This window comes from Helianthus annuus, chromosome 17, assembly GCF_002127325.2.
Source record: "Helianthus annuus cultivar XRQ/B chromosome 17, HanXRQr2.0-SUNRISE, whole genome shotgun sequence".
In the NCBI taxonomy this organism is placed as follows: domain Eukaryota; kingdom Viridiplantae; phylum Streptophyta; class Magnoliopsida; order Asterales; family Asteraceae; genus Helianthus; species Helianthus annuus.
Window position 1 is genome coordinate 9656907 of NC_035449.2, and position 66727 is coordinate 9723633.

The 66727-nt window shown below is 35.4% G+C and overlaps 2 protein-coding genes and 1 long non-coding RNA gene across 3 annotated transcripts; 1 reads left to right on the plus strand and 2 right to left on the minus strand.

The window, feature by feature from the left end:
* Positions 1–43101: 43101 nt before the first annotated feature.
* Positions 43102–45171, minus strand: LOC110921159. Its single transcript, XR_002582228.2, has 3 exons — positions 45027–45171; positions 44448–44514; positions 43102–43334 (listed from the first exon to the last, which is right to left on the minus strand). It is a non-coding gene; the product is annotated as an uncharacterized LOC110921159 (long non-coding RNA).
* A 1708-nt stretch (positions 45172–46879) lies between these two features.
* On the minus strand, positions 46880–48933 carry LOC110921158. The gene is made up of 5 exons (XM_022165434.2): positions 48444–48933; positions 48254–48331; positions 47559–47640; positions 47327–47460; positions 46880–47259 (listed from the first exon to the last, which is right to left on the minus strand). Exons 1-5 carry the CDS (start codon positions 48705–48707, stop codon positions 47059–47061), a joined length of 759 nt encoding a protein of 252 aa, XP_022021126.1. The 5' UTR covers positions 48708–48933; the 3' UTR covers positions 46880–47058.
* A 3175-nt stretch (positions 48934–52108) lies between these two features.
* Positions 52109–53228, plus strand: LOC110921157 (E3 ubiquitin-protein ligase RZF1). The gene has a single exon (XM_022165433.2). The coding sequence runs from the start codon at positions 52121–52123 to the stop codon at positions 53156–53158; it is 1038 nt and encodes a 345-aa protein (XP_022021125.1). The 5' UTR covers positions 52109–52120; the 3' UTR covers positions 53159–53228.
* The last annotated feature ends 13499 nt before the right edge of the window (positions 53229–66727 follow it).

Consider the following 66727-nt stretch of genomic DNA (forward strand, 5'->3'; position numbering starts at 1 on the left):
CAATTTTAAAGTGAGCTTCAGTGGGAGAATGCATAAATTGACTGAGATAATGGACAGGATATGCAATATCCGGTCTAGTGTGAGAAAGATAAATTAGTTTTCCAACCAGTTTTTGATAAACAGTTATATTTGCTAACGGCTAAACCCTAAAGCTCAACCCTAATGCTAAGAGAAAATGAGTTGGACCAAATTTTTTTTTCATAAACGTAGATGCGTGTATTATAAACATATTTGTAAAAAAAATTCAAAAAAAAATGTCGTGAGTGTAGTTTTGAGCACCACAAGTTTGTTTTTACGGGTACCGTAAAATTTATTTAAAATTTACGGTACCCGTAAACACAAAATTGTGGTGCGACACGACATTTTTTTTTGAATTTTTTTACAAATGTGTTTATAATACACGCATCTACGTTTATGAAAAAAAAAATTTGTCCAACTCGCCCCGTACGGTGTAGTTCTCATGGTTCTTACAACTGGAGGTGATTTTCATTTTAGCGGTCCCCTATATATATATATATATATATATATATATATATATATATATATATATATATATATATATATATATAGAGAGAGAGAGAGAGAGAGAGAGAGAGAAAGTGTAAAATACAATAGCCTTTTACGTGCGACCAGTATGCGACAAAAAAATAACATGCGTAATTTGTTGATACAATATGCGGGATTAGTGTTCTTTTCAATTAGCCTGGGATTGATCAATTTAATCCAATTCGTTTCAATTTTCTTTTCGTTTCAGTTCAAATTGGCCATTGTGCGGTCAGTTTCATCGAATTATGTTCAAATTCATCTTTGATTTTGAAAATTTTCATCAAAAATGACAACTCTAATAATGACCGTAGAACAAAGGATGCAGGACCACGACGAAGCTTTGATTCAGACCGCAGAACAGAAGATGCAGGAACATGACTAAGCTTTGATTCGATTGGAGTCAGAGGGCAGTAACAATGGTTTCAGAACGTAGAATAGGGGATGCGATTTTTGAACTGGGAGTTAGGGCATGCGTGATTATAGGTATATAACGTGCGTTATTTATGTTTCCAACATACGTGATTAGGGTTTTTGAGTTTTATAACGTGCGTGATTTTCAAATGAAGTGTGTAATTATATGTTGTACCGGTCGTACGTTAAGAGCTATTGTATGTTAACCTTCCTCTATATATATATGTATATATATATATATATATATATATATAGGGTTAGGGTAAAATGAAAACTTATACGGGTTGTGAGAACTTATAGAACTCGGCCTTACGAAAGGTTTTTTCAAAAAAATTTTTTTTACCAAAAATCCTTAAAAAAATCAACTTCACCCCACCGAAAAACAGTTTTTTTTCCATTTACGGCAACCGTAAATGCTGTAAAAAGTGATGTCATGCTTATGTAATCAGTTTTTTACAGCTGCTTTAAGCGGCCAAAAAACACCACTTTGATTTTTTTTTTTAATCTTTTTACGGCAGTCTTTTCTAACATTTTAATCTAGGGGTGTGAAAAAACGAGGGCAAAACTCGTACGAGAAGGCCGGGTCCTCTAAGTTTTTACATCTCGAAAGAGTTTTTCCTTGATCTTGATCCTATATATATATATATATAGATCAACATGATTCTCTTTGAAATGAGGGACTCTATATATAGGTTACTTTGCACTTAGGGACGATCCTTTTCATGGGCCAACAGGTCTCACCCCCTAGACTCCCTTTGTTTGTTCGTTACGTAGTATAAATTTTTTTAAAAAACTTTTTTATGTAGTGTAAAATATTGGATTTTAAGAGTCCGCCCCCTGATTTACCGAAAACTAGGTTAAGATCCGTTGATGTTTGCACCTATCTGAAATGTTATACCCCTTGCAAAAAAGTCACTCTTCAATTTAATTTGCTCTTTTAACTGCGATGTAAACCATCGCATCGATTCATTCGGCATGTTGATTTAATAATCAAGCATCACAAAAAATAAGAGATATGTCCGTTTACATGAAAAATCATATTGGTTCATAAATAAAAAGACATGGACGCTTGATTGTTATTTAAAAAAATGTAAAATAATAAAATAATTTAAACTTAAACGTTTACTTTTTGCATGATTTACTAAAAACCATATATAAAATAATAAAATTGTTGTAAAACAATGGTCTATTAGCAATCCATATACAACTATGCTAAACATGAGAGAACAAGTCTATAAAGAATAAGTGAATAGGAATTATTTTTCACTGAGATATCAACATGCAATACAAAGAACTCTATATATAGTGTTCTTACATTAATACAAAGGACATAAAGAGATGGTGGTTACATATGTGGAGAGTCACCACATTATAGTGCATTCATAACACTCCCCCTTGACTATCCACATGATGAAATATAATAGTCTACTATTCTTTTAATATGCTAGATGATGCTGCCTCGTTAAAAACCTTGCTAGGAAAACCCAGTGGGATAAAACCATAGCTAAGGAAAAAAGAGTGCAACGCATATTTTCTCCCCCTGATACTTTTGGATCAGATATGTTGCCTCATTAAAAACCTTACCAAGAAAACCCAATGGGAAAAACTTAGTGAAGGGAAAAAGAGTGCAACATTTGAGATTAGAACTGTAATCTTACCAATACATCTAGCAAGAACGTAATATCAGATGTCGTCTTGTTTGCAAGATACGTCAATGCTCTGATCGTAATTAAGTATGGTACTTCTTGACTAAGTAGTTCAACATCCCTTTCTTGGGGTTGATAAGAATATTTTTCTATGTCAAGCGACCAGACAATCGTTCATGTACTCAATGAATAAGCTTTTTCTATATAACATCTTCTAGATGTAGTCAGATTGATGAGCAAAAATAGTACATATATACTCGAACTACAGGTCGAGAATAACTACACTTTGTAAAGGTCATTCAAAATTTTCCTCTTTAGTTTGAGAGTCCCCTCTCGATGATGTTTACATTATCACTGTAAGAGTGAAATCTTGTTAAATAGATGTAGCTCATTTTATCAAAATTATACCTCTCTTTTCAGAGTATAGTCGACTGTACCACATACGAGTAGTTTCCTTTAAGATTCATATATATAACACCTATGGGGTTATTGTTTCATAATGCTTTGAGCATTTTTAATCGTTCAGGGGGTTTTCATACAGATGCCATTTGCAATTGTCTCGTACATGTATACGGTGATGACATCCATAAGTTGTTTTATCTGAAGTCATTCTGAGATTGCGAGGCCGCTTAAACATTTAAAGATTATCGCATCCATTACAGGGGTATACGTTTCCTCGTAATCAACTGCTGGGATTTGGGAAAAATCTTTATGTTAAAATGCGAGCCTTACATCGCAAAAACTTATTATTTACGTTTCCTTTTATTTAAATACACCCATTTATAACCTACTGGTTTGACGTCTATGGGTGTTCGAACTGCTGGTTCGAAAACGTTTAGTTTGTCGAGCAAATTTAGTTCAACCTTTAGTCATGTAGCCATTTTGGCTATTTGTGTGCGCACACTCTTGCACACTTTCTATACACGTAATCTTTTTTTCATCGATTACATCTATTGCTATAGCATAATCAAATATATCAATTTATACGTGTTTCATTACGGTTCCATATTGTACTTATTTTGTACATAATTCATCGCGATCTCATATTTGTTTGGTACTAGAGTTTCTTTTAGAACTCCATTAGCCTCTTTTGGGGTTTTGACAACAACCTTCTTTAAGGTTTAGTATGCAACCACTTCTGGGGTTTTGTATGTAACCACTTATGGTGTTTTATGTGCCACCTCTTTTGGGGTTACACCAACTGCGTTACTCTGCTCTTTTTGTGTTTTGTGGGTTTTATCTTTTTGGAACCGATTTATCTCTCACAATTTATTAATATGATAATCATTTTGTGAGTACTTCCATTCGAGCAGATAAGTTTAAGCTGGTATATGTGACTTTGTCACCTTATTTGTGTTAGTGAATGCATCTTGTATTTCATTTGTTATTATTTGCAAATACACGCTCTTTCTTTTGGACTTCAGATTTGTATTGACCACTTCAGAGGTCGATATATAATATGATGCATTTTTTTATGTTACCAGTCTTTCATTTTCTTGTCTCCCTCTAAGACTGGGAATACGATGTACATGTCCCATTTTATATATTATGGTGGTGCTATTGGTACATAGGCTGCACAACAAAATATATATAAAAAAATGAAAACTTGGTTCTCTTCAGGAGACCAGTTGTAATGGGGAGTATTTATGATAAGCAGTTGGTCCCTACAATGGTCCCTACAATTGGGTTGTCAAAGAACCGTGTTAAACCATGTAAAAAAAACAATGTTCCATAGTGTTGGGCATATGCTACATACGGGTAGCTAAAGACTCACATGTAACCATGTATGAATGCCACAATCCACATAACTGTACATTTCAATGGTCCCATATAAGAGGGATTGTTTGTAGGAGTTCATTGTTTGGAAGGGCATAAAAAAATTGTTTGCCACAAAAAAAAAAAAAAAAAAAAACTAACTAGACATATGATAAGGCATTTTGGGAGCAATGTTTTTAGATTACTTAGAGGTGCTAAGGTACCGGTTAGCATGTTTGATTGTTTAGCATATCATGATGCTATCTTGATAACCTATTTGGTCATGCCATGTGGTGAACGTATAAATATTCTAGTAACTTCTGGTTACTCACCATATTTGATTTAATGGAATATTATTGAAAATTAGTATCATTTCTAGTAACTTCTAATATAGTCTTCTTGGCCATATTTACTATATGATATATTTTAGATATTTAGTACATTTTCTTTTACACCATTCCAAGGTGATGACTTTTCATTCAAACATAGTGGAAACTTAATAAATTTCTTCGGTATACATTAGAATATGATGCATTATGAGTTACAAAATTCGATATCAGCGGGTAAACTATCGATGCTCTTCTGGAGCCTTTAATATGCTATTAACACTTAGTATCAATAGCGTCTCTACCACGTGAAATATTATAGTTTTAGCCTTTGTTTAGAGGGAAAACATGTACTATTCATAAGGTTTTCCATCACTAGGCTATATGTTATCCAAAAACGCTAAGTGCGATGAAATAAAGTTTGGGTTGAACTTGAAAAATTATTATTAAAACAAACGGGACTTTGTATACATTTGGGAGAACTTCGGGTTCTCAACATTGACTTAGGATTCATGTGAAATTTTCAGTATAAATGAGCATCAACACTAAGTCAAATGAATTATTATCTATAAATTTAAGTAACTAACATCAGAGTACTTTACTTGAACAAACATAAGAAAAAGATTTCCCTCATCATTTACCATGATGATGACCTTTATAACGATCATTATATCATCACGTTCACTTTTAGGGAATGGATTATAACCACACAACTTTCATAGTGCTATCATTACAATTACTTTTGTTATGTACATGAGCTCGACCTTTCACTAATCTATCATTGCATTTACCTTAAGGAATGGCTTAGAGCCACACAACCTTCATTTTGGTTGTTTCAAATTTTTTTATATATATATATATATATATATATATATATAGGGGAGGGTTTAAATGAGAACGCTAAATATTGTGAGAATCGTGAGAACAAATAAAAAAACCATGAAAACTTGGTCAAAAACAATTCAAATTCAAATTTTTTTCTACACTTATCATATTATTCGAATACAATGTTAGAAATTCAATTTACACGTTTAAATTTACGTGAATTCATAAATAAAGAAAATTTACACATGTGTAAGTTTGCCATTTACACATGTGTAAATCTGTTATATTTACACATGTGTAAAAAATCTAAAAAGAGTGATTTTGAAAGGAGAAATGAATTGTTTGATGTTATAAATTCTTGTTTTGATGATGTATCTTAATTACAATAAGGTTTGTATTAAAAAAATTGGTTTTGATTGCTTTTTTCATTCGTTCTCACGGTTCTCGCAATATTTAGCGTTCTCAAGATAACCCTCCCCTATATAAATATATATATATATATATATATAAATATATATATATATATATATATATATATATATAGTGGAGGGTTCAAATGAGAAGAAATTTTTTGTAAAAATAAAAAAGAACAAACTTCAACCAATAAGAATGCTTTATTTTACTTCATTTAATTTTTGTATTTAATATGGGTGTAAGGGTATATTGGTAAAATTAGATAGATCATTAATTGTTAGTCTTCCTTTTTAATAGCTAGTTAAATTAAATTTGTAACTTATTTTCAAAAAAAATATATATCTTTTCAAAGAAGAAAAAAATTAATTTAAGGTGTAGGATAAATTATGAGGTGTGTAGGATGAATTACGAGTTGTGTAGGATAAATTTCAATATGTGTAGGATAAATTTAAAAAACGTGCAGGATAAATTTTGATGTGTCTAGGCAAAACTTTTAGTGTGGAGGATGATAATCTTTATGACTAATTAATTAGTCAAAAAGAATAATAAATGAGATGAGAGAAAACTATTTAATATTTTACAATTGTACCCTTTGTTCTTTTTCTTCTCAATTTAATTTTCTTCTCAATTTAATTTTCTTCTCAAATGAACACCCCCCTATATATATATATATATATATATATATATATATATATATATATATATATATATATATATATATATATATATATATATATATATTACTACTTTATAAGCATATTTGAGGTTTGATAAATGGAAATGTTTTATTCAACCAATATAAATAATCTTTTCATCACATAACCTCAACTAGCCCCATCAAAAGAGGCACATAGCCTACTAAGTATGTAAGAGTCATGGGTGGTGAAAAATCTAATATAATTAGAGACTTAATTTTGCCATAAAATCTCTAATAAATTGTCAAAAAGACATCAATACACCACATGAAAAGTACTTAATTTTGCCATAAAATCTCTAATTAATTGTCATAAAAGACATCAATACACCTCATGAAAAGTACTTAATTTTGCCATAAAATCTCTAATCAGTTGTCATAAAAGACATCAATACACCTCATGAAAAGTACTTAATTTTGCCATAAAATCTCTAATCAATTGTCATAAAAGACATTAATACATCTCATGAAAAGTACTTAATTTTGCCATAAAATCTCTAATCAATTGTCATAAAAGACATCAATACACCACATGAAAAGTTTATTATATTAATAGAAAATTAAACAAGTGACATAAATAACTCTACTTAAGAATTTGTCACTATATGTAGAATTTAATATTATTATAGGCTATTACTTTATGAACTAGAAAGGCAACAAAGTGTCACACTTTTACTTTTTGAATATCAGAATGAATAATCATAATAATAATAAAGATGATTGATGCTTAATGTAATTAATCATACATGCAAGAGTTATTTTACCTTTAAAACATGTGCTATGATGAAAAACGTAAATGAAAATAATACATAAAAGTGTTGAAAGAATATAATGAAGTGGCAAAGATGTAAAAATTATCTAAATTGCTAACAAACTTTTTATTAATTATATAAACTAATAGGGAATGTTAACTGCCACTTTAAATGATTTCTTTATAGCTCTTTATGGCTAATTTTAAATGATTTCTTTATAGCTCTTTATGGCTAATTTAAATGATTTCTTTATAGCTCTTTGTGGCTAATTTAAATGATTTCTTTATAGCTCTTTATAGCTAATTTAAAAAAAATAGAATTATAGTAATTAGTTACTATCCCGTTTCTTCTTAACCCCCCTTCAATTTCTTTGGTGGTTTTAGAAAGCAATCGGCCAAACACAAAAGCATAATTCTAGATCATGTATATCAAATTATCAATTCCAACGAGATTTCAACCAGTGAAGTATATGGCCGATTAAATACATAGAAAATCAGGTTTCTTCAGCAAATATTAATTAGATATATGCAAATTAACTTGTTTTCAAGCAAAGTTTATTAGGCTCATCATCTTAAATACAATTAGTTGAAATCAAAATGTCAAAATAATTCTTAATACAAACAAATAATTTATGTGATGTTGATGATCATATTGACTCGTTACTAGCAAATGTAAATACTATATATAACATTTAAACTTTCATACATTTATAATGGATGAATAATAGATTATGACTAGTTAATCTAGGCAAGATTTTCATCGAGCCCATATAAGAACAACCAAAAGAAAAAATATACATAAAAAAATAATGAGGTCAAGAGTCATGATGACTTAATGATGATATTGGGGGAAATCTAAAATACTACAAATCTAAAATGTAGTAAATGGCATGAAAGAGTCTGATTTTATAAAGTAGACGTCGCACATTTTTTATTTGATGCTAATGAAGAACGTAAGCAATTGCATGAAAAAAATAATCTTCAAAGGCTGTAAACGTTGTTATTTATTTATTTTTTGAAAACAAATCAAACATAATTTATTTTTTAGTCATTTTATCCTCAGTTACTTTCATGCCATCAAATATTTACAAAAGTAAATCCAAATTTTCTAGTTATGATTATATACAAAAACAATAAAATGAGGACAAAACATGGAGCCATGAAGTCCAAGGTGAAAGGCTGCAGGTCAATTGTTTCTACTCTTAATTTCACTTTTCATAGATACGATAACATTATTCAAGATGTCTAAAATAATAAAACAATTACTAAGTAGAAATATGAGCTTTGTGTATTGTTACCTGAATGGATGAAAGAAAAACCAAATCATGGATATGAAGATCTTGCAGCAATTCGTGCTGATACCGTGTTGTAAAACAATGGTCTATTAGCAATCCATATACAACTATACTAAACATGAGAGAACAAGACTATAGAGAATAAGTGAATAGAAATTCTTTTTCATTTAGATATCAACATGCAATACAAAGAACTTTATATATAGCATTCTTACATTAATACAAAGGACATAAAGAGATGGTGGTTACATATGTAGAGAGTCACCACATTATGATGCATTCATAACAAAATTAAATTTAAACTTAAACGTTTATTTTTTGCATGATTTACTAAAAAACACATAAATCCAAAAGGTTGGTTTCTTCCAACTTTTCGTTATTTCACACTCACACCGCCCCATCTGTCATTTAAAAAAGAATTATTTAAGCAAAACAATTCTGTTTGGAAGCGATATTAACACAGCATATGTTTTCAAAGATTTTAATCAAAATTTTTATCTTCTTAATTTCCAAGAATTCTGAATAAAAGAATTTCAAAGTAACTAACGTTTACGTGATCAGAACAGAGATCATGGATTACGCATTGATGCTTATGTGATTTTCATATTGCTAATGGTAATTATTGTGTTAATTTTATGATAGGTATTCTTAGATAATTAAACACAAGCATAAAGGAATTGATCCACATTTTAGTTCATGGATTACAAAAGTTGGATAAAGGTAAAATTAAATAGTAATGATGAATTAGAAATTATAAAATGATCGTTTGAGATAAGATACGTTTAAAAAATAGAATACAAATGAATGAAATAAGAGATGTGAAAAAAGAATCTTGAGCTTGTAAAATTGCACACATGCTCCAACAAGTATTTATTTGTTAAGTTTAGATATGTAGTAATCCGGCAGCTTTATTTCATTATATAAAATGCATACATTCAAACTACATGTTTTAGGGTTTTCTTTCATGCAATGTTTTACTATCAAAATGATAACTGTAGTACCAAAATATATTCCTATTATTATTTCATTTTCAAGCTAAATCACAAACTGATGCATTACATGATTCAAACCCATACTGATTTCAACCAAAATTACAGAAGAAAGAATCTTGCAAAGTGTCTTTTTGACTCTTCTTCATCACAAGCAACCCTTAAACATAATGTGTAACAAGACAAGAAAAAAATTACACGGAAGCAACCCTTAAACATAATGTGTAACAAGACAAGAAAAAAAATTACACGGGAATTAAGAACTTCGTCAATAGAATCACACAACCAAGTCGTGTAAATACTACCCAGGACACATTGAGCTAGCTAGCTAGCTAACATGATCCCGGAGGGTTTTGGTGGCCAACACCTGGGCTTGGTCCTGGACATGTTGGTCTGAAAGCTCTCGTCTCATACTTTTTGTAACGATTGACCATAAGCTGCGATACAGCTGGAATCATAGGCGCTGGTGGGGACTGGAGTGGCATTGGGGGAGGAAGGATCTTTCGCGCTTTTGATGCTTCTATTGAATGTATATTGTATGGTATAAGTAACATAAGCACACAAAGACGTAACATGCTCATGATGGTAGTGAGGGTATAACACTTATAAGCTGAGTGCTAGGGATTATATGTGCCAAAGCTCTTAAAACAAAATGTACAACATGAACTTCCTTATAGGGCTATCAGTCACATTTATATGCAATGTAAAGTGTTCCACAACCATGGTTCTTTTATTTTATTGATTTTTCCCAATCATGATTTTGAAGTATTTATTCTTTTCTAATTCAAACTAATTTAAAATTAATCGCTCAGGCTGTTATTTATTAATATGCATATTGTAAAGTTTGTTTATTGTTTTTTTTCTTATATTGAAGTTTGTTAAGATTTATTAATTTATGTTATATGTTCCAATCATGACTATCTTATTCGGTGTTAAGTGCATCTTTATTCTTTCATAGGCTCGTTAAGGAAAACTTGTGTTAAGAATCGTAAGAGATTGACACAAGCATAAAATAACATTAGTGTCATGTCGATTCCCCATGAATCTAATTCATAGTTAACAGGTGTATACATATGGATATATTTTTAGTACCACTGCCACTACAAATTAAAATAGTAGAAGCTACTATTTTTGCGACTGGAAAAAAAATGTCGCAAAGTTGTGGCGGATCCAACCATTGCTAGTTTGCGACGCTTATTGCAATGATACGGAATAACCATTGGCGGAGCTACACTATAGGTGTCAAGGTCAACTAACACCAATCTTTTCGTGTCTCATGTAGAGCGTATAACAACAAAAGTTTGAACGGCACCTATCTTTTTCGTGTCTGTAGAGTTTGGTAATGCATCACCCAATATAACATAATAAGTCCCATAACAGTTAATTAGGTGATGTATGACTCATTTACTACACATGATAGGTATGAAAACCTAAGGTGGTGTATATGTGTTTTTTAATTTCATTTTGTTCAAAGAAGAATTTTGAAGACAAGTTGTGAAAAGACTAGGAAATCACATAAAAGACATGATATCGTCATATAAAACAAACAATGTATTATGAACGTAAATGAACTCCTCATTGAATAGTTTACGAATGGTTCGTTAACTATATGATTCGTTTATAAAGCTTGAAAATGGTAAATAACGGATCGTAATTGCAATTATCTAGTAATCATGTGAGCCTTTCAGCCAGTGACTATTTTTTTTCCAGTTTAGGGTCCAAATTTTAACTAATGTTCATTGTAAATATTAGAAACATGTAAATGGAAAAGCAAAAGGTGTATTATATTTTAAATCACAACTAGTTCCTTGATAATATTAGAAGCATGTAAATGGAAAAGCAAAAGGTGTATTACCGTATTATAAATTAGGAAGATGTTTATGCTTTATGGCTTGTATTTCAAGATGGAGAGTCTTTTAAAAAAAATTTTGATTTTTCATTTCTAAACCAAAGGTTTTATTTTTTGCATTTTAACCTTTTTATTTTTTTACTTTTAACCAAAACTTTTCATCTTTTGCAATTTAACCCAAAACATTTTTATTTTCAACTTTGATCCATGTAGTTTTCATCTTTTTCAAATTTTTCGTTTTACGTTTTGTTCTACTTTTGCAAGTAAATACGCCGTAACGTACGTGTGGGTTTCAAAGTTTTTTCGACTATTTTTTCCCGTTTGACAAGACCGTCACAACGCGTCTATTTTTCCCTGTTTGACAGGTCCGTCGCAACACGCCTGGTATTAGATCAACTTAGTTATTCTTTTCTATTTTTACATTTCAGTCTTATTTCTTCGCATTAACATGTCGCAACTGGCATACGTGGTTCAACGATTTTACGTATGCTTTTCGTTCGGTGTTATTTTTTCCTTTTTTATTTATTTCATTTTTACGAGCTTTTCCGGTGATGTTAATCGCTGATATTTGTTTAGCATTAGTGCTACTTGGCACAGTTTATCGGTTTATCCCCGCGGATGAACTTGGAATACTTGCTCTAAAGTCAATCATTGTGGAGTGTTGATTATTTAGTGAAAATTGATTTTATATTAAGCTAGTTATATTTTAAATCTCAACATACATTTATGTTTTGGGAAAAGTTCCTACGACACATGAGAATATTTTCTATATTTGGGAAAGACTACATTTCTAGACACGCTCTAAATAAGCGGCTCAACCTCACTTAAATTTTTAGATACTATGGACTGGAAAGTTGGTAGGTTTTGATTAGACATTCGCTTGCTTTCGTTTTATTATTATAATATCATATCTATAATTTATAATTTCAGTGACGAACTCAGAAATTAATTGTTTAGGATACGGATAAGATGTTCAACCATATTTTCAAGGGTTCTGCGGTCGTGTTTTTTGCCTAAAATATACACTAAATTTTTTTTCAAATGGTGCGTCCGCCCACCCTGGCCAAAGGGTAGGTCCGCCCCTGTATAATCTATAAATTATAATAAATTAAAGCCATCTTAGGCTACATGACTCTTAAACATTTAGGTGTTGTTTGTTTTTTCTGTGAGAAAAAGGTCTGCAGTTTGCGGACCACATCTGCAGGCATCTGCAGGAGAAAAGGTGGACCAAATGTCTGCAGTCTGCAAGGAGAAGAGGGTTTGTTTATATAAAACCTCTTCTCAGCCTCAACACACACAACACACATCTCTCTGATCTCTCTGTTTGCCTCCCTCTACCACCACAACCACCGTCCACCTCCACCACCACAACCAACCACCACCACCCCGTCACAGCCACCACCACCCCGTCGCAACCACCACCACCACCTAACGCTCACCACCACCATCTCCTCCTTCCTCCCTCACCAACCCCGTCGCAACCACCAAGCACCACCGCCACCACGAAGCCAAGCACCACCACTTCAGCCGCCGTCAACCACCTCCACCGAAACCCTAATTTCACCATCTTCAAGGGTTTCGATTTGGGGGTTTCTGAAGAGAGAGAGAGAGATCGAGGGAGGAGAGAACAGTGGTGGTTGTCACCGGAGATGCTTCACCATCTTCACCGGCACCGGAGCTGAACCGTGGTGGTTGTCACCGGGTTTTTTGAAGAGAGAGAGAGAGATCGAGGGTTTCGATTTGGGGGTTTTGTCGGAGGTGGAGGTGGTGGCAGAGGAGGTGGTGTCGGAGGTGGAGGTGGTGGCAGAGGAGGTGGTGGAGGTGGTGGCAGAGGTTGGCTGGAGGGAGAAGAGGAGAAGATGTTTGAAGAGGTTTGCAGACTTGGGGACATGTCTGCTTGGGGAAGAGGTGGGGAAGAGGTAAAATGTGAGAAGCTCTTCCGGAAAACAAACGAGCTGCAGACCTCAAACGTCTGCGCGCATCTGCGCGACGCAGACATAAGTGGCCAGAAGTGCTTCTGGCCAAAAAACAAACACCACCTTAATGCCACGTGACAATGTATTGTAAGACATTGATTGAATTTGAGCAGGTAAAGAAAACAAGGGTGTTCAAAAACTTTTTCTCTGCTCTGTTATTCAATCTCGTATCATCTATTCTCTTAATCAAATTTAAATTTCCTAAATTACTAATTTATTTTCTTTCAACCTTTTTTCTTTTAAATATAAAATCCAATTACATGTTTCACTTTTGCATGCCTAGATCTATCTAATCTCTCAATCAAACTTGAGTTTCCTAACTTACTAATCCGTTTTCTTTCAATCCTTTTTCTATTAAACCTGAAATCCAATTATATGTATACTTAACAAGTTAATATATTCTGTTTGTTATATATAAAAATTATAAAAACATAAATAAACTATTCCAAGTCTTGACTTCTTAAGGTAGGGTAAATCTTCCACAAGATCATACCGAAGCCGAAAATGTATGTCTTTATCACGCAGCTTCGTGAGGATGTTTTCGTCAAAAACTAACTTGACGGACACATCTCTTATGTGAACATGTGATATTGCATGGCCTATGGGCGTCGTCCTTCAAGATCATGGAATGTAATTCCAATTATAAGAAATATTTTCTTTATACAATCCGTGTAACATGTGACAACTCGAGTTTTCAAGGTCTTTCCTCACAGCTGTGTCTTCATAATTCGTTGCATTGTAATATGTGCACTTTGTTATTTGATTTATAAATTGTTGTATTGTGTTACTTGGTTAAATAATGAACTGTTGAACTTATGAACTATTTAAAGTTTACAAACCTAACCCTCACATTCTCACATTTGTCGAAACCCGAACCCGACGAAACATTAGTGTTTCGTCATCATTCATACTCGACGAAACTTAGAGAGTTTCGTCGCCCAATGTAGTTTCGCCGAGATGGGCTTTCGGCCCAGGTATGGCCCATCAGCGACTAAGCCAGTTCGTTTTATATTCACACCCTTGTACGTAAAACGGCAGTTATCAAACCCTAGTGTTTTATCCTCTCTCTATTTGATGGCAACCTATCTATCCTGTTCGGAGTTTCAATCTCTCGAAGCTTGTCCCTCGTGTCTAACGGCAACCACATCTCGGTTAGTTCACACTATTACTTAATCGTTACATGATTCCTTGTTAGATCAATACATGTTCGTATATATGAATCTGATTGATGAAGTTCTGTGAATTGTGGAATACATGTTTGTAGATAGTGAATGGGATCTTGTATTGTTGTTAAGACCATATGAATGATTTCGTTATTTGATTTGAATGGATGGTCGATTGCAATATGTTTACCGATGTATTTTAGCAAGATGATGATGATCTGATAATCTGTTATGAGATGATTAAATGATGAATTTGTTAATAGTTAGGGTTGATATCCTGTTGTTAATCTATTGGACTAGATCTGATGTTTGTGGTTATATTCGCTTATGTCCACTGCTCATGTTTTGTTTGATGTTGTATATCATGTTATCACTTGTTTATGAATGTTAAATGAATAGGTGTTACAGTTATGTATATGTCAATGATCTGGTAACATATAATTCGTGGCCAGGTTTGATGATTGATGATCAACTGTTAGATTGTAATTAGGGTTTCTGGTGTATGCGGTTATCTGTTAATGAGACGAAACATGAGGAGTTTCGTCACTTCAATGCCGACGAAACACAGGGAGTTTCGTCACTAGCATGTCGACGAAACATGTGGGGTTTCGTCACCTTGGGGATTCACCGTTAGGACTTAAGCTTGTAAACAGATCATAGTTTAGAACATGTATGCTACTGAATAACTATGTGTTGATTTTGTTGTAAATGATGTTAATCAAGATTGAGGAAACATGAAATTTCATACAGAACATACAAGTGAACTGTGGATTTATGTGAGCTTGATTAACTGTTAAGTGCTATGTGGTAATTGTTGCTTGAATACACATTATGATCATGATTTATACGCGAACTATCTGGATGTACACTGATTTCGTTTACATGAATCACCATAGGCTTTGACTGATTAATTGTGAACAAGTAACATAACAAACCGAGCAAACCAAGGTTTCACACTTTCTATAAGGCATGGGATTCCCGGTGGTTTGGGAATGGGTTAAGAAACTAAAACGGAACCTGCATATTCTCCTTGGGTAGAATATGTACCTCCATCCTCCATGGGAAGGATGACAACATTAAACCTGCTAGACAAAACTCTATCATGAAGTCCCTCCTTTTTATATCGACTTAATCGTCGGGCCAATGGCGAGCGGGTCATTAGTTAAATAGTGCCATTAGGTTTGACAAGCCTCACACCGTGCCGCAGAGGACGGGAGTGGACTAATGGATCTGGGCACTTAGTCAATGATGATAGACATTGACGTAGGGCACATAAACATGACTCCAGTCAGTTGTTGATATGGTATTGGGTCTAGTGGTTAACATGGGGTAGCCCCTACTGATTATGGTTTGGGAAACAAGGAATTGGTTAATACATGGTTTTCGAAAGAACTTATGGTTTTTGGAACAACTTTAAAATGGACAACCAACTGTGAACTCGCTCAACTTTGTTGTTGACTCGTTGTTACATGCCTTGCAGGTCGTTAGATGCTTAGCTGGAGCTTGCATGGGAGCAGGAGTCGTTTTGGGACATGGACTGTTGAGTTCCATGTTAAACATTTGAACTTTTAAACTTATACTTTGGTTTTAAACTTTATGCTTCCGCTGATAACTTGAATTTGGTTAACTTGTTTTGAACACCAATTATATTGTGTGGTTGGACTTTTATTTATTTAATTACTTTGTTCAATATGATTGGTGGCTGGATCCTGGTCAGTCACGCCTCCTGCGGTGATACTCCGCTTGTGCATTTTGGGGGTGTGACAGATTGGTATCAGAGCCATTGGTTATAGTGAACTTGGTTTTAAAAATGGAAAAGCTTTTTGACAAAACCAGACTATAACCTGTTCAGTGCTCAACGATCCACAAAGACGCTTCGCTCCACGTGCAAGACTCAACACTGTAGGTGATACGGTTTATATTTATATTGCCTGTCTATTAGTTTGCATAATGCATTGTTCATGGTATGCTTTGTTAACGTAACGACTATTGTTTAAAACCCTGTGTGCTTACTCTCTTCTGTCATCCCATACTTATGCACTTTCGCGACACTTCTCTCACTTGTGTTTCCTTTGATATGAAGATCATGAGTGGACGTCTGAACTTGACTCAAGCCCAGCTGATGGCTCTAATCAATGAACGAGTTGCTGAGGCACACGCAACAGCTCAAGCAGGAGGTAAAACCCGCCATTTCGACCTATCCTAGGATGTTTAGATCCTACTCTCGTGAACCAACTCTCGTGCTTAATCTTGTCTTCTCTTTCTCGCGCAATAGGTCAACATGCTCAGCCTCCCGTATGTACGTTCAAGACCTTTATGGTCTGTCGACCTAGTACCTTCAGTAGTACAGAAGGAGTTGTAGGTCTTCTACACTGGTTCGAGAAGATCGAATCCGTTTTTGAGATGTGCGAATGCCCTGAAGCTCGTAAGGTGAAATTTGCTACTGGAATACTAGAAGGCGGTGCGTTAACTTGGTGGAACGCACAGGTTCAAATGCTAGGGTTGGCAGCTGCTAATGCCACCCCATGGAACGACTTCAAAGATCTGATCAAAGAGGAGTACTGTCATCGCGGCGACATTCACAAGCTAGAGGTGGAGTTTTACAATTTGAAGATGACGGGGTCTGAAATTGAGGCGTATACGAAGAGATCGAACGAATTGGCTGTATTGTGCCCTACTATGGTGGATCCTCCTATCAAACGTATCGAGCTGTACCTCAAGGGTTTAGTGCCAGAGATTCAGAGCCATGTGACTGCAGCTAACCTCCTACGATCCAGCAAGTCATACGACTATCTCATCGTCTCACTGATCAGGCAGTTGAGCAGAACAAGCTGCCTAAGCGTATTAGCGCCACTACTTCTGATGCTCCTAGCGACAACAAGCGCAAGTGGGATGGAAATTCGAGCAAAGGTTCTACTTCTGTTCAGTCTCAATCTCAGCAGCGAAGGACTGACGACTACAAGAGCCCCGTTCAGCAGTCTTCTGGGAATCAGGGATAGGGTGGGTACAAGGGAAACCACCCTAAGTGCAATCGATGTAACTTGCACCACAACGGGCTGTGCAACAATGGTCGTTATCATAGATGTAACAAGCTTGGTCACGCAGCAAAGGATTGCAGGAGCCCATATCCTGCGAATCAGAATCGTCAACAGCAGCCACAAGCTCCACAGAACCAGCAGCAGCAACAGCAGGGTAATAAAGGGTGTTTTCAGTGTGGTGCTGAAGGTCACTTCAAGAGAAACTGTCCACAGCTGAACCAGAATCAGAACAACAACAACAACAACAATTAGGGAAATGGAAACAATGGGGGAAACAATGATGGCAATGGTGCCAGGGGACGTGCTATCGTGATTGGTCAGGGTGATGCGAGGAATGATCCCAACGTTGTGATGGGTAAGTTCCTACTGGATGACTTCTTTGTTTCAGTTTTATTTGATTCGGGTGCCGATACTAGTTACGTGTCCTTAAAAGTTAGTCAGATGCTTAAGCGTACTCCAACTCTCTTGAACACCAAGCACACTGTAGAACTAGCAAACGGTAAAAATCTTGAGGCCACACACGTAGTTAAGGGTTGGAATCTCGTTCTAGCTGGTTAGACCTTCTCTATCGACCTTATCCCAATTGTTCTTGGTAGCTTCGACGTCGTCATTAGGATGGATTGGCTATCTCAACATCGAGCAGAGATCCTTTGCAAGGAGAAAATCGTCCGCATCCCTCGTTCTGGTGAAGAACCCCTTGTGATTCATGGTGACAAGAGTGGTGCTGTAGTGGGCATCATCTCTTCCTTAAGGCTCAGAAGTGCTTACGAAAGGGGCACGCAGCTATTCTAGCCCTTGTTACTGACACCTCAACGAAAGAGAAGAAGATAGAAGACATTCCTATTGTATGCGACTTCCCTGAGGTATTTCCTGAGGAATTACCTGGCCTTTCGCCTCATCATCAGGTCGAATTTCAAATTGAGCTAACTCCTGGAGCAGCGCCCATAGCTCATGCACCTTATCGTTTAGCTCCATCAGAACTAGAAGAACTGTTCGCACAACTATAAGAGCTCTTGGACAAGGGTTTCATTCGTCCTAGCTCTTCCCCCTGGGGAGCTCCAGTCTTGTTTGTGAACAAGAAAGATGGTACTTTCCGAATATGTATTGATTATCGCGAACTCAACAAGGTGACCATGAAGAATCATTATCCTCTTCCGCGTATCGATGACCTATTCGACCAGTTACAAGGGTCAAGCTTTTACTCCAAAATTGATCTGAGGTCGGGTTATCATCAACTGAGAGTCAGAGACGAGGACATCTCCAAGACAGCATTCAGAACTCGTTACGGGCACTACGAGTTTTTAGTCATGCCTTTCAGGTTGGCGAACGCACCTACGGTCTTCATGGATCTCATGAACCGAGTGTGCAAACCTTACCTGGATAAGTTCGTTATTGTTTTCATCGACGACATCCTGATCTATTCTAAGAGTCAGGAGGAACACGAGCATCATCTGCGACTTATTTTGGAACTTCTTCGAGCAGAGCAGCTTTATGCTAAGTTTTCGAAATGCGACTTTTAGCTTCGTGAAGTCCATTTCCTAGGCTACGTGGTAAACGAGGATGGGATTCATGTGGATCCATCCAAGGTTGACTCGATCAAGAACTGGCCTGCACCGAGTACACCAACTGAAATCCGCCAATTCTTGGGTTTGGCGGGTTACTACAGAAGGTTTATCAAGGATTTCTCAAAGATTGCGCAACCTCTCACTTCACTAACTCAGAAGGGTGTCACCTATCATTGGGGTGATGCACAGGAATCCGCGTTTCAGCACTTAAAGAAGAGACTTTATAGCGCACCTATTCTCTCGTTACATGAAGGCACAGACGATTTCGTGGTTTATTGTGACGCGTCAATCCAAGGACTTGGTTGTGTGTTGATGCAACGTGAGAAGGTCATTGCTTATGCATCACGCCAACTTAAGGTTCACAAAAGGAACTACACTACCCATGACCTGGAGCTGGGAGCTGTTGTTTTCGCACTCAAGATATGGAGGCATTACCTGTACGGTACCAAGTGCACCATCTACACCGATCACAGGAGTCTCCAACATATCTTCAATCAGAAGGAGTTGAACATGCGACAGCGTCGATGGGTCGAACTTCTGAATGATTACGAATGCGCGATCAAGTACCATCCGGGCAAATCCACTGTTGTGGCCGACACCCTCAGTCGAAAGGAGACTAAACCTAAGCGTGTACGTGCGTTACAGCTTACCATCCACACTAGTTTTCCCGCTCAAATTCATGATGCTCAGGTCGAAGCATTGAAAGCAGAGAACATCAGGGCTGAGTCCCTGTGAGAATTAAAGAAACGATTAGAAAAAAGGAAGACGACGCTTACTACGTAACAGGGCGCATCTGGGTTCCATTTTATGGTAATTTACGTGAGCTTGTAATGGATGAAGCGCACAAGTCTCGTTAATTAGTACATCCTGGTTTGGATAAGATGTACCACGATCTCAAGACTACATACTGGTGGCCCCACATGAAAGCTAACATAGCGACCTATGTTAGTAAATGTTTGACCTGTGCTAGGGTCAAAGTTGAATACCATAAGCCATCAGGTCTACTTCAACAACCAGAGATCCCGACATGGAAATGGGAGCAAATTTCCATGGACTTCGTTACTAGCCTACCTAGATCTCAGCGAGGAAATGACACCATTTGGGTGATCATGGATCGAATGACCAAGTCTACACACTTTTTGGCTATCAAGGAAACGGATAAGTTTTCTACTTTAGCAGACGTTTACCTGAAGGAAGTAGTTTCAAGGCACGGGGTGCCAACCTCCATCATATCTGATCGTGATGTGCGTTTTACCTCTGAGTTGTGGCAAGCGATGCACAAATCCTTTGGTTCTCGTCTAGACATGAGTACAGCATATCATCCGCAAACGAATGGGCAGTCTGAACGCACCATCCAAACCCTTGAAGACATGCTTCGAGCATGTGTAATCGACTTTGGTAACGGCTGGGAAAGACACCTTCCGTTAGTGGAGTTTTCGTATAACAATAGTTACCACACCAGCATCCAGGCTGCTCCGTTCGAGGCATTGTACGGACGGAAGTGTCGATCACCTCTTTGTTGGGCAGAGGTTGGCGACAGCCAAATCACTGACCCAGAACTCGTAGTAGACACAACAGAGAAGATAGCTCAGATACGACAACGAATGGCGGCAACTCGTGACCGTCAGAAAAGCTACGCTGATAAGCGAAGGAAACCACTCGAGTTCCAGGTTGGGGATCGAGTACTACTTAAAGTCTCACCTTGGAAAGGTGTAGTTCGTTTCGGTAAACGAGGCAAACTCAACCCGCGATATGTCGGACCTTTCGAAATCACTGAGAAAATTGGAAAAGTGGCCTATAGACTGAACCTACCTGAAGAACTCAGTGGAGTTCACAACGTATTCCATGTGTCAAATCTGAAGAAGTGTCTGTCAGATGAAACCCTCATAGTTCCTCTTATGGAGCTCACCATCGATGATCAGTTACGGTTCGTCGAGAAACCAGTAGAGATTACTGACCAAGACGTTAAGGTTCTCAAGCGTACCAGAATACCCATTGTTCGAGTTCGTTGGAACTCCCGTCGTGGCCCAAAGTTTACTTGGGAATGAGAAGACCAAATGAAACACAAGTATCCCCAGTTGTTCGAGAAAAGTGAAACACTACTAAGGCTGAAGCTACTGCGGAATTTCGGGACGAAATTCCAAACCAACGGGGGAATGATGTGACACCCCAGGAAAACCAGGAAACCGCGCAACCTAACTAGTTCCTCAGTAACTACGTGCTAAATTTCGGGACGAAATTTCTTTCAAGTTGGGGATGATGTGACAACTCGAGTTTTCAAGGTCTTTCCCCACAGCTGTGTCTTCATAATTTGTTGCGTTGTAATATGTGCACTTTGTTATTTGATTTATAAATTGTTGTATTGTGTTACTTGGTTAAATAATGAACTATTGAACTTATGAACTATTTAAAGTTTACAAACCTAACCCTCACATTCTCACCTTTGTCGAAACCCGAACCTGACGAAACATTAGTGTTTCGTCATCATTCATACTCGACGAAACTTAGAGAGTTTCATCACCCAATGTAGTTTCGCCGAGATGGGCTTTCGGCCCAGGTAAGGCCCATCAGCGACTAAGCCAGTTCGTTTTATACTCACACCCTTTTACGTAAAATGGCGGTTATCAAACCCTAGTGTTCTATCCTCTCTCTAATTGACGGCAACCTATCTATTATGTTCGGAGTTTCAATCTCTCGAAGCCTGTCCCTCGTGTCTAACGGCAACCACATCTCGGTTAGTTCACACCATTGTTTAATCGTTACATGATTCCTTGGTAGATTGCAATATGTTTACCGATGTATTTTAGCATGATGATGATGATCTGATAATCTGTTATGAGATGATTTAATGATGAATTTGTTAATAGTTGGGGTTGATATTCTGTTGTTAATATATTGGACTAGATCTGATGTTTGTGGTTGTATTCGCTTATGTCCACTGCTCATGTTCTGTTTGATGTTGTATATCATGTTATCACTTGTTTATGAATGTTAAATGAATAGGTGTTACAGTTATGTATATGTCAATGATCTGGTAACATATAATTCGTGGCTAGGTTTGATGATTGATGATCAATTGTTAGATTGTAATTAGGGTTTCTGGTGTATGCGGTTATATGTTAATGCGACGAAACATGTGAAGTTTCGTCACCTTGCATGGCGACGAAACATGAGGAGTTTCGTCACTTCAATGCCGACGAAACACAGGGAGTTTCGTCACTAGCATGTCGACGAAAAATGTGGGGTTTCGTCACCTTGGGGATTCGCCACCTTGGGGATTCGCCGTTAGGACTTAAGCTTGTAAACAGATCATAGTTTAGAACATGTATGCTACTGAATAACTATGTGTTGATTTTGTTGTAAATGATGTTAATCAAGATTGAGGAAACATGAAATTTCATACAGAACATACAAGTGAGCTGTGGATTTATGTGAGCTTGATTTACTATTAAGTGCTATGTGGTAATTGTTGCTTGAATACACATTATGATCATGATTTATACGCGAACTATCTGGATGTACACTGATTTCGTTTACATGAATCACCATAGGCTTTGACTGATTAATTGTGAACAACTAACATAACAAACCGAGCAAACCAAGGTTTCACACTTTCTATAAGGCATGGGATTCCCGGTGGTTTGGGATTGGGTTAAGAAACTAAAACGGAACCTGCATATTCTCCTTGGGTAGAATATGTACCTCCATCCTCCATGGGAAGGATGACAACATTAAACCTGCTAGACAAAACTCTATCATGAAATCCCTCATTTTTATATCGACTTAATCGTCGGGCCAATGGCGAGCGGGTCATTAGTTAAATAGCGCTATTAGGTTTGACAAGCCTCACACCGTGCCGCATAGGACGGGAGTGGACTAATGGATCTGGGCACTTAGTCAATGATGATAGACATTGATGTAGGGCACATAAACATGACTCCAGTCAGTTGTCGATATGGTATTGGGTCTAATGGTTAACATTGGGTAGCCCCTACTGATTATGGTTTGGGAAACAAGGAATTGGTTAATACATGGTTTTCGAAAGAACTTATGGTTTTTGGAACAACTTTAAAATGGACAACCAACTGTGAACTCGCTCAACCAGTGGCGGAACCAGAAACTTTTAATTGGAGGGTCAGAATACATATATATATATATATATATATATATATATATATATATATATTGTACGTATTTATATATAAACACATAATACATACATGAAATATGTAAACACATCTGCTACTAATGTAATACATAATTATTTTAGTGAAGTAAATATAATAAAAGAATGAAAATAAAACCTTGACTCGTTTCAAATTAAAACAACCAACGAACAAGCTAAAATTAATAAAAAAAATAAAAGTTAATTATTATTTACACCTAAATGGTAAATTAGTATTTATTATTAAACTTTATATAAAAAAAGAAAGTTTAAAGCATTTGAAAAGACAAGTATACAGTGGTACTGACTACTCTTACCCCTTTGTACTTTTTATTAGATTATTTAATTATAATTGTACCATTCATCTTCTTCATAACATTGATCGGAAAAAAAACAGTGAGCCCTTTTTACACTTTTTCTTCCTTTTTTATGTAACTGCTCTTCAATAACAATTCACAAGCATGTTACCATCACAGAAGGGGTCAAAATACAAAAACCCACTGGTTGAAAGATCAAACATTGCCTGTCCGGCCGGCAGCCGGAGGGTCAATGGACCCTCCTGACCCCTCCTTAGTTCCGCCCCTGCGCTCAACTTTGTTGTTGGCTCGTTGTTACATGCCTTGCAGGTCGTTAGATGCTTAGCTAGAGCTTGCATGGGAGCAGGAGTCGTTGTGGGACATGGACTGTTGAGTTCCATGTTAAACATTTGAACTTCTAAACTTATACTTTGGTTTTAAACTTTATGCTTCCGCTGATAACTTGAATTTGATTAACTTGTTTTGAACACCAATTATATTGTGTGGTTGGACTTACATTGTTCAATATGATTGGTGGCTGGATCCTGGTCAGTCACGCCTCCTGCGGTGATACTCCGCTTGTGGATTTTGGGGGTGTGACATAACACACGGGAAATTAAACTAGTAGTTCAGCGATCGGAAAGTGTAGTTAATCCTTGCTTTAAAAAAGGTCTACCAATGACAATAGTCCGTTATAGACATTAGTGGTTATAATGTTCAATTAAAGTTTTATAATTTATAACTACAACATGAAGTAATCTCTTGATATATCATTTTTAAAGTAACAACATCTCCTTATTAGTGATTATAATGTTAAGTTAAAGTTTAAGAATTTATAACTACAACATGAACTAATCTCTTGATATATCATTTTTAAAGTACCAACATCTCCTTATTAGTGGTTATAATGTTAAATTAAAGTTTAAGGATTCTTAACTACAATATAAAGTAGTCTCTTGATATATCATTTTTAAAGTACCCACATCTCCTTATTTTATATTATGAAATACGAGAATACATTAATATATCGATAGGGTAGGGATATGGTAAAAAGTGTTTAAAATGTAAGAAGGGTAAGAAGTGTTTTAAACCATTGGATATTTGATCTAATGGTTGAGATCAATAGGGTATAAAAATGTAAATTGTGTTTTAATTAGAAGGGCCTTATGTAAAATTAAAGGGCAATAGTGTCTTTTCAAATGTTTCAAATATGGTAACCGTATTCTACACAACTAAAACCCCCATTATTCTCCTAAAAATCAGCAACTTTCTCTAAAAAAAAATGATAACCGTATCCTCACTATTAGAAGATATAACACTATAAACCCTTGATAAAACACTATATGAAGATATAACACCATGAACCAAAAAAATCAAGATGTCTGTACAGAATATAACACTATTGATTGGGGATAAAACACTATGAACTAGAAAATCAAGATGTCTATACAGAATATAACACTATTGATTGGAGTTAAAACACTATAAACCAGAAAATTAAGATGTCTGTACAGAATATAACACTATTGGTTGGGAATAAAACACTATGAACCAGAAAATTAAGATGTCTGTACAGAATATAACACTATTGATTGGGAATAAAACACTATGAACCAGAAAATTAAGATGTCTGTGCAGAATATAACACTATTGGTTGGGAATATGACTATGATTCAAGTCATGGTGTTTTATCTAACCGTCGTACACCATCACTCACATTAACCACCATCACCGTCGCCATCGCCGTCGTGAGTCACCATCTCCGACAACACGTGACCTTCAGTTCAGAATCTCCGACGAACCACATATTCCGGTTTCCTCCACCACTCATCGTACAACCTTCATATTCTCCGTTCATCATCTTGAATCTTTATCGTCATCGGTGTATTGTCTCGGGAAAGACAGTGTTTGGTGGCTGAAAGTTATTTAAGGTTTTGGTTCGGTGTGTGTGTGTGTAACAGAGAAGAAGAGGGTTGTCGGCTGAAACGTATATTAGGGTTGTGGTTTGATTTTTGTTTCGAACGAGGAAGAAGAGACAGTTATCTTTTTGTTTTTGTTAATTGATAATATATTAAGGGTAGGGAATGTACAATTACTAATATACCCTTTTGAATTAATTAAGATGAGGGACACTTGTCATTCCCAAATTATTTCTTACACTTCTTACAAAAGATGGACTTTGTACAGGATCCTCTACCTATATCGATATTGATAAACTATAAATAAGCAATGTGTATATGCATATGTGGTGAAACAGTGATTAACCAAGGGAGGTTAATTCACTGGTCTCGTCAGGTAGGGTTAATCCCTTCTTTCCGAGGATCGGTGGCTGGATCGTCCACTGATCTGTCTCCTGCACAAGGAAAACACACCATGACTCGTAACAAGGAGGATGGGGTGGGTGGTGCTCCTTGTTACCACTCTCCGGCGTGAGAATCAGTAATTTGCTTGAGAGCAAAGTGTGTGATTATAACAACTCTCCCAAAATCCTTAAACATGGCCTATACGTCTTAAAATACATCTCGTATAAGAAAAACGGACCTAATATACCTTTATATTAATAAAAATCAATTAAAAACAAAAATATGGGTTCCTCGCGGGGCGCGACCCATAACTCTGTGTTTGTCGCGGGCCGCGACAAGGTGGCACCAGGAATCGCCCTCGTGACGCCACGTGTCTGATACCTGTTGGGTCTAGGGGGTTGAGTCGACGAAGCTAGGGCCTACCCTAGTTCTCTCGCGGGCCGCGAGAGATATAGAAGCGGCCGTCGCAGGCCGCGAGCCGACCAAAATCAGGCCTATATAAGGAGGCCGAGACCATTAGCTCAGTCGTTTAATTCTTTTCTTCTCTAAATCCCCTATAATAGCAACAGTGTCGCTCGATATAATAACCCCCGGTTACATATTAGTTACTCTGCCCGATTGATCTAGAGCTCCGTAACGCATGTCAAGGCTCTGCCTGACTCAGTCGTTGGAGTTCTGTCTCGGGGTTATGGCTAATGTAAATTGGGTTATCTTACTAACACTTGTGCATTGTTTAATTTTAATAGATTATAACCAGGAAGTCAGCAGAAAGCAGTAGGATTATCTAAAACAGCAATGTGAGTACATCTTATTTTTGTAAACTGTTTTTACAAAACCTCAATTGTTTTAAATTATAATTAACAGTGATCTAAGTATTCTACCATTACTGTCGGTATGTTGGGGTTTTGTATATATTACTTGTTACTACACTATGAGTAGTACCATGACCACAAGTCAGGATTGACAGTACCGTGGGTGGTAATTGGATAGATAAAACATTGTAATCGCTCTCAATACTGTCAGAATATAAAATCATGTTTTGATTAAACTGGGATGCACACGCCAGTATTTCTTGCTGATAAAACTTTTTAAAACGCGTTTCAGGTAACAAAATGTGAAAGCCAAATAGAAGCCAGCTGGAGAGCACTGAAGGCTTGGAAAAGTGGCTATAAAAGTAACCTAAATAAAAAGGAGTTTTGTTTTCAATAATTAGGGTTTATCCCTATAAACATATTGTAATGGAAACTTGGGTTTTTCCTAACTACGGTCCTGATGTATTCCGCTGCCAAATTAATAAACACCGATACCACTGATACTGCCCTCGCGACCGCCCGCTCCCAGGGTAGGGGACGGGGGCTGCGACAGTGATAGCAGTAAGAGTGAGAGAGTTGATAAGCGATATCTCAAACCTGGTCTTGGATGGGTACATATAGCCGAAGAGTGAAGGAGGGTAATTGAGTGCTAGACTGACAACGCGCAGCCCCTTGCAGGTATGTCAGGCGCATAGGTCATGGAGGTGACGCCACGTCCCGCTGTGGCTGTCAGTCTGTGTGCCAGCGTTGCTTTCGTGGGGGCTGACAGATGACCGCTATCAGTGCCACTTGCTGTTTTGGCCACTTAAGTCAAGGTGTCAGTCCCACTTGCGTCGTCAATAGGATGCGGTGCTGGGTCGCACCGCTATCTGTGGTAACTGCGGTTGTTTCAGCGTCCCTTGCTTTGATGAAGATGTGTATGGGATGCGGTGCTGAGCCACATCGCTATGTGTGGTAACTATTGTTGTTACCGCATCCCTTGTCATGACGAAAACATCCGTTTTCGTACACAAGGTAACTCTTCTCATCACTTGACCGATTGGAATCGCCCACTGTGTTCACGCGTGCCCGCACGGACGCAGATAATTCCTTACTAGTGGGAGTGTTTGATAAGGGTGATGGTTACTCGCGACTGCTTCGGTGCGAGATTTGGGACCATAGTCCTTCAATATGGTAGTTGTACCATTGGTTTTGGGAGTCTTTCAAAAAAAAGGGGAAATTGGCCTGTAATAATCCCATCTAGACCTTATTGGCCATTAATAATCCCACCTCAGAATATTCCCCCCACCAGTCCCACCTTTCACCTATTTTTCCTACAATGGTCCCCTGTTAAAAAAACTTAACGGAGTTAAGCTTTTTTCCAAGTTACAAACAGATTTTTTAGGGTTTTTGATTAGAATGAAAATACGAGTCCATTGACGTAAAACTTGCCTCGAAACGGTGCTCCAAACGATGAATATGGCGCTTCAATTCGGGTGTTTAAATTTCCAATTAACCAAAATCAAGTCACTTGGAGCACCATTTCGAAGTAAGTTTTACATCAATGGACTCGTATCATTGTTCTGATCAAAAGCCCTAAAAATCTGTTTGCAATTTGGAAAAAAGCTTAACTCCGTTAAGTTTTTTTAACGGGAGACCATTGTAGAAAAAATAGGTGAAAGGTGGGACTAGTGGGGGAATATTCTGAGGTGGGATTATTAATGGCCAATAAAGTCTAGGTGTGATTATTACAGGCCAATTCCAAAAAAAAAAAAGATTTCTCCTTTCTAAACCTAAAGTTTCAATCTTTGCCAATTTAAGTGAAAGTTTCTTTCTTTGGGAATTTAAACCCTTTGATTAGTTTGATTTTTCACTTATAATTCAAAAGTTTCTATCTTATCTAATTTAACCCCTTTGATTTTTTTTTACTTTTAACCCAAAGCTTTTCATCATTTGCAATTTAGCCCAAACAGTTTTTAACTTTCAACTTTGGTCCCTTAGACTTTTCATCTTTCGCAAGTTTTCCGTTTAATGTCTGGTTCTAAATTTTCCGAGTTAACATGACGTAATGTGCGTGTGGGGTTCATCGTTTTTTCATCTATTTTTTCCTGTTTGACAGGCTTGTCACAGTGCGTCTATTCTCCGCCGTTTGATAAGTCTGTTGCAACGCGCGGGTTAGAGATCAACTTAGTTATTCTTTTCTATGTTTTACACACAGGTTCGTGGTCATGTAAGAAACATTTGACTTTCATCTAATACGATATACAACTAACGAATCCCCACCGCATTACGGCGGATGGTAATTCTAGTTTATTTTATAAACTGGAGATATAAATCAGAAATGTTTTAATCAAACAATACAAATGAAATTAAAATGTGAATAACATTATACATGTATCACTAGAAATTAAGTCAATCTAGTTTAAGACAACATTATACATGTATCACTATAAATTAAGTCAATTTAGTTTAAGATAAGTAGATAACATATATATAAGTTGGTGGGATTTGTAGATTTCGAAGTGTTTAATCACTCATTAGTTATTTAATGAACTTAGTAAAATATTGAAGTAAGAGATAACTTAAGTTCAACACGATCCAACACATCAATCTAGTTATCTAGCATTCGTTGGACGGTTGCTAACTTAAAACCGTGTTTTACAGACTTTAAAAGTTTGACAACTGACACAATAACTCTATGTCCTGAGAACTTTGTCTAGTGGTAAGTTGGTATGTCCTCCCTAATGGAGATGCAGGTTTGATTCTCGCTTGGGCCATTTTCAAGGGACATATAGGTGAAGGGACAAATCGGGGCTTTAATCTCGGGTTCGAACCTAACGGGGGCGAGGGTTACCGGATTCCATCCGGTTCCCGTGCATCAGGGGGCACGGTCTTATGATGATCGAGGAATCGACCTTGGATATAGCCCCGCGCAAGATGGCTTTACACGTGAGATTCTTTGCCGTTAAAAAAACACAGTAAACTCTATAGGCTTCAGAAATCTAACGGGGATTGTTAACTAATAATAAGGGGTTTCTAACACAATCTCCATTCGGATCATAGACAGTTACTTCTTTCCTTAAACACATTGAACTTTGGACATAAGCCTTTTAGGCTCTTCAATTCGTGGCTGTCTAAAGATGGTTTCGATGAGGTTGTGAGGATGGCTGCGGCCTCTTTCAGCTTTAATGGGGAGCCAGATTTGTTTCTTTCTAAGAAATTAGCGTTTATTCGGTCGAAAATTAAGGTTTGGAGGGATGAAATGATGAAGAAAGAAGGAGAGGAGGAAAGAAAAGTTAGGGATGAGCTGGAAAAACTAGAAGAAGTTATGGAAAGTAGGAGTTTGTCGGAAGAAGAGGAAAGGATTTACGAGGAAAGTAACAAAGACCTTAAGGAGTTGAGCTTTAGTAAAGGGGAAGATTTAAGACAAAGTTCAAGAATAAAATGGGCTATCGATGGGGATGAAGACTCTAAGTTTTTCCACGGAGTTATAAACAAAAGAAAAGCCTCGAATTCTATTCCTGGGTTAAGCATTAATGGCAACTGGGTGACGAAGCCGACTAAGATCAAAAAGGAGATTATGTCTTTTTTTAAGAAAAAAAATTGTTGAATCTCATAAGAGCAGGCCTTCTATTGAGTGCATATGTATGAACTCCTTGTCTATTTCGGATCAGGAATTTCTTATGGAGAGATTCACTGACAAGGAAATTAAGGAGGCAGTCTTTGATTATGGAGACGATCGGGCTCCGGGGCCTGATGGTTTTACCATGAAATTTATTAAGAAGTTTCGGGATATCTTTGAGTTGGACTTCAAGAATCTGATGGATTTTTTTCACAAAGACGGCAGAATTAATGTGGGTAGTGGATCCTCTTTCATTACGCTTATACCGAAAATTAAAGACCCGGTGGAGCTCAATAACTATAGGCCAATTAATCTGGTTGGAATCATTAGTAAAGTCATTTCCAATATTCTAGCTAATCGATTAAAGAGGGTGATTTCGAATGTCATTTCGGATTCTCAATCGGCGTTTCTGAAGGATAAATTTATTCTCGATGGGTCGCTTATCGTGAATGAATTAATCACATGGTGCAAGAGGAGTAAGAGGAAGGTGTTACTTCTTATGATTGACTTTGAAAAAGCATATGACAATGTCAATTGGTTATTCGTTATGGATATAATGTCACAGATGGGATTCCCGGAGCTTTGGAGTAGTTGGATATGGGGGATTCTTAATTCTGCGAGATCCTCGGTTCTGGTTAACGGATCCCCTACTTTCGAGTTCAAGTGTGAGAAAGGGATGCGACAAGGTGACGCGATTTCCCCGTTCATCTTCCTGATTGTGATGGAAGCGCTTCCGTTTTTGCTTGACAAGGACAAGGAAGAAGGTATTTTAAAAGGTATTGCTACTCCGAACGATGGTCCGTCTATCTCTCATCTTTTGTTTGCGGACAGTGCCATTATTCTGGGGGATTGGTCTTCGGAAAATGTCTTGAATGTCATTAGAATTCTACGGGTTTTTCACATGTGTTCGAGGTTGAAAATAAATATGTCTAAGTCTAATCTCTATGGCTTGGTGGTGGAAGAGGGGGAGGTAGAGGAGAAGGCTTTGAGGGTTGGGTGCAAAGCGGATACTCTTCCATTTCGGTACTTGGGAAAAATGGTCGGATCTAATATGAGTAATGTTAATAACTGGAAACCGGTGTATGACGTTTTTGAAGCTAGATTATCGAGGTGGAAGGCAGACTCTCTTTCAATCGGGGGAAGGTTAGTTCTTATTAAGTCTGTCCTTGAAAGTCTACCCTCTTATTATTTCTCGCTATATAAAGCGCCTTGCAAGGTGATCAATGATCTTGAATGTATGATAAGAAGATTTCTTTGGGGGAGTTCAAGTGAAGGGCATAAAGTTCATTGGGTGGCATGGGATTGTGTCGCTACTCCAAAAGATTGTGGTGGTCTTGGATTATGCAAACTTAAAGACATAAACTTGGCTCTTCTCTCTAAATGGTGTTGGCGGTATAAGATTGATGAAAAAAGTATGTGGAGAAAAGTTGTTGCAGCGATTCATAGTGGGGCTTGGAGTTGGGATTTTCTTCCACCTAAAAAGAATTGGGGAGGTGCATGGACTAAAATTGTTAAATGGATCGCTAGAACGAAGGTGGGAGACTCCCCACTGAGAAGTTTCTTTAAGGGGGTCCCGGGTAAGGGAGATTCTATAGCTTTTTGGCTCGACCCGTGGGCAGCGAACGAGCCGTTGAAAGACCTTTTTCCGAGCTTATTTCAGATTGATACTAACAGGAAATGCAGTATTAGCGATCGCATTGCTAACGGTTCAGTGCAGGATCGATTTCTTTGGAACTGGAAGAGGCCTCTCGGCCAAGGGACTGAGATGGACGATCTTAATCAGTTGTGTAGCTTGCTGGACCCGTTTGTAGTGTCGGATAGACCGGATAAGTGGGTTTGGCAAGGGGAAGGAGCGGAGGAGTTTAGTGTTGGTGCAGTTAAACGAACTATTCTGAATGGTCGGGTATCGACAGGCAATTCGAGTTTCAAGTGGTGTAAGTGGGTTCCTACCAAGTGCAATATTTTTGCTTGGCGGGCGAACCTCGACAGGATCCCCACGGTTGAAGCCTTGCGTAGAAGAAACATTAACATTCAAGACTCGAGCTGTGGTTTTTGCAACGAAGGTGAAGACGTGGTGAACCATCTTTTTACGGGATGTTTTGCGGCTAATGTTGTGTGGAACTACATTAGCAACTGGTGTCGGGTTCCGCAAATATATGCTTTCTCCTTTCAAGACTTGCTGCATACACATGTGTCGTGTGGGCTCAAGGATCCGGAGAAACTTATTTTTCAAGGGGTGATCATTATTGCTTGTTGGAGTCTTTAAAAGGTGAGGAATGAAGCGAGGTTCAGGAATAGTAGATGTAGAATTGAGAAGGTTATTAGTGAGGTGAAATCGTTGGGGTATCTTTGGACTAAAAATAGGTCGAAATATAAGAATTTATCGTGGGATAATTGGTTTAAATTTGTAATTATGTAAGTGTTGCGTTTTAGTTGCCTCCCGGTTTTCGGGGTGATGATGGTTAATAAAGTTTACCTTTAAAAGAAGGCCCCCCTTATTCCCACACCCCCTAAATCTTATTTTCACATCCCTAGTGTATACGGGCCGTATACAAAATATACGGCCCGTATAGAATGTTTTTGAAAAGGAAAATGCGCAGAGAATGTTTTTTTTGTTTTATTATATACGGCCCGTATATAGTTATACGAGCCGTATACCAGTGTATACGATTTATAAAAAGTATACGGCTCAATGGATTTATTTGTGAGGTTTTTATGTTTACCAAATGTATACGGGCCGTATAACTGTATACGGGCCGTATAGATTGATGTTATCAATTATCATGTTTTTTCCCGTAAAAGCACCATCATTCTAGGGTTTCTAAACTCTTCATCACCTTTAAACAACGTTGATCGGAACATGCCGCTTAAATCGGAGCACAAGTAGAGTAACGTTAGCGATCAGTCCGTTGATCAAGTAACTAGCAGAAGAACCCGACACAAACAAGTTCTCCACAGTTTGTTATTCAGATCTATGTTCGGTCATCTTTCCAAACTACAACACACGATAACTTTAAACTTTATAGTGTGTGATTTGACCAGGAAATGATTGGAGGTGATTGCTACTTTTAATAAGCTGTCATAGTTGTCAAATTGGATTTTAACAAATCTTTTCCTTTTCCTTCAATTTCTAGAACATTCTCAGTAACATGAAGACGTGTCGGGTTCTTCTACTAGTGGTATTTTAATGAAGTATTGAAGATTGAATGTGCAAACCCAACCGTTTTTTACCACGGAAACGGTGGCTATGCGAAATACAAACCGCAACCGTTTTTTACTACGGAAACGGTGGCTATGCGAAATACAAACCGCAATCTTTTGTGACTATGGGAAACACAAGTTTTCTTTTTGAGCTTGATGGATGTCCGTTATCTCAGTTGAGGCGGGCATTGTTTAAATCTGAATATAAATAGATGTTACATGTAACTTCATTAAACCAAGAACAAAGCCTATTTCGAAACACATATGTTCGTATCAGCGTTGTTTATCACCCTGTGTGACCATTGGAAACCCGACAAACAGTCTTGACAACTGTGACAGCTTATCTATCTGTGTGTGTCACATCCATCCTGTTATAGCAATCGATATGATTAATTTTACAGATTTTTTTCTAATTAGCGTTGTTAACTACCAAAAGAATGCATACACAAATAGTTCTAGTGGACGAAGCAAATAGACCGTTGTTATTGTGTCTATCTCGGTTGTTCAGTACTTTCGTGATAATAAAACAAGCAGACATTGATTTTGCCAAGATTGAAGGAAAGAATCTGGCCATAAGCGTTGTGGATTCTCAGCGTTATTTGAATGTAAGTGGATTGGGTTCTGCTAGTTATTCGGAATGTTTCGAATCATCACAGAAGACGTGTCGGGTTCAACTCTCCTATATCAACATACTCTTCTCTAGACGCTTAGTTGTTACGAATGACAACTTGAGGGGTCTAGTTAACTTTCAGATTCAGATTCAGATTCAATTCAGGAAGCAGATGATTGGAGCACAGGAATCAATGCAAAACCCTCACCCTCAAAATCAACCAGAAACCAAAGGAAAAAGGGCAGATAATGGCTGATGGTTCTTCGTTGAGGAAACCAAACGTAGACGGAAATGATAGGCCTGGTAACCGGAAGAGAAAAAACCCTAGTGCATATTCAATCTTCATTGCTTCATTAAAATTACAACACACGATAAAATGCTTGGAACTCACCTGATAACAAATAATCAGTTCAAACTTTCAACAATCGACATCTGGTCCTTGTTTTTCCACGTCATTATGTCACTTTGTGTGTTGACGAAGCTGACAAACACATTGGTATTTTCTCAAAATGTGCAAACTTGAAGAATCTCACATTAAAGGAGTTTGCAACAACGGGATCAAATGGTTTGAGTATCTTTCATCCTCGTTTGGCTAATCTCACACAATGATGAATAGATGATGTCAGATAATACTTCATTTGTCGAGAAACCATACTGTCAAGAAACTAACATCTTTTAATACTTCATTGCGTATGTGCTGTAGAAACCGGTGATGAATTTTTGTACCTAAATCAGGTTCTCTGCCTTAGATCGGTCATTCCTTGTGATACATGAACGTTGTATTCTTGTCTTTCAGAAGAGTTTGTATTGAACCAAGAATACTTATACTCTTCTAGCAGAACCCGACACGTCTTCTATCATGTGACGGACACAGGTGCAAGAGAATGGCGAGTTATTTTCAGTTATTTCTGTTGATCCACAAATTCCATTGTTTAAATCAGAATCAGGTTCTCAAAACAAGGATCGTTCTAATAGATTAAAGAGAATAAACCAATTTTTACCATTTTTTACCCATAGTATACGGGCCGTATAACAATATACGACCCGTATACATCGTTCGTATACATTGTATACGATCGGTAAAAAAAAATTTTACCGACAGTATACGGCCGTATAAACCGTATACGGCCCGTATACATATGGTAAAAACCTCTGTAATCTTTATATAGTGTGTGATTTGACCGATTGTATTAAGTTATCTCTGTTGAATTTGATTTCAACAAATCTTTTCCTTTTCCTTCAATTTCTAGAACATTCTCCGTAACATGAAGAGAAATCAATTGTATTTTTTAGTTGCTTCTCGTGTTAAGTTTCTGAACCAACCGAAATCCACAAATTCCAACAGTTACTTCGTTTTTACCGTCCAGTTTTCAAACTCTTTCACTCAAAGTTAATATTCACTGTGGTGGATGCAAGCATAAAGTTAGAAAAATACTCAAGAAGATTGAAGAGTACACAACTGAAGGTTCAACAACTTGTGAGTGGGAATATGGCTATGAAGAATAGTATGGATAAACAATCACCGGTACGGATTTTGGTGTTTTGGTAGGTTGAAAGAGGTGAATGGTCCTTGTTTTTCCATGTGCTTGTGCTGTAGAAACCGGTGATGAACTTGTGCTGTAGAAACCGGTGATGAACTTGTGCTGTAGAAACCGGTGATGAACTTGTGCTGTAGAAACCGGTGATGAACTTGTGCTGTAGAAACCGGTGATGAACTTGTGCTGTAGAAACCGGTGATGAACTTGTGCTGTAGAAACAGGTGATGAACTTGTGCTGTAGAAACCGGTGATGAACTTGTGCTGTAGAAACCGGTGATGAACTTGTGATGTAGAAACCGGTGATGAACTTGTGCTGTAGAAACCGGTGATGAACTTGTGCTGTAGAAACCGGTGATGAACTTGTGCTGTAGAAACCGGTGATGAACTTGTGCTGTAGAAACCGGTGATGAACTTGTGTTGTAGAAACCGGTGATGAACTTGTAAAATGCTTGTAAAATTGCATCAACTCTCCTATATCAACATACTCTTCTCCAGACGCTTAGTTGTTATGAATGACAACTTGAGAGGTCTAGTTAATCTATTACAAGCTACAACACACGATAACTTTACACTTTATATAGTGTGTTTTGACCGGTTGTATTCAGTTATTTCAGTTGATCCACAAATTCCAACAAATATTTCACTCCAGTAGCTGAAACCAAACGTAGACAGAGATGATAGGCCTGGTAACCGGAAGAGAAAAAACGGCATGATTCGGAATGTTTCGAATCATCACAGAAGACGTGTCGGGTTCTTCTGCTAGTGATTCGGAATGTTTCGAATCATCACAGAAGACGTGTCGGGTTCTTCAGCTAGTAGTATGAGTAACGTTACCGATCAGTCCGTTGATCAAGTAACTAGCAGAAGTTGATCCACAAATTCCAACAAATATTTCACTCCAGTAGCTCAAACTAAACGTAAACGAAGATGATAGGCCTGGTAACCGAAAGAGAAAAAACGGCATGATTCGGAACGTTTTGAATCATCACAGAAGACGTGTCGGGTTCTTCTGCTAGTGATTCGGAATGTTTCGAATCATCACAGAAGACGTGTCGGGTTCTGCTAGTAGTATGAGTCTGAGTCCATGCGACCGACACAATTCTTGCAACTTAAATCCACAATCAACGTATACAGATGTAAGAGAATGGCGAGTTATTTTCAGTTATTTGTGTTGATCCACAAATTCCATTGTTTAAATCAGAATCAGGTTCCCAAGACAATGATCGTTCTAATAGATTAAAGAGAATAAACCAATTTTTACCATTTTTTACCCATAGTATACGGGCCGTATAACAATATACGACCCGTATACAATCATCGTATACATAGTATACGATCGGTAAAAATATTTTTTACCAGTCGTATACGGCCGTATAAACGGTATACAACCCGTATACGCATGGTAAAAAATTTTGAAAATTCAGGTTTACCTTGTTAGTTTCTCAAACATTAATAAACATCTGCTTCCTGAATCTGAATCAGAATGTTAACTCTTTCCTTTTCATAAGGTAAAACCGGTTTCAACATCGAGGGTTGTATCGGAATCAGGCGTTGGAAGGATTGTAGTAGTAGGACATTGGTACCACTGTGAAAGTTGCACCAGGAAGCTCAACTTTAACAGACCGGTTATTCGACCGAGTAATCAATTGTATTTTTTTAGTTGATTCTCTTGTTAAGTTTATCTGATCCAACCGAAATCCACAAATTCAAGTCAAGGATCGTTCTAATAGATTAATGAGAATAAACCCTCGTTTCTTCATCTTCATCTTCATCTTCAAGAACAATGATGAACAGATGATGTTAGGAATTAAACGCATGTACGTGACAAAACAAGGATCGTTCTAATAGATTAAAGAGAATAAAGCAACCGAAGAGGCAGCAAGGACAGATAATACTTCATTTGTCGAGAAACCATACTGTCAATAAAGTACCATCTTTTACTCATAAACCCTTGAATCCCAACGCTTCGCTAAAAGAGCCTGTATTAGAAACCATCCTATGCCTTTTACCAACCGAAGAGGCAGCAAGGACAGATAATACTTCATTTGTCGAGAAACCATACTGTCAATAAACTACCATTTTTTACTCATAAACCCTTGAATCCCAACGCTTCGCTAAAAGAGCCTGTATTAGAAACCATCCTATGCCTTTTACCAACCGAAGAGGCAGCAAGGACAGATAATACTTCATTTGTCGAGAAACCATATTGTCAGAATGTTAACTCTTTCACTCATAAACATCTGCTTCCTGAATCTGAATCAGAATGTTAACTGTTTCACTAATAAACATCTGCTTCCTGAATCTGAATCTGAATGTTATCTCTTTCACTCATCAACATCGAGGGTTGTATCAGAATCAGGCGTTGGAAGGATTGTAGTAGTAGGACATTGGTACCACTGTGAAAGTTGCATCAGGAAGCTCAACTTTAACGGACCGGTTATTCGACCGAGTAATCAATTATATTTTTTTAGTTGATTCTCTTGTTAAGTTTTTCTGATCCAACCGAAATCCACAAATTCAAGTCAAGGATCGTTCTAATAGATTAATGAGAATAAACCCTCGTTTCTTCATCTTCATCTTCATCTTCAAGAATAATGATGAACAGATGATGTTGGGAATTAAACGCATGTACGTGACAAAACAAGGATCGTTCTAATAGATTAAAGAGAATAAAACAAGGATGTTGTGAATTCGCATAAACATATATTCGTTTCATAACCTCCTGCTATAAATCAACCACAACTGACAAAGAGCCTGTATTAGAAACCATCCTATGTCTTTTACCAACCGAAGAGGCAGCAATGACAGATAATACTTCATTTGTCGAGAAACCATATTGTCAAGAAACTAACATCTTTTAATACTTCATTTGTAACCGTAAGGATGATGCAATTTTGTACGTAAAGATCTCTACACAAACTCTTCTACATCTTTTAACCAATTGTCCATCACTTAAGACCTTGAAAGATTTGTTGAAATCGAAGAAAAGAGTAACTAGCAGAAGACGTGTAAGGTTCTTCCAACAAACTGTGTATGTGCTTGTGCTGTAGAAACCGGTGATGAATTTGTGTATCTAAATCAGGTTCTCTGCCTTAGATTGGTCATTCCTTGTGATACATGAATGTTGTATTCTTGTCTTTCAGAAGAGTTGGTATTGAACCAAGAATACTTCAAACATTCTAAACCCTACTTGGAAACAAACCAACAAAATCTTCTACATCTTTTAACCAATTGTCCATCACTTAAGACCTTGAAACATTCACGAACCATAATGGACTCAGACTCATACTACTCACCCTCCCCTGAGGAAAAGTTTTCCCGACGACTCAAGACAAAGCAGTTGGTTTGGGTTCATATCACCCTGTGTAATCATTGCATTACATCCCCGTTGAAAACAAGCGATTAAAACGCTTCTCCTTACAACTCTCATCAAATGCCTCACCCTTCCTTTTTATTACAGTCATACGACACGTTTTTTTTTTGTTTTTCAGTCTTTGTTACTTGTTAAAGTTTTATTTTTTTCTACTTTTAGAAAGCTTTGACCACCTAACGACTGTAAAATGTCTCGTGTGATTGACACCTTAAATCCATTAAATACTTTGGGTAAAATCTAATTTCTTTTCATACGGGCCGTATAACTGTATACGGCTCGTATAAATTATTCGTATCCATTGTATACGACCAGGCAAATTATTTACACATGGTGTATACGGGCCGTATACAGTTATACGGTCGTATGGAATGAAAAAAAACTGACAAAGTCTGAAGGCACAGACTTTGTTAGTTTTATTTTATTATATACGGGCCGTATAACTGTATACGACCCGTATACACCATGTGTAAATAAGTTTTTACCATGTATTAATATTAGGACCCTAAAAAAAACACAATATCATACTGTCTAAGTTTCCAATAAAAGCTAGCTTTTTTTTAGGGGTAACTTTGTAGAATAGTAACTAAGTTTTAAAAGTGTTCTAATTAGGTCACTCAAGTTTCAAAAGTGTTTCAATCAGGTCACTCAACTTTCATTCTTCATTAAAATTAAGGGTCTTTTCATCAATTTCATAGGTAACCGTGGTGATGTGGATTTTTGTTTCTTTTTTCTCTTTTATTTGATGTTAACGTCGAGTGATGACGTGGATTGTAACTTGTTTTTTTTAATTTTTAATGTAATTAAATGGTTTTTATTTTTAATAAATATAATTTCATATATTAAAATAATTCGACATCATCATCTTATGCTCTATTTTTTCTTGACACATGGAAAAAAAGACATGGCTCGATTTGAATGTTAAGTTATCTAATTGGAACAAAAACAACACCAGTGACCTAATTAAAATACTTTTGAAATTTGGTTACTATTCTGTGAAATATTCCCTTTTTATTATGGTTTATTCCTTACCTACAAATCAGATTCCCTCTTTGTAGATTCTCTATTTGTTTGATGTCATTTGACATTAAATCACGTTTCTCTCACTAATTTTCTATTAGTGCGTTTCAACTTTACCAGCCCACTTTCAATCATGGGTACGTTTGATGATATTAAACTAGAACCACTTCATTCTTTTCTTTCAAATTATATCATGCAACTTGATGAATTTAATGAAACATACATAAATAATTTATTTTGGAGGCGCTTAGTCGCCAATTGATCACCATTACATGCGGAAATTTGTCACCTTTAATATGGCTAAGCGGTTTAGGGTGCCATCTGTATGTCATATCAGTCAAAAAGAGCCAATAGTGCCCTCTACTATACCCAGACGCTATTGGTGGGTTGTAGTTGCAATGACGAGATGTATGTGTGTGAAGGAGGGGGCGCTATTGATGGGTTGAGGCTTTAAGACGTGGAATAATGTCAAATAAATTTATAAAAGTGATAAAGTTACGACATCAAGGGTGATTCAGCAGATCTCGAAAGACAGTTTCAATTTCTCACCCCTTTCATTTTGCATCAAAGCTTGTTTGAGGATATATGACCAATCGTTGACTTAAACATGAGATGGTCTCATTCCTTATTCATGCATAGGATGATTAAGGCTTATACATGAAAATAAATATATATATATTGGTGTACTCTTTTATCAACGATAAAAAGATTACAAGAATCATATATTATGATTAGTAGGGTGTCCGTGCGATGTGACGGGAGCGACACTTTGTATTGCGGCACTCGTTTCTGGTAGTTTTCTTATTCGTATAATATTTATGCTAACAGTATTGTGATGGATATATGTCATAAGTGTTACACATATGTAAAGTTTTATTTTTTATAAAAAATAATAATCAAAAGACAAAAAATAAAAGATAAGTTGTTATAATTGTACAGTATGTTTATTTTATTGGTTAATTATAAAGTATATTTTTATTCTTTAAAATTCATAACTTTTTTTAAATATCCACATAGTACTCATACAAAAAACTTTAAGTTTAAAATTTTAGTTTTTATAAAAATAAAAAAATAGTATTTGACTCGTAAGTACGTTTTAGATCTTTAACTTAAATTGTTAAATTTTGTTTTTTACAGATATAAAAAATTTATATTTTTAAAATTTTCAAGAATTGTTTTTATAAAAAAAATAGAATGTTAAGAGTTTATATCTTAAATAATTTTATATCATACTAAGTTTAGATTTTTAGTTCCTAACTAATCTTATCTATATGAGTCTACTTTTAACTTATAATCCCTAAAAATATGCAACACAATCTACTATGTATCGAGTCAAGTTGGTAAGAATTCTTTTGAAACTAACTAATATTATCTATAACAATATAGTTGAACTTATAATTCCTAAAAATTTGCAAAACAATTAGTATTATCTAGTAAAGATTGTAAATTTCTAGAGTATTTTATTTATATTACTTGTTACAAAAAATGTTTATAAAAGAATTATTTTTTATAAAAACAAAATTCTTTGTTTATAAATAAAGTAAAAAAAAACTGTTTTACACATGTAAAGTTTCGTTTTTTAATAATTTTACACAAAATGATAAAGTTTATAAATTTTATTCTTTAAAGTTCATAACTTTTTTTAAATATCCACATGGTACTCATCCAATACACTTTAAGTTTAAAATTTTTGTTTTTATAAAAAAAATAGTAGTTGACTCGTAAGTACGTTTTACATCTTTAACTTTAATTGTTAAATTTCGTTTTTATATATATGTAAAAAAAATATAATTTTATAAAATTTAAAAACATTTTTTTATAAAAAAATAGGATATATCGTTATTAACCTTATATCATAGTAAGTTCAGTTTTTAGTTTAGCTTTAAAGTTTATTACTTTATTATTTATTTAATTAAGAAATACAAATTATTAGATTAATATCCAAGAATAAGTGCATTCAAAATATACTTAACCATGTGACATTTTCTTTTTAATATAAATTAAAGAAAATTTATAGTCAATCAAAAAATATTTAACCCGTGTATTATATGAGCTTATACCATGTGACATTTTCTTTTTTAATATAGGTCTTTATTATTAATTATTATTAGTAATATAATAACATGAAGGTTGGAGAATTATTTTGTTAATATATAATATATAATATAAATATAAATTATTACTGAATATAGCTTTAATTATTAATTAATATATAACATAAGGATATTGATCTAATTCACACGGATTTAATCTAATTCTAATATTATTTTATTAATATATATGTATATATACAATATAAATATAAATTATTGCTGAATATAGCTATAGAAGGTTGAAGAATAACGAATATACACTTTTGAATTTAAATTAAATTTATATAGTTACTAAATTCTATTTAACTTATGGTTGTAATCTATTTACGATCACTCATATATATAAGCTATTTTTCATTATTGTAAATAATATTTACATAGCCCCTTGAGTTTACATTTGATCAGTGGAATAAATTATGGGATGAGTTTAGTTTTTTAAGTTATTAATAGTAACAGATAAATAATTTTTTGGTTATAAATAGTAGAATCCCTCGTACAATGCGGCAGGAATTAAGCTTCGATCGGTATCAATTTGATTCGTTACGATACCGTAATTCGGTATAGCAACATAAAAAATACATGGAATAAAATCCTTAAACACTAGTATAAAAATCTTGTGTTAACTTAAAAAAAATAAAATTATACTATTCTTTGCATAAAAAAAAAACAAAACATGATATCAAAATGAAACTCATTAATAAAATGAGTTGTCTAAATTGTAAGTTTTAACTTATGTAAATATTGATAAATAGCAATAATTATATACGATGTATTAGCATCTTAAATTGTGTTAATTTATTTTGATTTCTTCAAAATTCAAAGAAATTGACATTTTTCTTATTATGGGTAGTCTTAAGCATTTTTTATGGTATTTATCATCTTTATTTACATGAGATATTTTCTTTATTCAATCCGTGTAACACACGGGGTCCACAACCTAGTAATATAAAAAAAGATTACATAATTAAAATAAAACCAAAAAGTTAAACATTACTATATAAAGTAGCAGTGGAAGCTTCGTTGGTTTGTGTGTTCGGTCCTCTAGCAAACTTGATCGCCATCCGAAAGATGTTCATAGTTACCTATATTCAAAGTGATCACAAACATTAGTTATTAAGTTTATAACATGTCAAAAACAAGTCCACAGCACCAAAATAACAATTTATGCAGTTTTGGCCGGATTTAGAACCCGTCGCGTGTCGCGACGGGATGTAAAGTAAATGTTGCGTGACGCGACACCCGTCGCGGGCCGCGACCAACTTCAGTGGTCCCTGTCGGGGGGGGGGGCGAGCAAGACATTTCGACAGAATGTTTCTAATACAGACCTGCATTTATTCAGCCAAACTAGTTTTTACGAAAATAAGCATAACTTGTTCGATATTGATCTGAGTTAAGTCACGTTTCTTCCTACGTGATCGTAATTTGATCCTATATAATATGGAATTAAAACCCAACCTATGAATGAATAAAATTCTTAAATTTAAGCGCTCGGCTTATAATAATTTCAAGTTATTTTGACCCGTTATGTTTTTAAACATCAATTTAATCAAAATAACTATCCGTTCTACACTAACATCACAAACTCGGATGTTTACAAATACTAGGGGCTTAACTATGAGGTTTATGTGCCCGTTATCTTTGGTTGATCCATTCGACTACAATTTAGTCGAACATTATTGACACGAATTCCTTATACGGAATTGTGCTTATTTTAGTCATACTCAATACCTGAGTTTTGACTTATATCACGCGTATCCAACTTTCGGCTAACGCCTATAATGAATATTAATTCATTATCCGGTCGTCATCTCAAAGTCTCTAATCGTGTAACCTTCCCGGTTTACATCAAGACATCGATTTGACACGTTTAGCTTTCTTAGCGACATCCATCGCTTTATATCACCAAAGTTTCATTACTTTGGTTATTTTGACGCGTTTGGTTTGTAAGAAAAATCCATCGCTTTCATACAACCAAACATATATAATTCAAGTCATTTTGACCTGTTTGAACATTATAGTGGAATCCACAACTTTTGCATTTTTACTTATCGCTATACTCTAGTTATTCCGTTCGGTTAATACATACGGAATTCCTCTGTTTTAGTAACAACCAAACTTCATAACAATTCAATCATCTTTCAAAGTAAATAACATAAAGACACTAGCGAAAATTTACGAAGCATATAACCGCGTACCTTTAAAGCTTTCCCTTTAAAAGATTATTCGTTCCGCCTTGATTACTTGATGATCCACCCAAATTGCCTATAGAATTCAATTTGAACATATCGCTTAGAACTCATCTTTCAATACGACACACAATGCTTCTAACTAATCAATTAAGTGATTCTTTCATATTTCTCACTTATTTCAAGTTCATTTAAGCATTTTGTCGAACATCTTGTGGGCGAAATTAGTATACTAACACTATCATGTTCATGATTAAAAATTTTAACAATGTTAAATCATCATATTCTAAATCATATGTCTCATATGCATAAAGAACATCTAGAATTGTGTCCTAACAATCAAATAACATCAATTCATCACTATCATCCAAGTGTCCATCCTTTTACTCAAAAACCCATATACTACGTATATGATAAATCATCAATTCACTAAGTTATGATACAAAATCACTAATTTCTTATCTAGGGCTTGTTCCTAGACTTGTAATCACCTCAATTATACCATAACATCAAACTTTCATACCAGAATTTCAATTATGGGAGTTCATAAGAAATCAAAACATCATCAAATATCAAAATTAAACATACCTTGTGATCTACTAACTATGGTGATCACGAATTTAGCTTTGAATCGAGTTCAATTCTGTTTCTCTCTTTGATTTTGAATGATATTTAGTGAATTTAGGGTTTGTAGGAAGAACTCTATTTCTCCTCCTGTATGTTGGTCGGTCAAGGGATTGCACACACACAGTGTGTTTTGAACTTATCCATGTTTTAACAAAATGACTTTCAAGAAATGTCAATTTTAGTCCCTCTAGTTTTTAAGATATGTAAAATGGCTAGGATCCCTTGATTCCCATCTTTCTATAACATAATTTTTTTAACTAGGTTAATTATTACTAATTTTATTTTTACTATTTTATTATCAATATTATTAATTATACATGTATACACACATATATAATTTAATATTTTCAGGGAGTTACAAGTCTACCCCCCTTAAAGAGGATTTCGTCCTCGAAATCGTAATACGTACCAAATAAGGAAGGGTATAAGCGTTTCATCTCTTCTTCGGACTCCCAAGTGGTGTCTGATCCCTTCCGATGTTCCCATTTAACTTTTACTTGATCGATTTCTTTATTCCTTAATGTCATGTGGTATTAAGTATACTCTTTTATTAGTATCAGATTAGATTTGCATAACTTTAAAAAGTTAAATATTTTTTCTTAAGGATTTGTTTAAATTTTTCATATGGCCAGTTTAAAAAAATCATAAGGGTCAATGTCAAATTTCTTGAGGAACGCTCTGGATTAAATCACATGTATAATACTAAAAGAATAATAAATCATGGTGTGCATCCTCGCCCCCATTATATATACTAAAGTCCTCTTGTGCCAACAACCACAATATATAAAACACAATAAGCACAAAAGTGCAACTGAAATGTTACACCCCTTCTAGACTTGACATGCCAAGCCTAGAGAAAAAAAAAGAAAACAACCAAAAAGAACAACCAAACAACAAAAAAAAACAAGATGATACCCAAAAAAAAAAAAAAAAAACAACCACAATATACATATTAATTAAAACACATAATAACACACAGAGATACCAAGATGATGCTTATCCAAAAGTTATCGGACTCATATTTGAACCAACTCTTGAAGGAGACTAGCATAGAAAAAAAAGAGATAAAAAACATATTTTAGGTTAGGTTCGAAATTATTAGCTCATAAGTAATGGATAGAAAGGACTCTGGGTGGGTTTGTTCCAACTATCTAGCCAGAACTTCATCATCTGGACTTTGGAGCCCCAATTTCGATACAATAGGGTCCCCCCCCCCCCCCCCCTGTATTTTTTGATATATTTCTTGAATACTTCCCAATAGAAAAAATGTATGAATCTTTGCTTTGAGCAAACATTATCTAGTTAAGTTAAAACCAAACATATCCAACAAAAGCTTAGGTCAATTGGATGATCCAAAGAAGAAAATCCAAAGTCCATAAGAGCCCAAGTGTGAAGAAGTTGGGCTTCTATTATGACCAAGCCCATGAGCATTCATTTGACTATGACTAGGCCCAAGAGCATTCATATTTCATTTGTGGTGTTGAAATATGAAATTTGACTATTTGTAATCAGATTCTGGGCCCAAACCACTTCGGCTTCGGTCAAACACAGTCAACACTTGTTTTTTGGCCCAAACCTGTTTGGGTTAAAACCAGTTCTTCATAGAGGGTAAAGGATTAATTAGGTTCCAAATCGGTTCAGGCGATTTATATATATAGAAATATTTAGGCAAAATAATTGGAGGGGCGATCCTTTATAATTTTAAAAATTTTCGACGAAACATTGGGGGTGGGTGGGACAGGTGCCCCCGGGTATCAACTAAGCTACGCCCCTGATTGCGACACATGATACTTGTGACTGGTTGATTGATTAGCTAGGTAATAACTACTTGTAATCGAGCTATTAAACAAACACAAATTCACAACATTATGCTCTATAGAAAGTATATACTAAACATCACTTTTACATGAAACCAGTTATATGCGGAAACAAGAGAAAGAGCCCGCCTTAGTGCACCTGGCTGACCCGTGGGCCGTGAGATCGATCTGTGCATCTAGTGAAGCTTTGATAGCAGATACAAGCAACATGAAGATAGTAACACAGAGCCTGAGAAACACAGTAAATCCGTAGTGGTTAGAATGGCGGCCTTCTTACTCTTTTCGAATAACCCGATTAGCAGAAGCATCACTATGACATGCCCGAGCTTTGTTTTCAGCTCGTTAACCGATTTTATTTCCAACCATTTTGGCCTTTCCTGAAACATACATCATCAGTAAGTACAATAATCACTTTATACCATTTGGAGAAACATATATAAATACCTTTAGAACGAACAAGCCAAAGAGATTCGATCTGCGAGTAGATGATCCCTCTGAGCTTGGATCAAGATTGCTAATGAAAAGCTCATACAGGCCCATGCCGAAAACCAACATGACGGTTCCCAATAGATACACATCTGGTTAACAAAATCCATATGTACATATATACATATATTACATAATAAATTCAAAAAAGATCAATTAGATGTTTATATTTGGATGTTGAAAACATTACCAATGGCCTCCACTAGTTGGAAGATCCCTCTCCCATGGTACACAAAATATTCTTGAAATGATGCCACAACATATGCACAACCCTGGATAGCATAACACACAATCATAGATATTAACCACAACAAATGATCTGATCAAAGATATGAATTTAGGGGTGTAATGTAAACAAGCCCAGAAGCTCGAGAGCTACTCGTGATCGGCTCGGTTAAAAGCCAAACGACTCGTTCCAAAAAAAAATAGTTTTTCTATATAATATAATAATAATGATGATAACATTGGCAAGCCGAGCTCGAGCCGAACGTTGGCTCGTTTAAGCGATATTGAAGCGAGCTCGAGCCGAGCTTTTAGCTCGTTTGAGGTTGTTCTCAAAATAACTCAAGCCGAGCTCGAGCTTTGTGTTTTACTCACGAACCGAGCTCGAGCTTCATAAAAACATGACGAGCCGTGCTCGAGCCTAGTCCGACTCAGGCTCGGCCCGGCTCGTTTACACCCCTAGATATGATCATCAAAAAAGGGCAAACCCAGTGCACGAATCCAACGCATACAACGTGGGTATCGGGCCAACTTGGGCCTGATGTATGCCTCCTTACCCTTCAGGTCACATGACAACAACCTTACCGTTACTCCCCGGGTTCACCCCAAATATTATGATAGATAATTTAATCATGCTAGTACCAAAATATTTAACTTAAATACCTTTATAAAACATAGGAAAGATCCAATTAAAGATCCCATAACGGCCAAAAGAGCCAAGAACCGGCAATTATAAATCACCTACACCAACAATATATAATCTTCTTCAACACAATCCATCATCCAATCAAATCAAACCATAAAAACATAATTACAATCTACATATATATAGATATATATATAACTATATAACCTTCTCAATTGTCTCCTCCCAACCGTCAAGCTTCTTCCCTGTAGAAGGAGAATTATGAAGCTTGCCGGAAGATGCAACATCGGCCGGTGTATCGGCCAAATGGGTGTTATGTGTGGAGCTGGTGGCCATACATGCTACCGGTAATATTCTAACACCGGGTGGCCGGTACCGGCCATAGACCCAGTTGATGTTTGAACCGGGTTTGGGTCGGGTGAACAGGATGGGTCTAGAGGGATTAGTGGTGAGCAATCTGGGAGGTTTCATGGTGACTGATTGAGGATTGAAGACAAAAGCAAGTTGAAAGCAATCAAGTGAAAAGAGAAATGTTTTGAGACAAATACGTAAGTGTCAATTTAGGTGTCATGTTGTTGGTGATGATTGAATTTGAGAGTATGGAAAAATGGGTTAACGAACGACTCATGAGCCACCACAATGAGATTCGTTATATCCGTTAAAATATCTAGAAAGAAACACTTGTCTAGTTGATTAACGGTCAATTTAACGTACAAAGAACCTAGTCGAAATATGTACAAGATTTCAGAAAAAAAAAATCAAAATTAAAAAAGTTTACTTTTAAGATAAGAAGGCTGACCTTGATTCATTATGAGCGTGTGAAAAGTGATACAAGTAAAGAGATACTTGATTTAAAGACATATAGGATTCGGTTCAATTAATAACCATCATGAGTTGTGAGAACCATGAAAACTCCTACTTTCTGTGCGAGTTGGGGCATAATATTTTGCACAAAAGTAGATGAAAATATTATAAACACGTCTATAAAGAAAAAGCAAAAAAAAAAAAATTATCGAGTAGGTAGTTTTGCCTGATGTAAGTTTTGTTTACGCGCTGATGTAAATTTTATTACGACGATGATTTTTTTACATCTCATGTAAATTTGTGCATGCGGCATTTAAAAAAAAAAATTGCTGAAACAAGTGATTTTTTTTAAGATTTTTGAGAAATTATTTTTTTGGGAAAACCTTTTGAAAGGTAGAGTTCTTATGGTTCTCACAACTCAAGTATTAGGAGATTTAACTGACATTAGACAAAAATGTCTAGAGTGAAAAGCAAAAACAGGAGGCGTATAGACAAGAACGTCTTCAGCTTAAAAAGGATCGATAAATGGCTATAGATTATGAAATGTTGATGAAACCTATCGACCACCTTATCGGACCGCAATGTGAATTAGCAGAAAAAAAGTATAAAAGAATCCGAGAGAAATATGGCATCTAGTTCTTTTTTTAAATATTTTAAATAACTTATGTCTTTTTTAATATTAATGAAATAATTTATGTTTTAATGTTAAGGAAATATCACAACAAGGTTTTATTTTGTTTGATCTTTATTTAAAAATATTGAAATAAAAAAAAGGGTATTGATTGAAGGGGCATTATGAGCCATTAACAATTACATATGTTTTTTTGCTAGAAAGAATGACGATGAGTTGGTGTTGATGTATCAAAAAATGCCTTTTAGGGGCATGAATCATTACCAATGGTCTAACTGAAATGCCTCTTAGACCATGCGTAGTGGGCAATATTCACCATTGGGCGTTTTGCGTCATGTGGCATCCCAGTCAGCAATGGGGCATTATTAGGCGTTTTCTAAAATGGGTGTAGTGGGGATAGGGCATTATTGGGCATTATGTTTTGTAGTAAAATAAAATAAAATAAAAACATTTAAAAATCTTATTGGCTAAGCAAATGGAAGCTGAAATGTGATTGGACAACAAAAGCCCCTTTAGGCGTGTTTAAAAAACGCCCATACAACAAAACTACCAAACACGCCCATGCGTAGTGGGGATGGGGGCGATATGGGCGTGATTGAGCCCCAAAAACGCCCAAACTTGTAACCACTACAGATGGTCTTAGGGCATTAACCATTACCAATGGTCTAATAGATTTATAATAAACGAGCATTAATTTATACTCACAAGGAAAGCCTAATATTTATTATTATTAGTGGGTTAACCTATGCAGGGGAAGGTTCATTTGAGAAGAAAATTTTATTGAGAAGAAAAAGAATAAAAGGGTATAATTGTAAAACATTAAATAGTTTTTTTCTCATATCATTTATTATTATGTTTGACTAATTAATTAGTCATTAAGACTATAATCCTCCAAACTAAATATTTTTGCCTACACACATCAAAACTTATCCTACACATTTCGAAATTTATCCTACACATATTGAAATTTATCCTACACAACTCGTAATTTATCCTACACGCCTCGTATTTATCCTACACTATAAATGAATTTTTATTTTTATTTTTTGTGAAAAATATATATTTTAAAAATAAGTTACAAATTTATATAGTTAGTTATTAAAGATGAAACTACCAATTAATGATGTATGTAAGTTTACTAATATACCCTTATAGTTACATTTAGTACAAATATTAAATGAAGTCTAATGAAGCATTTCTATTGGTTGAAATTTCTTCTTTTTTCTTCTTACAAAGAATTTCTTCTCATTTGAACCCTCCACAACCTATGCAATGCATCAGGTTTTAGCAAGGTATTTTTGGAGAACGTTATCAAACCGATATTCTTTAAACACTGATTATATTTGTGTATTATTAATTATTACGTAAATATTTAGTAATTATATATTTAAGTATTTAAACAAATAGTACCATGTAAGGTGTTTGGGTTGTGGAATAAAGGGAAAACAACCTGAGGTTCACAACTTCATTGTACGGATGAGCTTGGCATCGAATTTCGCCAGATATGGGTACCGATACCGGTACAGGACCGGTATTTGAAGGAATAATTCGGTAAAATACGGGTACCGAACCAGTACCGAAAGTACCGGTACTAAAAACATCAAAAAGTGAATAGCAATTCGATATCAAGGTAAATTCGGTTCGAGAAATTCGATACAAAATACTCATCCCTACTTCACTGTTCACGTATGGTAGTGGAAGTGTGACTGTGGAACACAGGTCACAGGCCAAAGTTTACTGGACTGAAATTAAAAGATGGCATGGGCCTTGTGTCGATCGATTTAGATGACTTGGTTGGGCTGACCAGTGCCCAGTAACGATCCAAAACAAAAAGCAGTTTTTAGGGGTTCATCAAGACCATTAATATATAACCTAAAATAAATTAAAAGTCCAATAGGCCCAATTTTATCATGCGTTCTTAGATTATTTTATAACGTTTTGAGTCCCTAGCCATTTATTTTATAACGTTTTGAGTCCAATTTTGTTCATTTTATAACAGTTCGAGTCCAATTTTGTTAAAAAAAATTGGACTCAAAAGGTTAAATTTTGGACTCAAAAGGACTCACAAGGTTATAAAAAACGTCTAGAAACTCAAGATGTTAAACATTTTGATTTTGGACTCAAATGATTAAAACCATTAAAACACGACGACTCAAAAAGTAATTTACTCTAAAAATAAATTAGTTGAAATTATGAATGAAACATAGTCATCAAGTAAAGAATACAATACTTTTCCCCAAACACATGTTTAAACCCAAATACTTAACAAGATGTTTGTAAGTCGCACACCATCTTTTTCTTTCTCAACACGTGACATGATTGATTGAATACATTTTAGGATCAAATTCAAGGAGACATCATATTCCAAACTTGTTCAAAACTATATACATATATATACACATGTGTCACACCACAATTTACATAACTTAGAATTTAAGGTCTCCTAATCATGCCATCAGACCAAGACCAAGACCATCCTTCGGCTTCCGATGACCGATCCATCGACATCGGTGGCCGGACCTACCAGCTTTACTGGTGTTACCAATGCCACCGAACCGTGAGGATTGCAACCGGTAACTCCCCGATCATGTGTCCGAGGTGTTTCGGTCAGTTTGTCTATGAAATCGATATAGCTAGACCAAGGCTTGTGGTCGAATTCACTGAATTCGACCCCTCGCCTGAAGCCCGTTTACTCGAAGCACTCTCACTTATGCTCGATCCTCATGTTCCACAAACTGACCGACGCCGAGAAAGGTTTACCGACATCGGAATCCAACCACCGTGGAGGCGTAGGATTCGTTCAAACTCGCGGTTTGATGATATGGACGGGTGGGGTCCGGGTCCTGGAATTCTAGCCCGTCCGAGGTCACGTTCTTGGGTTATTCTTACCCCAAATAACCTCCCTAGAGTTAATGATAACGATAATGATAATGATAATGAAGTAGAGGATCAGGTGCCAAGAGGGGTTGATCCTCGAAACTATTACGCGGGGACCGGATTAAACGAATTAATCGAAGAACTAACGCAAAACGACAGGCCCGGTCCACTACCGGCCCCGGATTCGGCAATCAACGCATTACCAAACGTTAAAATCACACCAACACATCTTCTAAATGACTCACAATCTTGTGCAATTTGCATGGAGGACTTTAAAGTTGGTGGAGAAGCAAAGGAGTTACCATGCAACCATATATTCCATTCTAACTGTATTGTGCCATGGTTAAGACTCCATAACTCTTGTCCCATTTGCCGGAACGAGATTCCGGTGCCCACGGTTACCACCGACGGGTCTAGTGAGTCTTCTGACGGTGGGTTTGATTCATCGGTTGATAGTAGGGGTAGAAGACGACGAAGGTGTTTGAGGTGGAGACGGTTAGCAAACATATGGCCTTTTCGGGCTAGGTATCGACCTCTTGGTTCAAATGGTGTTGCGAACGTTAATACGAGTCGTGAAGACTCGAGGGTTAACTCGTGTACCATTCTTTAGCTAGTAGTGATATTATTGCCGATTGTTGAAATGATTTGTTGTAATGATCGAATGATTAATTGTGTTGCAATGTGTTCTTGTTAAAGCTCCGTTTAAATACTCATTATACTGAGTTATTTCTTATGGTTGCATCAAATGCCATAACATCTTAACAACTTAGGAGCTGTTTGGCAACTTCTGAATGGTTAAATCTTAAACCAGCAAGAGGTCTGAACCTTTAAGAGCCAGTATAATGCTTAACCATTCAGAGAGAGATGTCTGCTTAATTCAGGTTAGAGGTCTTAACCATTCAGACTCAGTATAATGTTTAACCATTTAGAGACAAATCTGCTCGTGAAACAAAGAGTTTGAACCATTAAGTGCTGAACCAATAAGAGGTCTGAACCATTAAGAGCCACATTAAAAACTAAATAGACAACCCCTTACAAACATATATATAGTCAAATGCCAAAACTATGTCTCATAAGTAATGAACAAAGAGGTCATTATTCATCCTCAACTAAAAGTGCATTTAAAAGCTCATGAAGTGTTTGCCTCTAGTATCTTTATCTTCATAGACAAAAGCTCGTACTTTGAGCAGTTTGCTTCACGCCCACCAGAAGAGGAAAAAATTTTTCATGTAGAGTGCCGGTACCACAGCGAGCCTAAACGATACCGAATGAATTACTGCCGCTTAGCGCGAGATAATCTCTCAAGTTTTATTAATTAATAAACACCATTTTAGCTTTATAAAAATATATTTTATGTATTATACTTGTTTTCGATTGTTTGATCTACCTATTTACGTTTTGATGTATTACTATTACTATTATTATTATTACATGTGATCGTATACATTAAGACATGTTTTAATTCAGATTTAACGTCCTCAAGTAGCCTACTATATTATTTTAACAAACACCCACATTTTAGAGTGGAGTTTTAAGTTAAGTCTATCGAGGGGTACCAAATATCCCGTCATTTACATAAACATAAGGAAATAAAAAAAATTACTTGGTCACAATCATGTTTTAATTTAGATTTACACATGTGTTACTATAGACTAATACATGTGTTACCATAGACATCCAAATTGTAATAGACAGAGTTTTAAGTTAAATCCATTCAGAGCTCAGTGTCTCACCATTAACATAAACATAAGAATTTTTTGGAATAATGGATTTTAATAATCCTAACTATTAGCTGTTGACTGACAACGGTCCTAATTTAAAAAATAAACAGTGCTCCTTTCACCTTTTTGTTAATTGTCACTTGTGATTTGTTAATTGTCACTTATTACATGTTACCTTTCAGGCATATCTTCTTACCAACAAAATACAACTTGGAAGTTGACCTGTTAAAAGTACAAGTGACAATTAACAAAAGTTGAGTCGTTACACTATGATATGCAAACAGACCCATTACCAAATATACATTGAGGAAACAATAAGATTATAGTATTTCAAGGAGAAAATACATACATCTTTGTCAACAAAAGATGCAGCAACACTCGTATAAATGAAGAATTAATTAAAACCAACTTTTCGTACTTTTTTTATATTCATAATCCCACTAGTGATATATTAAAAAAAAAAAAAAATCCATCTTGGAGACTTGACCACCAATGTTTTTTAATTATTATTTTTAACAGGAATCCAATCCATTTCAGTCACATGCTTGAACATTTTTTATTTATTGGTTAGCAAATTATTAAATTGATGTGTTACAGTACTACTTGTTTTAAATCTATATAAATAAACTAACAGAGATATAAAATACATATACAAATCTATAAAATAATATTAATCGTATTGCATTATTCCTCCTACCCAAATGAGATGTAACATCACTAAGTGAGAATTCAAAAAATTTTTAAATATATTTAGATTATTAATTCTTAATTCATAAAAATATACAACTATAAATATGATACTAATTTTTTTTTATATGCGGCCTAAATTTTTTCTTTGTAGCGAGCGTTTTTTTCCACATTCTCTTTTGCTTGAAGATTGGGTGTTTTAAATATGTATTTGGAAGAAATAAAGTGTGTATAAATAGGTTAATTGTAGAGGTATATATATATAAAATAGAATTTTCTTTTTAAAGCATGCCAAACGGTAATAATGCCGTTCAACAACGGCTAGATTTCAAACCCAACTCTCTATTATCACTTACACGATGAACATCACGTGTTTCTTCTTCATCACGCGTGATGGGTTAATCGTGGCGGTGTGCTACCCATCATGAGCTCTCATCACACGACCGTCCTGACCACCCGAATAGTTGTTTCATTTATGAGATACCTAGTTATTACGTGAAAAAGGACGGATGTACTCATCCTTCCTACTTTTAGTAGTGCTTTCATGAATTACCAACTTTCTTTGGATTCTCGTCCTTCAAAATACTATATAGAGTTAAATGTCATTTTAGTCCCTGTGGTTTGTGTCATTTTGACAGTTTAGTTAAAAGATTTCATTTATCACTATAGTAAATGGGTCACGATTTTATTAAACAAAAAAAAAATACTCTTTAAACATTTGGGAAATTGTAGTACATGAGCCGTGTACACATTCAAACGCAAATAAATATGAACTACAACATATTTAATAAAACAATCGATTCAAACCAATATCTTCAAAAGATAAAGTCTTCAACTTGATCTTTAACCGCATCTACTTGTATGGTTCGTTGTGTTTTCAGTCCGTTGTGTAGGCTTCAACGAGGTCTTGAACCACGTCTTCTTGTACAATAAATCTCTACAAAAATAACAAACAAATGTTGACGGTTGTGGCTGAGGCACGTGTTCAACACGCTTCCCTTAAAACAGATTCCGCGCCTCTACTAAAGACGACGCGTCTGTCTCCCAGGGTACAACAGCCGAAACAGTTTGTACTGCCGGAGAAGGCCACGCGCCCGAGGTTTCACCGGATAAAAACATAGTGTTAGACCTTTTGGAAATTAAGAATAGAAATGTAGTTGAATCATGTATAGAGAAACTTATCTCTATATGTTCCCAACATATGGGTCATCAATTACTTCTTCTTCAAGGACTCTTCATACAAATCTTTATGTCTCCTTCTTCTATTCTTACTCTTGTAGTTTTATATATATATATATATATATATATATATATATATATATATATATATATATATATAGAGGCCGGTTATCATACAAATAACCTAATCGTACATTATGTACGCGTCGTCCACAACCGTCGGATCATCTTTCTTAAACAGCGCCTTTTTCTATTAAAAATGTCAACATAGGATTAATAAAAAGGAAACCGCCAAGGTTAAAATCGTCAAATTTAAGATCAAAGCACCTGATAAACGGCGAACAAAACCTCAAAAATCATAACGTAAGATCCTAAATCAAAACCAAAACCGAAATTATAACAATCAACCAAAAATCGAACGATTCTTATTCACCAAATCGATCGATTCCTATTTCACCAAACTCTTCTGAGAAAATGGACTTCTGATGAATTTAGAAATTCTGTATGCACTGACTATCGAAGAAGATGATGCAGATTGACAAATCATGTGCGAAAACGTCGATAATGCAAATGCGAATTCGGTATAAAAAGAGTTCTTTGACATTTCATATAGTTTGCGAATTCATGGGATGCATATGCGATATCAGTAAAGAGTTAAGAATTCTTTGAAATTTCATATAGTTTGCGAATTCATGATAATACACATGCGATATCAAACTTTCCAAAATCCCCTTCATATAGTGTGCGATTTCAGATAAATTAAACATGCGATATCATAAAAAAGGATATCTAAAATGTTTGTTTCTTACAGTTTGCGAATTTCTTTCGAATCAAGTGCGATTTCGAATAAGGCTGCAAACAAAACTTTAAAAAAAACTTTGTAACAAAAATGCAAAAAAAAAAAAAAAACTACCAATCATAAAAACTAAAAATGATATTATTTTATATAAAAAAACTTAATTTATTAACGATGTGACTATAATTTGACATGTAATGATGAATTTTACAATAAATACTACTGAACTTACCACCCTACCTATATAATAAATTTACTATATTAATATAAAAAACCTTGATAACTACCTTCCATATTAAGACACAGAAGAACAAATAAAACACACACAAAACACACAGACACAAACAAAAATGGCATCTGAAGATATGGAAAAAATCAAAAACATTGCAATCAAGGAGCTATTGTCAACTCGCACGTTGACAGAAATAAGCACTGATGTCACCTCTTCTCATCTGGTTCTTGATGTGCAGGGCAAAATCCTTGAACAAATTAAGAACAATCAAGCAGTATGGGAAAAGCTACTTCAAGAACCACCATCAAGCTTCAGGGACAAAGCTTTGGATCACATAAAAGAGCAATCTCGAGCTGATGACTTAGCCTTCTCTTTCCTGACAGATGCTCTAAACACGGTGAAGGAGAAGATGAAGTTCAGCTCTACTGAACGTGACAAAATCTTTGCTTCAAGTAACTAAATTTCTGTTAAATCGTTTTATGGTTGTAGATGTGTTTGACAATAACCACTATTTTGTATTTTGGATATATGTTTTGAACAAATATTATGCTTTAATATAATTTAAAATCGCATGAATGAATTAGGGATCTTTGCCACAATAACATAAAAAAAAAACTAGATAACTCAAAATCGCATATATTAAAGGAGAAATCGCATTTGAAAAATCATATAAACTAAAATTAAACTGATGCATATAAAAATCGCATGTTTATAATACTAAAATCGCATGTGAAAAATGATATACATTAATGAATATAAAATCGCATGTGTTTCTTATAAATTCGCATTTACATTTAAAAAAACATTACTCATCCTCGTCATCTTCATCTCCAGACACCTCTTCCCACTAATCTTCTTCTTCAGATCCATCATCACTGATGTAATCTTCAAAGTCATCTTCCTCTTCGTCGTCTTCACCCTCATTATCTTTGTCTCTCAAACCATCTTCAATCTGGACACCCTTCATCTTCTTTTTTTGTTGTTTACCTTGTTGTTTGGCTTTCAGCTCCTCGCAAGTCCGAATGTCATGACCTTTTACATTGCATACACTACATGTCCTTGACCTTTTCCCTTTGCGGCTGATCATTTGTTCCTTCTTAGATTTAATCCTTCTATGCGAGCCGCGACCTTTGTTTCTTATACCAGCCGGCACACGAACAGTAGGGGGAGCATTAGTTACTGGTTGTTGATAACCAATCAACTTTGAAAATCGGTCAAATTTTGGATCAAGTTGCTTGGTTATGCGGCTCTAATCAACTCTCTCTTTAAGCTGCATCATTTGATCCCTCACTAAAACAAGTTGATCAAGGTCGGAAATCAAATTACTAACCAAATACTCCCCTGTGTGGATGATTTCACGAGCAATCCGTTTAGCCCTCTGATGCACGTCCTTGCCACCCACATTTAGATTGTACTTAACATTTAACTCATTCGGCACAACATCCTTCGTCCATCTCTTCATAACATATTTGTTTGGTATTTCTTTAACACCAAACATCTTGAAAAGAAAATATATGTGTTTGCATAGCAGCCCATACTGCTCAAAACACAAACAGCTACACTGTGCAGTTACATCATTCTCGAGATTCTTGAACCACACCTAGCAAATAACCAAAAAAAATAATAATAAGATTTAAAATCGCATGTATAAACATAACAATATCGCATGTTTAACAATCATGTAAGTGAGTAAAATTAATATCGCATGTGGAACATAACAATTTCGCATTTCTAAAAAATAATGTAAAATAAATAAACTAAAATCGCATATGTAATGTAACGAATTCGCATATCTAAAAAAACATGAAAAATACCTCCAATAAACCATCTCCATGTGCTTTAAAGTCCTTCAACAATATTCTGATACGTGGACCTTCAACTTTGGTGTCCATCGGCAAACATTCGGAAATTGTTCCATGTATCTCTAATTGCTGATCAAAAAATATAGACCTGGTGTAGATCTTAGCAGCATCTTTTTCCAATGTAGTTTGACTCCAATCAGCTGGCTCAGTATATCTTGAAATATGATCATTTTTCCTATGATTGAACCTTTGAACATCCATTGCCCCATCAAAATGATTCATAAACTCTACGAGTGTGAGTTGTGAATTAGCAACCTGACAAAAAAAATGGTTCTCACTATCTGATCTTGAAGTTGTTCTCATAAGACCTGACATTGGCTCATGCCGGTAAAAAGCCGGAATCCACATGGATCTCATCCCAAACATATCATCAATCCATTTGTTTTCAGTAAGACCGAACTCAATCATCACCAACTTCCACTGTCTTTCGAATTCTTCAGGCTCAATCGAATCAGTCCAAACAATGTCGCACATCCTCCTTTTAAACTCATCATTATTGCACAACTCGTGCCCAACCTTTAACAATAAATGCATTTTATATCAGTCTATTACAAAAAGCTATAATAATTAAAAATAACACCAACAAAAACACAAAAAAATGTTGCATGCTCTACCTTATCTGCCACTTTTTTCATTATGTGCCACATACACAATCTGTGTCTGCTAATAGGGAAAACCTCCTCAATAGCCTGTTTCATAGCAGGGTCTTGATCCGTCACTACAACATTAGGCTGTCGACCAAATGAATTTAGAAGCCATTTATATGATTCAATACTCTCTTATGCCAACAACCCAGCTGAGAGTGTTACATTCCGACAGTGGTTGTCAATGCCTGTGAACGGAACAAACACCATCTTGTACCTGAACAACAAATGCGAAATCACGTTTATTATATGCGAATTAATAAAAATCAAATGCGAAACCAGGGGGAAAAGCATGCGATATATTCAACACCACTCTGTTGTCTACACATGCGATATTGAACACTCATTAACAGACAAAACATGTGAATAATCAGTAACAAAACATGTTTGTCTTTGAAACAGTTACCTGTTTGTCTTGAAGGTTGCATCGAACGATATCACATCGCCAAATTCCATATAGTTAAGCTTGCATAAACCATCAGCCCAGAACAACCCAGTTAACCGTTTGCCATCATCAACAGAGTATTCAAACGAATAATCAGCTAAATACTGTTTTTTGTCAGTCATCCTATTAATCACCATGTCAGCGTCATACTCTCCTATATAGCTGTTTATTCGCTTCCTAAAATTTTTGCAATCATCAACCGTGGCACCAACGTTCTCGAAACCACCATAACGTTTCCTCATTATATGAAAAGCTTTGACAAGACCAAGGTTTAAAGTGCCAAGTTCCCAAACCATCTCCTCCTGGACATCTGACAATTGTCTGTAAGCTGGGAGCATGTGAATGTCATTTTGACAAACAAACTTATGGTTATGACCATCAATAAATCTCTTGACTGTATATAATCTACCATCCATAGTGCAAATCACAAGTTGAGCTTTGCATCCGGTCCTAATAGTCCCCCTGTTCCTGGTTTTGAATTGCTTTTTTGACTTGGAATTATCATCAATACACACAGGCTTGTGTCCCTCTTTAGAACAAACAAAATACTTAGTTTTGATTATACCACCACTGTATACTTCGCCACCTTTCCGAATAGAAAAACCAGCTAACTTAGCATATGATTGATAAAACGCATATGCTTGTTCAATGGAGATAAATTGCATCCCAACAACAGGTGTAGCTGATGCCTGAACCTCCGGAGTGTAAACCCTTTCATCTACATGAATCAAAATAAAAAACATAAAAAGTCATACAAACCACATGCGAATCGTCTGATAAATACATGCGAAATGATGATATTGATTAATCTGAATTACATATGCGATTTATTACATAATTAAATGCGAAATTACAAAAAAAAAAAACAAAACCAAATGCGAATTGTAAAGAGTAATAACATGCGAAGTTATACATGCTGCTTCTCAAAAAAAATACATAAGTATCATCAACATTCAAACTACAAAAACAGCTACAACAATGCTACGCTTAAACAAAAAACAATTATACGAACAAATTTAGATATCTGAATTAACATAATTACCAATAGAAATCTCGTTTGCAGCACTTGAACTTGAAACTGGAACTGGAATTGGATTTGCAAGTCGCGGATTTAAAACATCCTCAATCGAAACTCTCTGATAAGCAGATAATTGAGCATGATCACCGATCGGTCGATTTTCTTCAAAATCATCTTCTATTTGTCCAGTGCTACTCTGTGGATCCATCGAAAATAGACAAATTGAATGAAACCCTATCACGTACGAACAAAAACTGCAAATTGTGAATTATGGAAAATTTGAAACTGATTTGAATAATAATTACCGGGATATCAGTGTAACGAACTTCTTGCTGAATGAATGAATAGACGAATTTGCCCTCTGATGGTTAGGTTAATTGTCTGATTTAACCTTCTTAAGCCGAGCTCAATCAGGACACGTGTACGGCTCACAATATAGCGTACATAATGTAGGATAACCATATTTGTACCATACTCTTTACCTATATATATATATATATATATATATATATATATATATATATATATAGAAAGTATAATGTACAAAAACCCTTAACCTACATTAACGTACGACAACTAGCGTAATTAGAGTCCATGCGTGATTATCAACAAGGTTTCATAAAATGAACTAGCGTAATTAGGGTCCAATGCGTGATTATCTTACAAAAATGATCCCATGCGTTATTTTTGTGTCCCATGCGTGATTAGGGCCGGATCCGACGGTTCCCTGCTTCGCGTATGTGATGTACGATAACACTTAATGTACGTTAACCCCTCCCTATATATATATATATATATATATATATATATATATATATATATTCATCAAGTTAGGCACATAGCCTACTTTTAATACAAAAGACATGGGTAGAGACAAGTCTCACTTAATTAGAGATTTATTAGAGACATAAACTCTAATAAAAACTAATAAGTTGACATAAAAACTCTACTTAAGAGTTTTATGTTACATATGAAGAGTCTAGTACTTAATTAGAGATTTATTAGAGACATAAACTCTAATAAACACTAATAAATTGACATAAAAACTCTACTTAAGAGTTTATGTTCCATATGAATAGTCTAGTAAATAATTATAATTTCATTAAACTATAATCTCACTAAATTAATGTCCATTCATAATATCTAAATTTCCAACAATCCCCTACATGAATGGAAATTGATCAAACACACAAAGTTTTCAATGGAACCTCGACAGTTGAGTATTGCTGGATAAGTAGGTGTCCCTTTGGACTTTCTATTGTGAAGCATACTTAGCCTCCTAGCGGTTTGTAGACACGATGTCCTTGAACAAACCCCCATTTGCGTAGACGACAATACACTTCACACAATACTCTCCTTAGCCGGGTCATCCCCTCATAGTCGTGTCCAATAATGGTCGTGGAACACTTCCCTGGTTCTGCGAGAGCTCTAGGAATTGTTCCCCCAATTCCATTCGAAGCGACCCCACTTCTCTCTAACATAGGTGATTCTCCTTAAAGCATTAAAAGCATCGTGGTTACCATGATTATGCAAAATCATTTACCACATAATATGCTTAGCCTCACAATTTGTCACTGAATTTCATAGGAATGAACTAGGACGTATTTAAACACCCTTTTATCGTTTAGGGGGTATATATAACCATATATACTAGCTTATGCATATCCGCTATGCCCCCACAGTGACCACCCTTAGGCATATGAATTCGTTGTCCTATTGAACTTAGATCTTGGGATCTCCAGTCAACTAAGGTAGGTTTCCTTCACACATCCTTTTTCCATGGGCTTTAGTCTCATTCCACAACTTGATCTCTAATAACCCTCAGGTTGTTGGATCCATAACATTATCTTTGACAAGTCACTAAAGATAACTTTGCAGTTGAGATCAATTGTCATGACGTGTTTATAACTCGAAAGTTAACATTGCCTATTGTCAACTTCTAAGACTATAACCTTAGTGGCCACCTGAATCTGGTTATAATATTTGTCTTAGAATGAGACATTTATCATTTAAGGCAAACACATCTCCATTATGCACTACGACATTTGCGTCCTCCACTTAGTCATCTATTTGCAATGTTAGATTGGATTACAAAATCCTTATTGCCAAAAACAAATGCAAAACACCTCCACATTGAAGTGTTATTGGATAACATCTAGATGGGTTAATGAGAACCATTTCTACATACCGTTATAGGGTTGTTTCTTAAATAGATCATCCCTCATATTTCTTGCCATTTGATCAACATTTCCTCAACACCACTTATGGCGACATTTATACACATATGATTGAACAAGATCAACCCCATTGTATCATTGAATTCAACTCATATTGCATTAGCTTACATAAGCTTCCGAGCTGAGCAATGCAACACATGCCATTGTCATAAGTTTGTCACCAACTTTGATTAATTCTAATTTAACATCTAGAATAAGCTTAGACAATGAGTTCTCCTCATTAGCTTTTCGAACAAACTCCTAAAAAGTTACATGTCTTTTCCTTATAATGAATGAAAATTCTCCCTCAGCTTTGTCTATACATAAATTCTTTTTGTGTTCATACACATTTGAATGTTTAGAGTTAATTAGTCTTCATCAAGACCCATAATTAACCAAGTACTAGTCTAGCATGCTTTAGACTACAATACTTTAGCATGTGAACAGAAGATGCATCATTCTGATTCTTCACAGCCCTAAGGATATCATAATATCACTTTGCAACATTCATCCGTTGTTAAGACAAAATAATGAGACTTATTCATAATCCTAAAACATCAATATTTAGGAAGGTCTCACAAAATATTGATTATAATTTATCATTCATTTAAGGAACATAACTTGTTTACCTTTGATCTCCAACACTTTACCATTGACTCATAAGGACTGAAACATAAGTCTTAATCCAAGTCACTTGGTGAACACATTCAACACCAACAAGATGAATGTTCTTTATCTACAATAACTATTATGTGTGACATAGAATCAACTAGATTGACACTCAACAACATGGCATTCATAATTTTGCCATAAGTGATTTTCGCACAATTATTGTTATTCATTAGGAGATATGTATATTTAGGATGCTCTCCAAACGAAGGTAAAATCTCCTTATAGTTCTAACAATAATCAAGTGGTAGACGCATCTACGTGTAGATCACTTGGAACAAATCTCGCAAGATTTATTATTCACACTTGTGAATTTTCCAATGACTTCTAACGAAGTATGTCGACATGAATCTCGTTTGTGTATTTCATCTCAATACACTAAGTAAGTTCTTTCATTACTCTCTCATGATGTGGTTACACATTTGATGTCTCGTCTTTGACATTTAGTCAATGCAACAACTCTTAAGTTGTTTATGTCCAAGAATATTCATGTACTATCCGTTTAAAACCATATTCTGTTAAACAATGTATAATTGGCGTTATAATTATTTTCACAAAAATAATTTATATGTCACAAACATTAGTGATTTATTTCTTTGTAAAAAATTGCATGTGTTATCCGAAGATATTGAACACAAAACAATAAAATACATTAGAAATTAAATCGTAAGTGCCGAACACTTTTGAAATTTAAATGGAAGTATAGACGATATGTAGACATCAAATATCAAAGTTCTTTGATCCTCAACACTTTATAATCTGACTAAAAACTTCTCAACGATGTCGTCCTATGGCATGTCATGAGGTACTCCCTCAATAAGACTTCATGCACCTGTAAGTACAAGTTCCCCATTTCATCTTGAAACTTTAAACTTGGACAATTATGCTCAAAACAACACCAAGTTGTTACAAAGACTACATTTAAGTAGTAAACTTGAACAATTAAATTTGTTCACAACAACACCAAATTGTTTTTCACCAAATAAGTGACTAATTAAGTGTCATCAAGAAGCTCTACTCAAGAGTATCTCTTTTATTCACCACATGCTACTTCTAGTAAGAGTAGCGAACCATTTGAATTATCAATGTTGTGCAAAACTTTGTTTTAAAATTATTCAAAACAGTTTTGCAATATACAATATTAATAATATCAATTAAGGTTATGAAAACATAAATGAAAACCCAAAATATCAAATGGTTTTATACTGTTTAGTCTTCTACACATGTACAAAACGTTTTCTAACACGCATGTTAGAAAAAAAAATTGTTATAACGAGCACATTATAGAATCGAACGTTTACATAAAACGTTTCCCAAAGATATAGTTTATAAAATAAACCATTTCTCATTATTTTTAATGTACACATAGGAAATTAAATGTTTACATAAAACATTTCTGTTTATTATAAACAATCTCTAACCTCGTATTCGTGATACACATTTTCTAACAAACGTGTTAGAAATTTAAGTCATTTTATATATTCAAAACATGACCCAATTAAAGCATTAAATGTCATCATTAAAACTCATCAAATGTCATCAATAAAACTCTACTCAAGAGTTTCACATATGAAGAGTTAAGAGTGTCAATAATTATAGACTTAAACTCTAATAAAACTCATCAAATGTCATCATTAAAACTCTACTCAAGAGTTTCACAATATGAAGAGTTTAATTACTAATTATAATTTCACTCAAATGGATTTAGAAATCACAAATTAAAGTTGGTGATAAATCCCACACAACTACACCATCACTTTATGGTGATTAAATTCTTGAAGGTAATCAAACATCAACTTCAATGTATGAACTTTTATTTCTAAATCATACAAAGCATTAAAATCAATGCTACAACAAATTACTTATATAAAATGTTTACATAAAACATTTCAAAGTATTTGTATTTTAACCATTTCTAACACTCATGTTAAAATGAAAGAAATTCTAACGCGCACGTTAGAAATATTAACATTTCCACAAAATGTTAATTCGACTTGCTAAAAACACATATATGGTTCAAATAAATAAGTCATTTTCAATACACACGTTAGAAACTAAACAATTAAAAAATTGTTTCCAAACTAACGCTTTTCATGAACGTTTCTAACACACATGTTAGAAGACAAATGATTACAAAAATCATTATAAGACTTATTTGTTCATATCAATCCATTGGTGGATGAAGAGTAAATAGAGACTTAATTAGGGACATAAAACTCTAACCAAGTAACATAAAACTCTTACTTAAAGACATAAAAAAAACTCTACTTAAGAGAATTTAACGTTTACAAAAAACGTCTGGTTTACACGAATAATTCCGGTCTAACACATGTTAGAGAATTTAACGTTTACAAAAAACGTATGGTTTACCATAATAAACCTGATCTAACACAAAAGTTAGAAAAATTAACGATTCCCAAAATCGTTTCAAAACCAAACGTTTGAACCATATTTCATTTGTTTGTGTTTCACGGTATAGGATTTAAGATTCTACCACAATCTCAATAAATCCAAACACAACAAGTTGTACTACATACATATTTCCCAAAAAAAGTATTTAAAAGATCATAATCTTTAAAAATATTCTTTTTAATTATAAATCCTTTTGTGAACCCAAAATCCTTATAAATAAGGTTTTAAGATTGTAGCAACAATCTCACAAAATCTGTTTTAAGTTTGTAGGAAATGGGTCACGATTTTATTAAACAAA

Coding starts and splice junctions, on each gene's coding strand:
- LOC110921158 (XM_022165434.2), bottom strand. CDS start 48,707: ATGAAACCTCCCAGATTGCTCACCACTAATCCCTCTAGACCCATCCTG. Junction 47,641..48,253: donor CTTTCCTATGTTTTATAAAG/GTATTTAAGTTA, acceptor TATGCTATCCAG/GGTTGTGCATATGTTGTGGC. Junction 47,461..47,558: donor CCAACTAGTGGAGGCCATTG/GTAATGTTTTCA, acceptor TTTGTTAACCAG/ATGTGTATCTATTGGGAACC.
- LOC110921157 (XM_022165433.2), top strand. CDS start 52,121: ATGCCATCAGACCAAGACCAAGACCATCCTTCGGCTTCCGATGACCGA.